At 38.5% G+C, this 59661-nt stretch overlaps 3 protein-coding genes, 1 long non-coding RNA gene and 1 pseudogene across 4 annotated transcripts in view; 2 read left to right on the top strand and 3 right to left on the bottom strand.

The window, feature by feature from the left end:
- The window catches only part of LOC122003780, a 535-nt gene extending 1 nt beyond the window's left edge, over window positions 1-534 (top strand). Inside the window, exons 1-3 of the long non-coding RNA XR_006118095.1 lie at window positions 1-56; window positions 342-406; window positions 490-534. The exon at window positions 1-56 is cut by the window's left edge and continues 1 nt beyond it. This is a non-coding gene — a long non-coding RNA (uncharacterized LOC122003780). The remainder of the gene's footprint in view (window positions 57-341; window positions 407-489) is intronic.
- Window positions 535-24227: 23693 nt separating this feature from the next.
- On the bottom strand, window positions 24228-24402 carry LOC122007668 (annotated as a pseudogene).
- A 632-nt stretch (window positions 24403-25034) lies between these two features.
- LOC122004383 (transcription elongation factor SPT6 homolog) lies at window positions 25035-42414 on the top strand. Its single transcript, XM_042559278.1, has 18 exons — window positions 25035-25190; window positions 25270-25347; window positions 25460-25577; window positions 25648-25732; window positions 25825-25981; window positions 26065-26191; window positions 26277-26535; window positions 26637-26822; window positions 26898-27005; window positions 27120-27503; window positions 30699-30809; window positions 30911-31684; window positions 34261-34402; window positions 34491-35659; window positions 35756-35965; window positions 36955-37363; window positions 38861-39322; window positions 39893-42414. The coding sequence occupies exons 1-18, from the start codon at window positions 25157-25159 to the stop codon at window positions 42412-42414; spliced, it is 7335 nt and encodes a 2444-aa protein (XP_042415212.1). The 5' UTR covers window positions 25035-25156.
- A 394-nt stretch (window positions 42415-42808) lies between these two features.
- LOC122003781 lies at window positions 42809-43616 on the bottom strand. The gene is made up of 2 exons (XM_042558800.1): window positions 43189-43616; window positions 42809-43116 (listed from the first exon to the last, which is right to left on the bottom strand). Exons 1-2 carry the CDS (start codon window positions 43599-43601, stop codon window positions 43065-43067), a joined length of 465 nt encoding a protein of 154 aa, XP_042414734.1. The 5' UTR covers window positions 43602-43616; the 3' UTR covers window positions 42809-43064.
- Window positions 43617-45225: 1609 nt separating this feature from the next.
- LOC122005886 (2-isopropylmalate synthase A-like) lies at window positions 45226-51772 on the bottom strand. Its single transcript, XM_042561123.1, has 12 exons — window positions 51009-51772; window positions 50723-50936; window positions 50548-50628; window positions 49096-49185; window positions 48919-49005; window positions 47280-47380; window positions 46798-46831; window positions 46640-46714; window positions 46266-46349; window positions 46051-46185; window positions 45616-45761; window positions 45226-45527 (listed from the first exon to the last, which is right to left on the bottom strand). The coding sequence occupies exons 1-12, from the start codon at window positions 51731-51733 to the stop codon at window positions 45392-45394; spliced, it is 1908 nt and encodes a 635-aa protein (XP_042417057.1). The 5' UTR covers window positions 51734-51772; the 3' UTR covers window positions 45226-45391.
- Between the last annotated feature and the right edge of the window lie 7889 nt (window positions 51773-59661).

Here is a 59661-nt window from a genome sequence, read left to right on the forward strand (position 1 = left end):
TTTTCTAGCTTATCTACTGGGTATGTTTGTTCATTGGAGATTGCTTGCAGTTATAGGTAATAATTTTGGGCAGCTTGATCCCAGAATCTCGATTTCATTTTGTTTACCATTTTCAACTGCTAAAAATATGCACTTCTCTATAATATTCTTTGTAAGACCAGCATGAATTTCTGAGATGTTTTGCACAGTTAAATTTGTTCATGTATTTGATCACATATGAACTTTTGTCTTTACCAAATTAATCTCAATTGATTGCGCATCCAGCATCTGGCATCATTTCTAAATTAAATCATGGATATGGCATTGGTGTAGATTGAACCATTTTTCACATATGTTTTTAGGAATATTGCCATGTACCATCCTCATTCCCAGTCTTTTCTTCATTCCGGAGTCGCCAAGGTGGTTGGTAAGGTTTCATCAGATAATTGTCTATATCAAGAAGAATCTAAAGTTACATATTTAGATTTATCTTTTCCTTTATTTGTGCAGGCAAAAATGGGCATGATGGAAGATTTTGAAGCTTCTTTACAAGTTTTGAGAAGTTTTGATACTGACATCACTGTTGAAGTAAAATGTTATGCCAAGTAGATTTTTAATGTTTCTTTTAATTTAGAGTATATCATAATGAAAAAAATAACAAACCTTGTTAGCCAGTTTTTATTATATACTTTGCAAACTCTAAAGCTCTATATTACTGGAGACTAGCTAGACTTGTTGTTGTTGAATTGGATTAAAATCATATGATTTTTATTTTCACATGAAGTAAAAGGGTGTTTAGAAGATGCACAAGTAGAGAAGATTTGATCCAACAAAACAAGATACTTTGGCATATATATGTGTGATATATTGTTATGGGTACTATTTAGTTTTGTAAACTTCGATGTTTGGATGTTGATGTTTGGTACTTTAATGATGTTTGGATTGTAGGTTCTTGATCAATGATATTTTGTAGATAACTTGAACTGAAATTGAGGTATGCAGTAATTTTAGTTTGTGCCTAGAAAGAAGTATTGTTATCATATTCAATTATGTACAGCGTCTTTGTCATCATCATCTTTATGCCATTTACTCCTGGGAAATGACTTGCAATCATATGCTATTTACCTCAGGGAAAAGATAATGACCATACGTAGAAAAGAGAAGAAAAGAAAAGCTAGGAGGGAGGAGAAAGCATAAAAGGCTGCAGTTCTCGATATGGTGTTTAGAAGATGCACAGGGTGTTTAGAAGATGCACATGTAGAGAAGATTTGATCCAACAAAACAAGATATTTTGGACTTCATATATATGTGTGATATATTGTTATGGATACTATTTAGTTTTGTAAACTTTTGTGATGTTTGGATGTTGATGTTTGGTACTTTAATGATGTTTGGATGATGATGTTTGGTACATTAATGAAATTTGCACTGGATGATGATGTTTGGATTGTAGGTTTTTTATCAATGATATTTTGTAGATATATTATTTAAATAAAATAATGGTTATAAAATGATGGAAAAGATTCAGTTTTTTATTTATTGTCAAAATGTTGTATATTGTACCCAAAGACATCAGTTTAAATATGTGAAACTGTTGTCAATGGCGTTAAAAGACAACGGTGAAAAATCATTGTCAAACTGATGTTAAATAACATTGATGGCTAAAAAGACAACGGTTTTTAACCGTTGTCGTAGACAGTTCAAAACTGTTGTTAAAGAGTATATTATTAAAGGAATACGTTCAAAGACAACGGTGAACAACTGTTGTCGTTGAATAAAAAGACAACGATTTTTTACCGTTGTAAAACTGTTGTCTTTGTCTTCAAAGATAACAGTTAAAAACTGTTGTCTTTGAGCACCCCTTTAATAACACAGCCTTTAACAACAGTCCGAAAGGGGCTACGACAACGGTGAAAAACCGTTATTGTAAGACTTTTTTCTTGTAGTTGTTAGGACCTTCGGATGGCTAGAGAGGGGGGGTGTGAATAGCCTCTTCGCAAACTTACACAAATTTTCTTCCAGAACTTTGTTAGCACAGCGGAAATAAGCAAAAATAAACTAATACAAGGAAGAAAACAAAACACCACTAACACAATGATATACGAGGTTCGGGGATAACTTGCCCCTACTCCTCGGTGTGTCTGTAAGGTGGACGATCCCTTTATCTTTCGGTAGATCAACCCCCGGACAGATTCCGGCTAAGTATTTCTCCTTCTCGGTGGAGAAACCTCTCCACAAAGTCTCAAAAGGATTTAAATGAAGCACAAGACTTACAGAGTTTGGTGGCTACTATGAATGCACAATTAACTTGCAGCCACAATGAAAACAGAGCTTAAAGAAACGGATCCTTAGCGAAGAGCTCCACACGGCACTCTTGCTTAATCGACGACAGAGAGTTTGCAGTACAAAAACATTACTCCAACCTCTCTTCTTCCTCCTTCTTATTTCTCTGCTTTCTTCACTGCGTTTTCCTGCATCGAATCACTACAAGCTGCATAGAATCGCTGCAATCTGTATCGAATCACTGCAATCAACTCAGACGTCGCCAATCACTCCTCCTCCTCATCTGGTCCTCTGAACTCACACCAATACCATCCATGGTCTTCACTGGTGTCTTTTGAGCTCGAACCAATGCCAAGGAGTCAAGTTGATTGCAGCCAGAGCATACCCAGATCGCCAGTATCCGTTGATGCTTCAAATGCACCATTTGCAGCCAAACTCAGTAGAAAAACCATTTTGTCTTATTCCTCTGATAGACCTTAATTTGAATTCAAGCATCGCCATGATACCTGCAACCTGTAACTCAAAAAGCTCACAGCAGATCGTTAGTTCAGAGAAATCAGAAGTTGCAGAAAGACAGCAGAATACAAACGACATCGCTGTGGATCGGTTAGCAGACCGATCCATGACTCTCTGGACCGATCAGGACACATCTTGATCGATCTGGGATGGTGCTGATTGATCTGTGGACCGATCAGGACTCAGGTGGATCGGTCCACAGACCGATCCCCCTCTTTCTTCTTCGCTTCTGTATGATTACTGATCGGTCACCAGACCGATCAGTTAATTCACAGAAACACACTGTTTGGTTACTGATCTGTCACCAGACCGATCAGTCAACCAGCGTATCACTGGATCGGTCACCAGACCGATCCAGGTTTAGAGCTCCCAGCCCTAAACCCTACCTGGTCCTGAGAACGAGCTACCGAGCCCTCTCTGACCTAGTCCGGAGAACGAGCTACCGAGCCCTCTCTGACCACAGTTCGGAGAACGAGCTCCCAAGCCCTCTCCTACTTCCCATGCCAAGTTTCCATACTTGAACTTTTCCGTGCAAAGTCTCCATACTTGGACTTTTCTCGTGCCAAGCTCCCTGCTTGGACTTTTCTCGTGCCAAGCACCCTGCTTGGACTTTTCACCAGATGTCTGGTCAACCTTGACCTATCTGGATTTCCCTTGCCTGGCTTCACTCACGAGAACTTTCCAACTGCCTGGCTTCACTCACCAGGACTTTCCCTTGCCTGGCTTCACTCACCAGGACTTTCCAACTGCCTGACTTCACTTACCAGGACTTTCCCTTGCCTGGCTTCACTCACCAGGACTTTCACCTGGCTTCACTCACCAGGATTTCCCGAATCAGGTCGACTCACCTCGGGTCAACCAGGTCAACCTTGACCAAAGATTGCACCCACGATCTCCCAAGTTTGTATTCTGTCAAACATCAGAATACAACTTTTCTATCCTCGTCAAACATCAAAATACAACTTCTCTATTTTTTGTCAAACATCAAAATATACCTCGAGTCAGGTCAACTTGAGTCGGGTCAACCAGGTCAACCTTGACCTAAGGTTGCACCAACAATCTCCCCCTTTTTGATGTTTGACAAAAACCATAATCAAGTTAGGTTAACCCGATTACCTAACTTAGGTTTTCCAATAGTTCTCCAATCAATGTTCTTCTTTGAACATTCTCCCAAAACTCCAATGTTCTTCCTTGAACATTCTCTAGACATTTCTCCCCCTTTTTGACACACATCAAAAAGAGTGAATCAAGGTTAAGAGTTTCTTCCTAATGAAAGTCCCATACCTTTCATTGAAACCCTTAATTTCCCCCTTGATACTAAAGACAATAATCAACTTAGTGATAATCCCATATCACTCATCCTCAGAAATCGAGTAAAAACTCCCCCTAAAAGTCAACTCCCCTTTGACCAATAGGTAAAACTCCCCCTAAAGGTCAACTCCCCCTTGACCATTGCACCAACAATGTCTTGGAGAGTTTCAACCCTTTAGAAATCTAAAACACAAACTTCCATAGGTGAAATTTCAGACAACAGTCGAAAAATCAGCATTTTGGCACGCTCTGATCGGTCACCAGACCGATCAGGACTCCACTGGATCGATCACCAGACCGATCCACACTTCTCTGGATCGGTCCAGTGACCGATCCAGACCTCCCTGGACCGATCAGGGAACTTCCTGATCGGTCTGTAGACCGATCAGAAGACAATCAGTAGGCTTCCTGGTGTACGAAGAAAACCTGATCGGTCGCTGGACCGATCAGATATCAAACAGAAAGGTCTGGAGAGGTTTTGGATCGGTCGACAGACTGATCCACCCTCTCCTGATCGGTCTGTAGACCGATCAGTGTCTGATACTGAAATTTCAGTAACTGAAATTCGTAGATAATTCGTAGAAGTTTCTCCAGTAAATCTTCCAAGTTCAGTATCTAGACCCTGAAGAGTCTATATGCATAACTATTTCCCAGCGATGAGGTCCTATGGTCTTAAATTGTCTATAGTCCTAAAGATTCAGTTTCAAGTTTGTCAAAATATATCCAAATTTCTATCATAATTTCAATGACTTATCCTAGTTTCAAACAAAATCACGAAAGGTATCGATCAAAGGTATCAAACAGTCCAACAATCAAGGTTACATGATTTATAGGAAAAGGTCCAACCAAGTTTCCTTGGTTGGAATATATGAGTAAGATCTAGGAACCAAATACACATGAATTATGTAATGGTCTTCCCCATACTCAATTGATGTCTCTTCAACCTAATTATTCAAGAGATGTATGATACATTTTGAATAATTCTGCTGATCCTAGCATCTCACCCCATTTCTAGCAAACAAAAATAATTTGTTAAGCCTTATAGTTTGTGTGAGATGTCCCAAGTTGCCCAAATTAATTTCCCAATTTCTCTTGTTGTTTTAACTGTCCTCATTGATCATGATGATGTCCGAATGGTCTATTGAGCCAAACACATTCCCAATTCTCTCCTCAAATGACTAAATTCATTTTCCGGAAGAGGTTTGGTGAAAATATCGGCTATGTTTGACTTTGACTCAACATATGTGAGCGCAATGTCTCCCCTAGCTACATGATCTCTAATGAAGTGATGACGCACTTCAATATGTTTGGTTCTTGAATGATGGACAGGATTTTTCGTTAGGTTTATTGTGCTAATGTTGTCACATAACACTTGCACTCCCTTATACGAAAGTCCATAATCTTCTAGGGTGTGGATCATCCACAACAATTGTGATACACTCTCTCCCATGGCAATGTATTCAGCCTCGGTCATGGAGAGAGCAACGCAATGTTGCTTCCGACTTGACCAACTAACCAAAGATGAACCTAAAAATTGACAACCCCCACTAGTGCTTTTCCGATCCAACTTGCACCCAGCATAATCGGAGTCGGTATAACCTATCAAATCAAAAGACTCAGTACGTGGGTACCAAAGACCTACTCTAATTGTGCCCTTAAGGTATCTCAAAATTCTCTTAACAGCAATTAAATGAGATTCCTTGGCACAAACCTGATATCTAGCGCACATGCCCACAGCAAAAAGTATGTCCGGTCGACTAGCTGTGAGATATAGAAGACTACCGATCATGCTTCTATATTACGTCAGATCAACTGATTTTTCATTCTCATCATTGTCAAGGCGAGTGTTTGTCTCCATTGGAGTGGATACTTCCTTAGAGTCACTCATTTTGAATTTCTTGAGCATCTCTTGAGTGTATTTTGTCTGATGGACATAAATGCCATCTCGAGTTTGTTTAATTTCAAGTCCAAGGAAGAATGTCAATTCTCCCACCAGACTCATCTCAAACTCACTTTCCATGTGAGTGATAAATTCATTTAAATAGCCCTTGTTATTTGAGCCACAAATTATGTCATCGACATACACCTGGGCTACAAATATGTTTTCACCATCTCTACGCAGAAATAGTGTTGGGTCTATTTGACCTCTCACAAAATCCTTTTCTAGTAAGTATGTTGACAACCTTTCGTACCAAGCTCGAGGTGCTTGTTTAAGCCCATACAGAGCTTTCTTGAGCTTGTACACGTGGTTTGGAGCTTCGGTATTTACAAACCCCGGTGGTTGTTCAACATAGACCTCTTCTTTAATGAAACCATTTAAGAAGGCCGATTTAACGTCCATTTGATAGAGCTTGAAACCTCTATGTGCAGCAAAAGCTAGCATTAAACGAATGGACTCTAATCGGGCCACGGGAGCATAAGTCTCATCATAATCGAGACCTTCGACTTGACTATAGCCCTTGGCTACAAGTCTTGCCTTGTTTCTTACGACTTCTCCCTTTTGGTTTAACTTGTTTTTGAAGACCCATTTGGTTCCAATAATGGTGGTCTTCTTAGGTCTAGGAACTAAGTCCCACACTTGGCTCCTTTCAAATTGACCTAACTCATCTTGCATAGCTATGACCCAGTCAGGATCGTGCAATGCCTCATCAACTAATTTTGGTTCGATTTCTGAGATCAAGGCGACCTCATTAGACTCATTTCTAAAGAATGATCTAGTCCTAACCCCTTGTTGGATGTCTCCCACAATCTGGTCTTGGGGATGACTAGAGGCTATCCTAGATTGCCTTGGTGTTGACGGTGTCTCATGAGTGGTCTCACTAGACACAGGCAAGGGCTCAATATCAGGCAAGGGATCAGGCTGAGCCCTCTCTTGCCTTGGCTCATCATTATCGGAGTCAATTTGGACTCTTTCTATGTTTTGATCATTTAAACTTAGATTTCTAAGTTCAAATTGAATTTCTCCTACATCCCTTGATTGATCATTTGATTTAGGGATTTCTTCAAACGCTACATCCGAGGACTCTTCAATCAACTTAGTCCTATTGTTGTAGACTCGATAGGCTTTGCTGATGAGAGAGTACCCGACCAGTATCCCTTCATCATCCTTAGCCGTGAACTTTCCAAGATGATCCTTGGTGTTCAAAATAAACACCTTACAACCAAACACCCTAAGATGTTTAATTGTAGGGGGTTTCCCAAACCAAAGTTCATGGGGAGTCTTTCCTAAAAACCTATGTATCAAGACTCGGTTCTGCACATAGCAAGCTGTATTTACAGCTTCAACCCATAGGTAGCTCGGTAGAGAGTACTCATGGAGCATGCTTCGTGCAGCCTCTTGTAAGACTCGGTTCTTTCTCTCCACAACCCCATTTTGTTGTGGGGTCCTTGGAGTAGAGAACTCATGCCTATATCCTTTTTCTTGACAAAATTCTAAAAATCTATGGTTTTGAAATTCTCCACCATGATCACTTCTAATTGTTTTAATTGTTGTTGATTTTTTATTTTCAGTTCTTCTACAAAAGGAAATAAAAATATCTATGGTTTGGTCCTTATTTTTCAAAAAGAAAGTCTATGTAAATCTAGTAAAATCATCAATGATTACTAAGCAATATCTACTTCCATTCAATGAAATAACATTACTGCAATCAAACAAGTCCATATGCAATAAATCTAAAGCAGTAGATGTACTTACAATGCTCTTACCTTTATGAGGCGCTTTTGTTTGCTTACCCTTTTGACATGCATCACATAGTTTTGACTTTTGGTACTTGATGCTTGGTAGACCTCGCACTAATCCTTTGTTGACCAGCTTTCGAATGTTCTTCATGTTTACGTGGGCCAACCTCCTATGCCAAAGCCAAGATTCTTCTTCTTTTGACATGAAACACTTAGCAGAGGCATTAGTAGCACTTTTAAACGATACTTGATAAATGTTATCTACTCTTGTGCCTACTAGTACCGTGTCAAGTGCGTCAATGTGTTTGACCAAACATTGACTTGAGTGAAACTCAATTGTGTAACCCGTATCACACAATTGGCTGACACTTAGGAGATTAAAAGTCATCCCCTTGACTAGAAGGACATTTCTGATTTGGAGACATTCGGATATATGAATATCTTCAACTCCTATAACCTTAAGGCTACCATTATTACCAAAAGACACATTACCTCTATTTTTGTTTTGAAGGGTAGTAAAGAGTGACTTGTCCCCGGTCATGTGCTTGGAGCATCCACTATCAACAAACCAAGTTGATAGATGCTCCCCCTCGACAAATGCCTACAAGATACGAAAGATAGATGTTTTAGGTACCCAAATCTTGGGACCTAATGCATCTACAATGTAAGACCTAGGAACCCATGCCTTGGTCACACCCTTCTTAGTCTCATGAACCCTAGAAGCATATGATCTATGAAATTGGGTTCTAGACACTAGTGAAATGAAACTAGACTCTTTGGGTTGATATCCTAACCTGACTTTGTTGTAGACCGCCCTTTGGGCATTTAGAATCATGTCTAAGGTCTTAGAGCTAGTTGAGAATTTCTCAAGCATTTTCTTGAGTTTCTCAACTTCACTCTTTAAAGCTTTGTTTTCATCCTCAAGAAGCTCTTGATGTAGGTCATCGACCTCTTCTTCCCTAAGAGCCTTTAATTTTTCTACTTCATCTTTTAGTGATTTAATTTCTGTTTTTGATTTCTTGAGCAAAGTAGATAAATGAGTAATAGTTCTATAACACTTTTCTAAATGAGGCGAAGTTACCTCTTCATCATCCGAAGATGATGAAGTCGCGACTGACGTGTCACTTGTGTCACCATCACTTCCGGAATCCGGTTCCTCCCTTGCCATGAGCGCTAGTTGATGTGTGCTCTTCTCCTTCTTTTCTTCCTCCGATGAGCTTGAGGAGGATTCATCCCAAGTAGCTTTGAGAGCTTTCTTCTTCTTGGCCCTTTCTTCCTTCTTCTTGAGTTTTGGACAATCGTTCCGATAGTGTCCTTTCTTGCTACACTCATAACAAGTAACATTAGTTTTATCAATATTTTGATCAGTAGGTTTACCTTTCCCTTTGTATCTTCGGCTCCTTCTCATGATCCTCCTTACAAAATTCGTCATCTCGCTTGATGATGATCCTCCTTCATCATCGGACTCGGAGGAGGATGAGGATGTAGGGATCTCTTTCTCCTTCTTCTTTTCTTTCTTTCTTCTTCCATCCTTGCTCTTTTCTCCTGCAACTAAGGCAATACCTTTCTCTTTTTGACCTTGGTTAGCAAGTTCATGAAGTTCCATTTCACAGAAAAATTCATCTAACTTAACAATTGAAAGGTCCTTGGAAACCTTGTAGGCATCTACCATAGATGACCACAAGACATTCCTTGGAAAGGCTTTGAGTGCATACCTTACGAGATCGCGATTCTCTACGCGTTCATCTACGGAATGAAGACCATTGAGGATCTCTTTGAACCTTCCGTGTAGTTCACTTACCGTTTCGTTCTCCTTCATGGTGAGGTTTTGTAGTTGGTTTAGGAACAAGTCTCTCTTGGCGATCCGAGAGTCTCGGGTTCCTTCTTGGAGCTCGATGAGCTTGTTCCATAAATCTCTTGCACTCGTAATTAGACCTACCTTGACGAGTTGATCTTTGGCTATCCCACATTGTAGAGTTACCACCGCCTTGACATCGGCTTGTCCTTTGCGAGTTTACTCGGCGGACCACCTTTACGACTCTAGTTCCTTACCTTCTTCGTCCTTTGGAGGTGTGAACCCTTCCTTGACCGAGAACCACATGGAGATGTCGGTCTTGAGGTAATACTCCATGCGGCTCTTCCAATATTGGAAGTCTGCTCCGTCAAAGTAGGGTGGACGATTGGTGCTAAAGCCTTCCTTCATAGCCATCTTCTTGCTCTTTAGGGTGTTAGTCCGGATGAAGAGCGTCAAGCTTTGATACCACTTGTTAGGACCTTCGGATGGCTAGAGAGGGGGGGTGTGAATAGCCTCTTCGCAAACTTACACAAATTTTCTTCCAGAACTTTGTTAGCACAGCGGAAATAAGCAAAAACAAACTAATACAAGGAAGAAAACAAAACACCACTAACACAATGATGTACGAGGTTCGGGGATAACTTGCCCCTACTCCTCGGCGTGTCTGTAAGGTGGACGATCCCTTTATCTTTCGGTAGATCAACCCCCGGACAGATTCCGGCTAAGTATTTCTCCTTCTCGGTGGAGAAACCTCTCCACAAAGTCTCAAAAGGATTTAAATGAAGCACAAGACTTACAGAGTTTGGTGGCTACTATGAATGCACAATTAACTTGCAGCCACAATGAAAACAGAGCTTAAAGAAGCGGATCCTCAACGAAGAGCTCCACACGACACTCTTGCTTAATCGACGACAAAGAGTTTGCAATACAAAAACATTACTCCAACCTCTCTTCTTCCTCCTTCTTATTTCTCTGCTTTCTTCACTGCGTTTTCCTGCATCGAATCACTGCAAGCTGCATAGAATCGCTGCAATCTGTATCGAATCACTGCAATCAACTCAAGCGTCGCCAATCACTCCTCCTCCTCATCTGGTCCTCTAAACTCACACCAATACCATCCATGGTCTTCACTGGTGTCTTCTGAGCTCGAACCAATGCCAAGGAGTCAAGCTGATTGCAGCCAGAGCATACCCAGATCGCCAGTATCCGTTGATGCTTCAAATGCACCATTTGCAGCCAAACTCAGTAGAAAAACCATTTTGTCTTATTCCTCTGATAGACCTTAATTTGAATTCAAACATCGCCATGATACCTGCACCCTGTAACTCAAAAAGCTCACAGCAGATTGTTAGTTCAGAGAAATCAGAAGTTGCAGAAAGACAGCAGAATACAAACGACATCGCTGTGGATCGGTTAGCAGACCGATCCATGGCTCTCTGGACCGATCAGGACACATCCTGATCGATCTGGGATGGTGCTGATTGATCTGTGGACCGATCAGGACTCAGGTGGATCGGTCCACAGACCGATCCCCCTCTTTCTTCTTCGCTTCTGTATGATTACTAATCGGTCACCAGACCGATCAGTTAATTCACAGAAACACACTGTTTGGTTACTGATCGGTCACCAGACCGATCAGTCAACCAGCGTATCACTGGATCGGTCACCAGACCGATCCAGGTTTAGAGCTCCCAGCCCTAAACCCTACCTGGTCCTGAGAACGAGCTACCGAGCCCTCTCTGACCTAGTCCGGAGAACGAGCTACCGAGCCCTCTCCGACTTCATCCGGTCCAGAGAACGAGCTACCGAGCCCTCTCTGACCACAGTTCGGAGAACGAGCTCCCAAGCCCTCTCCGACTTCCCATGCCAAGTTTCCATACTTGAACTTTTCCGTGCAAAGTCTCCATACTTGGACTTTTCTCGTGCCAAGCTCCCTGCTTGGACTTTTCTCGTGCCAAGCACCCTGCTTGGACTTTTCACCAGATGTCTGGTCAACCTTGACCTATCTGGATTTCCCTTGCCTGGCTTCACTCACGAGAACTTTCCAACTGCCTGGCTTCACTCACCAGGACTTTCCCTTGCCTGGCTTCACTCACCAGGACTTTCCAACTGCCTGACTTCACTCACCAAGACTTTCCCTTGCCTGGCTTCACTCACCAGGACTTTCACCTGGCTTCACTCACCAGGATTTCCCGAAGCAAGTCGACTCACCTCGGGTCAACCTTGACCAAAGATTGCACCCACGATCTCCCAAGTTTGTATTCTGTCAAACATCAGAATACAACTTTTCTATCCTCGTCAAACATCAAAATACAACTTCTCTATTTTTTGTCAAACATCAAAATATACCTCGAGTCATGTCAACTTGAGTCGGGTCAACCAGGTCAACCTTGACCTAAGGTTGCACCAACAGTAGTGTTATGCTATGTTTATGCAAGGCTTACGTAAGATGAAAAGCCTAAGAGATGCTTCCCTTAAGTTGGGATCAAGAGCACTCTTCATGATATGACAAGAATATGAAATGTTATGAAATGACAAGAACATGATATGTTATGATATGACATGATATGACATGTTATTTTACTTTGTATGGCTTGTACTAAGGGTGGGCTCCACAAGCGCCCCTAGGTCGGTGGTCTATGAAATGTGCCTAGTAAAAGGGATGTGCTCCTAAGTTGCCCCTAGGTCGATGGTTTATGAAACGGGCCTAGTTCCTAGTAGGTTCAAGATTAGCTACCTTGGATCTATTTAGGATGCGCGCATTTATGTATGTATGTGGTACAAGTCGGCCCTCATGTTGAGATTATGTTTAAGTATGTATATAATATATGTTTTCAAAAGGACATCTTGCATATACTTATTTCATGATACATGTTTTCAAAAGATCATCTTGCATTTACAAGTTCATGTTATATGTTTTCTTTATGCTTCTTAAAGATGCTCTTGAAATATGTCCATGATGTTTAGATGATCATGTTACTACTTTATGTTTATATCCTCACATGATATGATATGACTTTATGTTATGCTCTCACATGTTATGTTATGATTTACCAAATGAGCATGTTATCACTTTATGTTCATGCATGAATCATGGTTTTTGTGAGTAGGAAAGAGACTTACTAAGCCTATGGGCTTATAGTTTTATGTTTCCTTGTACTGCAGAAACAGGAAAGGAATGGCTAAACTAAGAGGAGCAGCAAAAAGGGCAAGTGTGTGTGTGGCAGTGACACGGTGGAAGAAAACTGCTATATATTTTTAAGTTCTAAGTTGCTTATGAACCATGTGTTATCTTTATGTTTTGATAGTACTTTAACTAGTATAGATAGTTATGCACTTATGTTCTTTATGTTTCATGCTAGTATGCTTATGATAACATGAAATATGCTTCAAGTAGTTGGTATTAATTAAGTTGTATGCATGAATACTAGTAAGTCTACATGTTCAGTATGATAAGCATAATGATTAGTGTAGATTTAAAAATTAAATAACTACTTCCGCTGCCATGATTTTATATGTATACACGTATGTAAGTAAGTAACCCTGTCCCTCCTTAAGCAGTGGGAGGGCGAGCGTTATATCATAGGGGGTGGTAACCCTATGCGGAAAGTCTTGGTGGGTCGAGTGCTTCAGACAAAAGTCCTAGGGGGGGTAACCCTAGGTGGAAAGTCCTGGTGTCGCGAACCAGGTGAAAGACTGGACCAGCCGGGAAGCGGAAGTCCAGCAGAAAGTCCGGAAGCATCAAGCACCGAGCAAAAGTCCAGTCGATCTGGAGGATCGCACTGGTAACAGGTAAATCTCCTTAGTGGAGTAGGTGAGGACGCGTTCCCCGTAGAGGGAACAGTAGGTGTCGGGTCGACCTAGGGTTTCCGGTTGGAAATCCGAAGTCAGACCCGGACAGTTCGATGACTGTCAAACTTCATATTTATGAAATTATATGTGCTAACTTTTGTGTTGCAGGATATGTTTGTGTTTTGGATCTAACATGTCTTGCAGGTACGAAAGAACAAGGTTAAGTCTCGGACAAACAGTGTCCGAGGCGCCTCCATGGAGCTTGGAGGCGCCTCGGGTGCAAAAGATGAGCTGGCTGCAAAGCAAGCTTGGAGGCGCCTTGAAGGGAGCTCAAGGCACCTTGGACTGGTGGATGAAGGCGTCTTGAGGAAGCATGAAGGCGCCTTGAACCTGATAAGGTTCAACCAGTTCAACCCCTATCTCAGCGTGTGACTCGGCCAACATGGAGGCGCCTCGGATGGCTTTCAAGGCGCCTTGAACACCCTTTATAAGAGGGTTTCGACCAGCAGCTCAGGACAACTCATGCCAAGCAATCCTTCTGCGACTAGCTGCTAACGACACGATCCCGAAGTGTTGCGACGACCCCACGACGACCCGGAGCTCTGAATCTTCAATTATTCATATTGTCGTCGGTATAATTTAATCATTTCTTATTGATTATTGTACTTCACTTGTAATTCTATTCGAGCTATTAGTTGTTGCCCACGGTAAGTGATTAAGGATCGCGGGCCTTCGAGTAGGAGTCGAGCTCGGCTCCGAACGAAGTAAATACCCTCGTGTTTGTTTTGCTTTTCTCTTTTATTCCGCTGCATTACTCAAGTGTTTAATCGAACGATTTACGATTCCGAACCGAGTGAAAGCCACGAGCGCTATTCACCCCCCCCCCTCTAACGCTTCTCGATCCAACACATGCTACGATTGCTCTACCTGAGGTTCAGTAACCTCTAGAGACAAGCAATGCACACAAGATAGAAAAACACTATAACTAAATAGCTAGTCAAAATATCTGTCCATTGACACTCTACCCCTCGTAAATCATTAAATAATATTTCCACTCGGAATAGTGGATCTCATAGGTGTTAATCAACTAACACCTTGGTAACGGTTATATCTTCTAAGTGTTAAGCAATTAGCTTTACACCTTCTTACATCAGTAGGGGTCACCTACCCCAAATATACCTTCTAAGTTATCTAACCAGGTACATACAGTCTAAGATTAAAGCACTCATAGAATATGATACATCGATCCTCTATAGATTGACCAAGCCGACAATGGCATACGGCTAATTCAACCTTTTCTAAAACAATACAAGCCATGTATTCAAATGTGCTTGGAATATCTAACTAAGCACGAATAACCCAAAGATTAAAATTTTTATAAAATAGAGCAAATCGATCCCCTGCTGATCGGACCAACAAAATAAGTCGGTCATCTACTAACTAATCCAACAAGAATACATTAATCCTCCACAAAGCGACTAAGGTAAATCGATCTATGACTACCACAGTCAACAAGTGTAAATCAGTCTTCTACTGACTGATCTATCAAGAGTAAATTAATTATCTACTGTCGAAACAAACTAAGTTAAATCGGTACTCGATCTACTGGCTGAGTCAACATGAATATACAAATACTATCCATTTCTCAGCTAATAATAGTAGAGACTGGTATGTGCCTCCAACTCCTAACCACTAGTAGTAAAAGAAGCTAAAACTACCGGTGGTATGATATGAAAAATCACCTGAGACTGTAATCCTTGATCTCTATTAAGGTCGACCATGATCAGTGGTTGACCCAATACATGTAATATATGTTATAACAACTAGACATGTACTAACAAAGAGTACTAACACATATCATAACTATCATTGTCAACAATGCATATACTAACAGAAATGTATGACAACAATATACCAACATACCTCCTATAGCTTGAAGATGTTCTGCCGCTGCTAGGTCCTAAAACCCGAAAAAGTCACATCGAAAAAACCAAAACATGAAATCAAAACATGAAAAGCAGGCCTCGTAAACCTCGCTTTGATACCAAATAAATTGTCACGCCCCAGAGGAGTCCCTGCCAGAGAAAAATCTGACAGCATCTCCTCTGTACCAGTGACAATCTGAAGCACACATACAAAATACATCAGTCACATACGGCTGGAATATATATACACAACCACGCAGTTTATATTCAGCTCACTCGGTTGTAACAACAAAAATAAAACCACGCAGTTATATATATATCTAACAACCCACTCGATTGTACTAAAAAGAAGAAACACAATGAAAATACGATAGAAACTATCACAGACAAAAAAACAAGGACTGCTAGCCGGCTAGGCTTACACAACACAACAAAACAATACAAGACACCACATCACAACAAACCAGAAACAAATCTGGAATATATAATGCTAAGGGCACCAAATATATAAACCAAATAAAGTACAAATGAAACCAAAAATTGAGTCTTCGGATGCGACATAGGACCGGCAGACAGGAAACTCCAAGCGACTCCACAAATATCTACCTGGTGTCTAAAATAATAATATATCAACGGGGTGAGTCCAAGAACTCAGCGGATACCGGATAGACATGCATAATAAGTTATAACTAATAGTAATAATCATAGAGTACAGTCTTTTGATCAATAATAAGAAATGCAAACTGAAAAGATAATAGAACTGTACTCACTAGGACCTCCTATCCAGATGTAAGGGTTGTCAGACCAGATATATAATGTCTCATGTATGCATGTCAATCATATGCAACCACCAAAATGCAGCAAACAAACTGCAGCAATCACAAACAATAAATACAATCAATGCATATGATGCAAAAATGACATGTGTCACCCCTGATGCCAATCAGCCATCTCACACACGATGGTGAGATCTAGTGGGTAGGGTTATGACAATTGTGCACTCTGTCATCACTGCTCTTGAGTGACCGAGTGGATAGGATGCTGCCGAAGTACACCTATCCTCCTACCCCAAACAGAGTGGGGGAGCGCAATGCTCTCATCTCCCTGAGACAGTCCAGAGGAGGGATCCCTGCCGGCTACCATGTTGCATCACCACTACCCATGAGCGGACCAGTGGAGCATAACAGAGCAAAACAACCACGCACCCTGCCTGATATACCACTAACCCATAAGTGGTTGTGTGTGTAGATCATGTAACTAGCGATGTGCTCAATAATAATGGAGCTGACAATCGCACAACATGCAATCATGCAAGATGGTGCATGACACTAAGCATGTAAATCCTAACCATAATCACCTCCACATAATATGTACCAAATAGGAAAATAAATCATATCACGACCTAGGTATCACAGATCTAAGTACTCATGCCAGATAATAAAATCCAAAAAAATAACTAGTGTTATACTCGGTGAAGCCTAGTATGTCACTTCCTCTAGGAACTAAGGTACACATGGCAATAATCAAGAGATGTAAACATGGATACACAACAGGCAACAAACAGAACAAACTACAGGTATCAAATAGTGGCATACCAAGGGCAAATCTAAGCATGATCATTGCTACTAGCTATAAATTACTATGCATATCAAAGTGATAATATCATAAAAGATAAAGTCAAAAGATACCCGCCTCAAAAAGAATTCAAACCAAATCCGACGTCGAGACACTCGTCTCGAACCAGAGTCCTACATCAATCAATACATATATTTTATTTAGCTAAATTCATATGAATTAAACATCTAAATAAAATACCCAGACCTAATTAGGAAAAACCCTTATCGATCGTAGACATTAACCCTACCTAAATTTAATCCATCGGTCAACTAGGGTTAGTTTCCTTAACCCTAATCGTTTCACTATTCATTTAGGTTTAAATCTATACCTAAATCAACTTAAACTCTCCCAAATATGAACCTATCATTTACAATATACAAATAATTCCATGATCTACAACAAGATCAAATTCTCTACACCTCACCTCAAACTCACAGCTTCTTCTGCTGATCCACGACCAAGGAGGGTGCTACCGAAAAGAGAAGCTAATGCTGGAAACTAAGAAAAACACCACAATTTGAGATTAAATAGCCGGATAATCCACAAATCCAAATCCACAGGGTACAACCTCACCTGCCGAGACAATCATTAATTGAAGGTGCCCACTGCCGGAGCTCTATGGCCCGAGCTTCTTACGAAGCTACCAACCAGCAGTTCCCTCTCCTGGCGGCTGGGTCTAGCGGCGGTTGGTACCGGCTAGGGCTACATCGGTGATGGCAGCAAAAAGAATCGAGGAGGAAGGCTCGGTTGCCGACGCTAGGGCAGAGGAAGAAGATGGTCGCGCGGTAGGGTTGAGGAGGAGGAAACGAGTGGAGACCTTACTGGTGGTAGCCTCGCCCCCTTGCACTGGCTCCTTCCTCTCCGGCAATGCTATGCTGAGTTATGGTGGTGGCGATCGGGCGGTGCACAAGTGCCGGCGATGGAGAGACGGCAGGGGTCGGCAGCGCTGGCTCAACGAAAAAGAAGAGAAAACAGAGAAAGCTAGGGCAGAATGAAAGAGCTGGCTGCCACGACCGATTCCCTTGTGGCGTCAGCGTCGGCGAAGAAAAGTAATTCAAGAGGGGGAGGAGATGTGAGGTCCGCGTGAGAGGAAGGCGGAGGATTGGGTGGAGGAGGGCGATCGGGAAGGGGGAAATCGACAAAGATGGGAAAAGGGAAAAAGGTTAGGGCACAGGTAGAAGAAAATAAAAGGAAAATAAATTAATAGGAAACTTAGGTTTGGTTTAATCAAACCCTAAGTACTTTCCTAAATCAACTCCTACTTTTGGGTATTTCTAAACAGGTCTTTTCCATGCCTATTTATTCATCCTCGCTAACTATCTCATACGAACTCCGAAAAAATCTCCATAAAATTCCTAAAAATTTTATTAAGGTTATTCATCCTTTTAATGTTTATTATTTTATTTATTTCTATTACGATATTTTACATTCTCCGCCACTAATAAAAATTTGGTCCCTTCTCCTTTGTCGGAGATTGAGTTCCTTCTGGGTGAAAAGACATTTGACACTCTTTTGATCCTTCAGAATCCCAAATGTAATACACTACGGATGATGTCGCCATTTTTTTTTCAAGGCAAAGTGAATGGTGGCCAACACCAAATCATGTACTGGGTATTTCTTCTCATGTTCCTTCAATTAACGAGGAGCATAGGAGACTACCCTGTCGTGCTGCATCAAAATAGCGCCCAAACCCTATAAAGAAGAGTCGGTGTAGAGTACAAATCCATCCTCTCCAGAGGTAAAATCAGAACTGGTGTCGACACTAATCTCCGCTTCAGCTCCTAAAAGCTAGTCACGCAGACTTCTAACCACGTGAACTTCACTTATAGATGTTCTCGTCGAAAACATCTCTAGAACTATGCGAAAATGGTGTACGTGATTCTCCTTGGATCAGAAATATATTACAACATCGTCAACAAAGACAATGAAAACTGATCTAAACATCCTAGGAATACCAAAATCATCGAGTCTATGAAAATATGTAGGGCACTGTAAGCCTAAATGGTAAAACTAAAAACTCATAATGTTCATACCACAGGCATACATAACTATAAGATTCCCGACAACAAGTCTGAAATCTAATCACTAATTACAAATCATCAAAGAAACAAATCATCAAATGTGAGAGCAACTCTCCCTCACAATAAATGCCACGTATATGGGAGTAACACTCTACCACCAGTATTACAACCTATATGGGAGCAGTGCTCCCCTACAAGTAATCCATAGTATGTGGGAGCAATGCTCCACCATCAACAATCCATAATATATGAGAGTAACGCTCCACCATGAACAATACATAAGTGATCGAGACATCTAACTATCTAACTAGAGACTATAAGAGATCACTCTACCACAGATCACTGTGGGACAGCCAAGGGTATAACAACCTAGTAAGTAAATCAAATCCATCGTCAACTCTCTCAACAACATAGTGAGTCACCCACCAGTAGGAAAATTAGTTAACTGGGTAATACAACCAATAACGTAATGTAGACACTCAACATGGGCAGAATCATCATGATCCTACCAATAATACACCTAAACACACACACTACACGGGTATAATCAGCATGATACCTTCAACAATACATATCACACCCGTGTGCATATATCAACGTAGGTATAATCGATAATACACCTCAAACAATACTCACCTAACATATATACACATACACCAAGAGTATAATCAATATAATACTTCCAACAAATCATAATAAACATGAGTGTACACATAGAATAGATATAATCAACAAGATACCTCCCATAATATACCAAACACATGTATACATACCACAACACAGATTTAATCGACAAGATACCTCCAATAATATACTAAACAAATGTGCACATACTACAACACAGATTAAATTGATAAGACACATCCAATAATTCAATCAGACATGTACACCTAACCACGTAGATATAATCCATAAGAAACCTACAATAATCATAACTGGGCATGTATACAAACACTACTTGCAAATGGGCAATCTATCCTAGGACTCCTATAACATATACCAATCATGTGTACACACAACATAGATATACATAATCAACATATTAACTCAATCAACTAGACAAAACCCTATGCTACCTACTCTTATGGGTTAGTGGTATACCTCAAAAATCAAGCATAAGTATCAAGCAGAAAAAATAATCATCATAGACAATCCAAGGTATGGTAGCCTAATCATCTAGTAATAACCATGCTCTAAGTTCAAATGAACAAATAGAGGCCAAGAAAAAAAATACTCGTCATGGTTCAACATTGCACGTCTATGTCGTACCACTACAGAGACTATATCTAATGGTTCACTCAACCTCCTAACTAAGAGTCTACCTATCAAGAGTATAATTCTAGAACTCCCATAGTCGTGATTGTAAATATCCTCCATCAGATGTCGACAAAAGGTCGAACACTCTCTGATATAGCATATAGATCTCAAGACCCTGGTAAATGATAACATATCTAAGTACACATGCCAGATAATAAAATCCAAAAAAATAACTAGTCCTATACTCGGCGAAGCCTAGTATGTCACTTCGTCTAGGAACTAAGATACACATGGCAATAATCAAGAGATGTAAACATGGATACACAACAGGCAACAAACAGAACATACTACAGGTATCAAATAGTGGCATACCAAGGGCAAATCTAAGCATGATCAATGCTACTAGCTATAAATTACTATGCATATCAAAGTGACAATGTCATAAAAGATAAGTCAAGTGATACCCGCCTAAAAAAAAAGATCGAATCAAACCAAATCCGACGTCGAGACACTCATCTCGAATCATAGTCCTGCATCAATCAATACATATATTTTATTTAGCTAAATTCATATGTATTAAACAGCTAAATAAATACCCAAACCTAATTAGGAAAAACCCTTACCAATCGTAGACATTAACCCTACCTAAATTTAATTCATCTGTCAACTAGGGTTAGTTTCCTTAACCCTAATCGTTCCACTATTCATTTAGGTTTAAATCTATACCTAAATCAACTTAAACTCTCCCAAATATGAACCTATCATTTATAATATACAAATAATTCTATGATCTACAGCAAGATCAAATTCTCTACACCTCACCTCAAACTCACAGCTTCTTCTGCTGATCCATGGCTAAGGAGGGTGCTGCCGGAAAGAGAAGATGATGCTGGAAACCAAGAAAAACACCACAACTTGAGATTAAACAATCGGATACTCCACAAATCCAAATCCATAGGGCACAACCTCACCTACCAGAAAAATCGCTAATTGAAGGTGCCCGCTGTCGGAGCTCTATGGCATGAGCTTCTTACGAAGCTACCAACCAGCAGTTCCCTCTCCGGTGGCTGGGTCTAGCGGTAGTTGGTTCCAGCTAGGGCTACACCGGCGACAACAACAAAAGAATCGAGGAGGAAGGCTCGGTTGCCGACACTAGGGCAGAGGAAGAAGACGGTCGGCGCTAGGGCTGAGGAGGAGGAAACGAGTGGAAACCTTACTGGTGGTAGCCTCGCCCCCTTGTGCTAGCTGTTTCCTCTCCGGCAACGCTACGCCGAGCTGTGGTGGTGGCGATCGGGCAGTGCGCAAGTGCCAGCGATGGAGAGACGGTAGGGGTCGGTGGCGCAAGCTCAACGAAAAAGAAGAGAAAACGGAGAAAGCTAGGGAAGAAAGGAAAGAGTCGGCTACCACGACCGGTTCCCTTGTGGTGTCGGCGTCGAAGAAGAAAAGGAATTCTAGAGGGGGAGGAGATGTGAGGTTGGCATGAGAGGAATGCGGAGGATTGGGTGGAGGAGGGCGATCGAGAAGGGGGAAATCGACGAAGATGGGAGAAGGGAAAAAGGTTAGGGCACGGGTTGAAGAAAATAAAAGGAAAATAAATTAATAAGAAACTTAGGTTTGGTTTAATCAAACTCTAAGTACTTTCCTAAATCAACTCCTACTTTTGGGTATTTCTAAACATGTCTTTTCCATGCCTATTAATTCATCCACGTAAACTATCTCATACGAACTCCGAAAAATCTCATAAAATTTCTAAAAATTCTTAAAAATTCTATTAAGGTTATTCGTCCTTTTAATCCTTATTATTTTATTACAATATTTTACATGTCTAACCTTTGGTTAAGACTTATCTTTGATAGTCATCTAGTCTTGACTAGAATTCACTCTTCCAAACATCAAGTTCTATTTGGATTAACCCTTAGTCAACCTGTCCTGACATTAGTATATTGTCAAACATTGAAACCCTAGAGGTCGATTGCACCAACAAAGTCGAGCTGAGGCAAAGATGTTATTAAAAAATTCCAATTCAAACCCAAACCTGAACTAAATTTGAAAACCCTAAATAAATCCAAACTCGAACAAGAATAATCTAACCAACCCAAATAATTTAATTAAAAATTATTTTTCTGATAATTCTTCATTTTTATCTTAATACTTTATTATTATCATATTAACAGTGATATTGTTAGGATCGGTTGAGCTAGAGAGGGGGTGAATGACTCACTTTTTTTTGTTGATCGATTTGATTTTGCGCAACGGAAACCTCGAAGCAATGCTAACTCTTATATTTACTTGGTATCCACCTCCTCAAGGAAGTGACTAGTCCAAGAATCCATACCACCAACACCTTTCCACTATCAAACTTCTCCTTCTCGAAATAACACCAAAGGTGGAGAAACCTTACAAGACTTACAACTCTCCCTCTCTAAAGTAAAAGATCACAATCACTACAATGAAGAAGAAAATAAGGATTACAACCTTGAACCGGCTTCTTCTTCGCAGAGTGAGACTTCAGAAAGTAGCGAAGGGGAGAGCTTGAACTTAAACACTTTTTAGATCTTGAGCACTTCAGAGAGTTCAACCTTGGAGAGCAATGGAACAGTATTTTCTTTATCTTTTTCTTTTGCTTTTTGCTCTTTAAATGTCTAAAAAACTAGCCGTTTCTCACATCATCGTCGCCGTGAATCGATTGAGTGCATATTCCGATCGATTCAAAAATATCCGTTGAGAGCCATCACGTTAAGATCAACGGTGCAGATTATTTTGTTTGAACTTGAATCGATTGGGGCATTCCTCTTGATCGATTGAATCTATCAATCGATTAAGGAATCGATTCAGACGCAGGCTCATAGAATCGTAGAATCGCAGATGCTCTGTGAATCGATCGGTCGATCGATTGAATATTATCAATCGATCGGTTGATCGATTCAGAAGGATTCTGTGCTTCGCGCAGATGCTTCTCCGATCGATCGGTCGATCGATTGGTATACTCCAATCAATCAGTCGATCGATTCAGAAGCATTCTGTTCTTCGCCCAGAATCTTCTCCGATCGATCGACCGATCGATTGGTTTACTCCAATCAATCAGTCGATCGATTCAGAAGCATTCTGTTCTTCGCACGAGCTCAGTCAATCGATCGGTTGATCGATCCAGGAACCCCCTGTATCATAGCCATGCGTATCAATCGATTTACCAATCGATTGCTAGTTTCTCTATTGATCACAAGTAGATTAATACATATTTAGTTTCACAAATACCTCATGCCAGGTAAACGCCTGTTCTCCTGGACTTCCTTGCCTTGCATCTAGTCTTCCGACCTGCAAAGACTTCTCTTGCCAAGAATATGGTCCTCGACCTTCTTGGACTTTTCCTGCCTTACATCCGGTCTTCTGACCTGCAAGGACTTCTTCTACCAAGAATTTGATTCTCGACCTTCTTGGATTTCTCTTGCCTTACATCCGGTCTTTCGACCTGCAAGGACTTCTCCTGCAAACTCACAATGCATGTTAGATCCAACGTATTAACCTAAACTTAAACAATTGTCAACACATTGAAACTTTCAGGGCATGATTGCACCAACAGATATTATTATACATAAAACATCTTAATTTTCAAAATAAAATTTAATTTAATAAAAAATCCACTAAACCCTAAATTCAGGTCAATCCAAGTTAATCCAGGTCAATCTTAACCTAACCCAATCATAATACAATCCGAAAACACCCCAACCCAAATATAACCCAAACATGAAAACTCATAATTCAAACTTAATATTCTCGACATTAATTCAACTATCATATCAGATTCAATATTGTCATCCCTAACTACACCAACTTGTGGAGCTTAGACACACGTGTCATTATTGTTATCATCTCTCGATGTTATCAAATTTTATCATTTGATTAATAAACTCATCTTACTTATCATTTTCACTAGAATTATTCAAGATTCATCATCCTTAATATTCTACTAGTCATCGTACACATGTATTACATACATAATATAATATATAAATATACATAAATTATTACCCTATATCTAAAAATTAGACTTGATAAGGGTACGTCAAATCCATACAATAGTGCAACGCAAAAACAACGATCGAGAATCTAATAGCAATCTATTATATCTGACTTCCCTCATAAAAATAATTAATTTAATTTTTTATATTAGATATTAAACTGATAAGAATAAATATTACACTTAATTTTAATCAAAATATCAAGAAATATATACTTTCTAATATGTCAGTCAAAGTATTTATAGAAATTTTTCTATTCACAATATTATTAATCCTAAAATGTGAAATTAAAGAGAATTATAATAATATATATTTTTATATAAAAAATATATTAAAATAATTTTATTTTATATTTCATCAAAATTAATTAATTTTTAATAATAAGATGGTAAGATATGATTTTTTTTTTGTTCGAATCGGTAAAAAAGTTAACTAATTATAAAGATATGCAACTAGTATTTTAAAAACATTTATTTGATATTTCTCTAGTTTAATTACCAAAAAAAATCAATAATTAAAAAAATATTAAATATTTATTCGTTTAATTCCTTGTTTGTTATCGAACGTTTACGGAAACAAACTGCTCCGTATTTTGGCAGAATCGTTCTGGCGCTTAGCCTCCCTGCCCAGTTAGCCTTTGTTATTTATTTAATTACAGTACTGCCACAAAGAGCAAACAAATTCAAACAACAAGGAGAGTACGCGTTAGAAAAAGTCGGTGGCATTTTCGTAGATAATCGCCTCCACGGGGGACTCAAGCTTGTAAACTTTTTTGTATCGCTCTCCTCGGGAATAGAAATAGCAAAACCGGCGCTTGCTCTCCCCTCTATTTCTCGCACGTTCACGCGTTCTTCCTCTTCGATCGGAGGCGCTCCAGTTCGAAGGATTAGGGTTTTGCGCGGACACTCAGCCTCTTTCTCAACTCTAGCGGGCTGCTCCGCGCTTGCTTCTCTCCGACAAGGAATGGGTGGCGTGGCGGTGGAATCGGAGGAAGAAGGTGCCGCGTCGCTTCTCGTTTGGCTTCTTATTAGATGTTGTTAACGTTGGCTTGTTTTCGGTTCCTTTTTCGGGTGCAGATGAGTTTGAAGCTTCCGAGGAGATGGATGGGGAGAACGTTGGCTATAGTGGTGACGAGTTGGATGACGAAGATGAAGGTAGCTCTGGGGCTTGGATTTGGTTATGGTTCTTGATTTTGTTTTTTCTTGGGATGGTTTAGATGCTCGGTTGCGGTGTTTAATGCTTGATGGAATCGTGCTTTCCGAGCAGAAGCGAGCCAGGACGAGTACGAGCAAGATGGATTTATCGTGGACGAGGTAGAAGAAGAGGAAGAGCTGGAGGATAGTGACACGGAGAGGCACAGAAGGAGTAATAAGAAAAAGAAAAGGTAACACAGCTCGATCTTTCTCTTGCTTATTCGTAGTAGTTTAGCATTCTCTGTATGATTTGCACTTCAGGGAATCGGATAAGGGTTTTGTTCTTGACGAGGATGATTACGTGTTGCTCGAGGACAACAATATTACTGGCTTCCGTCGACCACAAGTAGTATTTTCGCTTCCTGTTTAACTATTTTTCTATTTTGGAATATAGATTCACCCTTTTGAGTTTTTTAGCAATATGGTTTCCGTTCATAGGTTACTAACAAATTTAAGCGCTTGAAGAAGACTGGAAGGAGCATTGAGTTGGAGGGGAAATATGGGTTATCGAATGAAGAGTCAATTGATAGGAGTAATCAGGATGGATTCTCAGCTGAAGAAAGACTTAAGCACAGCTTGTTTGGATTTGATGAAGGTAATTAACTTTGGTGCTACCAGTGTATGCTTGGCTAGATTGCTGGCTTGAAGGGATTAGTTATCTTTGTTTTCACTGCACAGTGATGCTGTCAGATGATATTGCTGAGGAAGAAGAGCACTCGGAAGATAGGAGTGCTATTGGAGATGAAGATGAAATGGCAGATTTTATTGTGGATGAAGATGTCGATGAAGTTGGTGACCTTGCAACGTATGACCTCTCTCTTGCTATCCTATAAAATGCATTACCTCTCTTTGTACTTTCGAAGCTGAGTGACTGACTTCACTTTATTTAGAAAGAAAAGGTTGACAAAGAAGAAATCACACAAATTGCCAGGCATTTCATCATCTGCTTTGCAAGAAGCAAAAGAGATATTTGGTGACGTTGATGAGCTTCTTATGCTACGGAAGCAAGGCCTTGTGTCAAGTGTCGATGATGGCAGTTGTGTAGAAAAAAGATTGGAAGATGAGTTTGAACCCTTTGTTCTTTCAGAGAAATACATGACACTAAAGGATGTGGCTATACGAGAGAAAGATGTACCTGAGAGAATTCAGGTAACTATGTAATTTTGTTTACTATGGGTTACATTCGGGACAGCCAAGTTGCTTGTGGATTAATCTGTATAACCTTGTTTCTTATGATGTTTCTTTTGTAGTTATTTGAGGATATTACTGGTCCACCTCCAACGGATGATAAGAAAATAGAAGAGGAGAGTCACTGGATTTATGATATGCTTACTCATGGCAGTATCTCACCTTTAGTTGGCTATGATGCACTCCAATATATACATAAGAAGGAGATTGAAAATGTCTTGACAATGATACATTTGCAAAAGCTTGATGTAAGAAATTAAACAATCATTGTTCTTAAAATTCACAAGAATGTGGATCACTAACTCCTTCATTGCCATCCCCAGATTCCTTTCATTAGCATGTATCGCAAGGAATTATGTGGTAGTCTTTTGAAGGATCTTGAAGATAATATGCAGGATAGAGAAGAAATTCAACACATCAAATGGCATAAGGTGCTTATGAACCTTTTTTTGTGAAACTTTTGTATAGCCCTCTTTAGTGTGTATCAGCAGCTTTACTAGGGTGACTAAAGCATATCTTGAATGAAAATCTTTATTGCCTTCCAGATACTTTGGGCAATTTGGACGTTAGATAACAAGTGGTTGTTGCTTCAGAAGAGGTTGATTGCACTTCGTTCATACTATTGTCGGCGTTTTATAGAGGAAACCCAAAGAGTTGATGATGAAGCAAGACATTCTTTTAATAAAATAATTTTTCAATCAGTGATTTCGGCATTGAATAATGCAAAATTTGAAAGAGAGGTTGATGACATAGACGCGAAGTTCAACTTGCATTTTCCTCCCAGTGAAGAAGATACATATGGTGGGAAATTTAAGAGACCAAAGAGAAAATCAACATATACCATTTTGCGTAAAGCTGGGTTATGGGAGATTGCAAACAAGTTTGGTGCTAATTCTGAAACATTTGGGATGCTTCTCTCTTTGGAAAAGGTGACATTGTTTTTTGCAGATATTCTTCTAATTATGTTTAGTCAAAAAGATTCAGTTTGCTGTTATTAATTTCTTGTATTAGAATTCTATCTTTGTTTCAATAAGGTTGTATTTGTGATGTAGCACCAGGAACAAATCTTACAAAGAGGGAAGATTTTATGCCATTGAAATCAATTATATAAAATCTAAACATTCTTTTATAAATTAAACAATAAAGACAATCTCCTATTGAACTTACCTAAAAATTAAGTTATGAATCCAAACCTAACTTATGTTTGACGTTATTCTCGCCACCAACAAGAACTGGACTCTATCAAGTAGCAAGACAAGATGATCCATCAATATTTGCAATGCCTCACAGTAGTGCAAACTATATTTTGATCCGGAGGCGCCTCTAGTGAAGATATTTTTAGAGTTTGCTATAAAATTACAAATACTATTTCAGCAGCCGTCTTTTTGTAGTTTTTCTTTAATGATCTAAGAATCTTTTATATTTGGCATTCCTTTTTATTGGAACAACAGATTAACTGAAGCGTTTTCCATAAAGATAAGGCTACATTCAACTCTAAGTCCCTATTTTTTATACCAATATGAACGAATTTACTAGACACATCCAAGACATGTTATTGTGGTGCATATTGTTTGCAGATGATATTATTTTATTAGATGAGTCGTGTGAAAGAGTAAATGCTAAACTCGAATCTTGACAGAAAATACTGGGAGGAAAAGGTTTTAAGCTCAGTAAATTAAAGATTAGATATATAAAATTTAAGTTTAGCAATATTAAATGTAATGAGATAATTGTTAAGATAGAAGGTAACGAGTTGTCTTAAACTGAGAGCTTTAAATATTTAAGATCATGTTTTAAAAAGATGGAGAGATTGAAAGAGATGCTTAAAGGGGGGGAGTTCTATAAAATGATGGTTAGACCTGTTATGTTATTTGAAGCTGAATGTTGGGCTATGACTCGAGTGTATGAATAGAAGATGAGAGTTGCATAAATGAGGATGTTAAGGTGGATGTGTGAACATACGAAGATGGATAGGATAAGAAATGAGAATATTAGTGAGAAAGTACGATTGTATCTATTGAGAGAACACATTTAAGATAGTATAAACACGTAGTTAGACGACTAATAAATGCTTTAGTTAGTCAACGTGAAACTATGATAATTATGCACATCAAACGAGGAAGAAAACCAAAAAAGACTTGATTAGCAATAATAAAATGAAATAAAACTTATTTAAATATAGATGATATAGTATGGGATAGAGCCCAACAAAGAAAGATTCATATAGTTGACCCCACCCAATGAGATAAGCCTTGATTGTTGTTGTTCTAGTACTCTCTATTGGAACACAAATATTTTATGTGATTCTATAGGGAGCTATATTGATCTAGGAACTTTTACATTGTCTATTAATTATCCTCTCAAATAGAATGGATGATTGTGACGTAGGAAGATGGGATTTAGAACTAATTGAGCACAACGACAAATCAACAATCAAAGTAGTAAGTTCAAATGACCCTCGATATCAAGTCCAATTTTAGTGTTAAGTTAATGACATTAGTTACTATTTTTCTCACTATTCAAAAATTACTAGTGGAGCAAACATGATGTTGCTCAAAGCTGTTTTTGGGAAAATGCTAAAGCAATGTTAATAAGGATATATCCAAAATTGTATTCTTGGTGGCTTGACTAGTCAGATGTTTTAGAGGACCTTGCTCTCTTTAGATGCTAACTATTATTAACTTTTCTTTTATAGTCGCTATGGAATTAGAGAGACTAAAAAAAATACAATGATGAGACCCTTGAGGGTATCAATATGCTAGACGATGAACTAAATATTCTGAATCGAAAAATAATAGTTTGTTTTTTTCTTTTGGTTGGATTGTTGTAGTGTTCTAAATGGCCGGCGAGGTGCCTCCTAGGCGGGAGGCGGGCATCAACTGCACTGCCTTTGCTTGAGGCAGTGCTTTAAGCTGTAACTCATCTCTTTTTGCCATCGTCATGCCTGGAACCTCCACTACCACCATTTTGCTATCGTGAGGTGTCTGAACACGTCACGCGAGCTAGGACGCATCGTTCGAGCCTGGCAACGACTTGCCTGGGGACGTGTCCGACATGTCGCACTGTCTCGGCGATGCGTCTGGAGGCGTTGTGTTGGCTTGTCGACGGGCCTGGACACGCCACCTAACTGAAATAAGATATGCGAGTAAGTTGTAAGTGAGAGTTTAATTAAATAACTTTAGGTTAATAATTTTAATCAACTCTTAGTTATAATTGAGATAATTTAAATAGAATTAGTTAAACCCTAATAAAATTAATTAATATTTTAAAAGATTATATTTTTTATTTTTAAATATTTAGATTAAAATTTTAACTTTTCATTAATATATACTATTAAAAGTAAATATTATAAAGAATAATGATTATTTATAATATTATATATAAAAAATAATAAAAAAATTCAACTGCCTAAATACTGCTTAGGCAGTAAGTGGTCACTGGCTGCCCCGTCACTATCTACCATCATTTACAACACTAGATTATTGTATACTTTAATCTTTTCTAATCAAGATTATGTCTGCTTACTAGGATTATTGTTGTGGCAACATTCAGTGTGCGAGGCTACCTTGAATTGATATCTACTTTAGTGTTTTGGGAATGAAGGCATAGACAACAATGGAGTTCTACCACAATGACTCTAATACCAACTAAGGTTTTGGGATTTAAAAATGTCTTGCATTAAAATGAGATGAGTTTTACATGGGTCAATACAAAATCATTATAGAACCTAAATTTGGAGTTTAATGTGGTACTAAAGCCACTACACTTAATACCTAATGAACCCAATACATTTAACATAGCTATTTAAACTATTAATTCATCCTCAAACAAAAAGTAGATGATCGTATGAAGAAATAATTTGTTAAAATTAAAACAAAATAAAAATTTATTGTATATAATTGAAACATTTATAGTACAAAATTTAAATTTGGTGAATATACTTTTTTATGTTAGTTCAAATTTTTTTTTAAAGTTCTATATTTTTGTAATTGTCCCATCAAGCTTATCGATGCTTACTTTTAAAGTTTGTTTGAAACTTATCGTAATTTGATGCATATACTTTTGCCATATTAATGTTCCCAAGTTATTTTACTCACCCATCAAGCTACTTTCCTCCCTTTCAGATATCTGATGAAGTTGAAGATACTAAAGAATCTCCTGAAGAAATGGCTGCAAATTATATATGTTCAATGTTTCAAACCCATAAAGACGTGCTTAGAGGGGCCAGACATATGGTTTGATATCCTGTACCATTGCTATACTATACACTTGTAATGTTATATATGAAGCTTCCTGGACCCCTTATGCTTGCATGTTCAATTTTGTTCTCTGGCAGGCATCTGTGGATATTGCCTATGAGCCTAATATTAAAAAACATGTGCGTGGTATCTTCATGGAGACGGCTGTTGTATCAACCAGTCCTACTCATCAAGGAAATCAACAAATTGATGCCTATCATCTGCTTGGAGGTGTAAAATGGCTAAGAAATAAGCCTTTATCAAAGTTTGTGGATGGTCAGTGGCTGCTTATTCAGAAGGGTGAAGAAGACAAGTTGCTTAAAGTCACAATTAAATTACCTGATGATGTCCTAAATAAATTATTAAGTGATGCTTTTGATTGTTATCTGAGTGAAGGTGTCAGTAGATCTGCAAAGTCATGGAATGACCAGCGGGAAATGATATTGAAAGATTCATTTTTCACTTATATTTTCCCATCAATGGAAAAGGAAGCTCGTTCATTATTGACAACTAGAGCCAAGTATTGGCTTCGTATGGAATATGGGAGGCAATTGTGGAACAAGATCTCTATTGCCCCTTTCCAGTGGAACGACAGTAATTCAGAGGATGAGCATGCAGTGAGAGTAATGGCTTGTTGTTGGGGATCTGGAAAATCTCCAACTACCATTGTCATGTTGGATTCAGAAGGAGAAATGGTGGATGTGCTTTATGTTAATTCCTTTAGCGTTAAATCCCAAACTGTTGCTGATCAACAGAGCAAGAAGAATGACCAGCTCCAGGTTCTCAAGTTCATGATGAATCACCAGCCACATGTTGTTTGTGTAGGAGCGGCAAATATGGCCTGCAAGAAATTGTCAGATGATATTTATGAAGTATGTTCCTCATTTCAATCCAACTATATTTGCATAAACATCTTTACCTTTTCTACTTTGTTGAATCCTCACTGTGTTAATGATTTTTATGTTTCACGTGCATCATCATTTACAATTCAGTTGATATCTGCTGAGTAGGATTAGGATGCACAACAAGTCATCAAAAAACTAAGCTAAATTGGTGAAAAATGAGAGAAAAAGATAGTAATGGGCGATTTTTGAACAGTTGCTTTTACTAAAGAGATTGGTAATATTTGCTGGAATCTGGTTAGGGTAGTCTTTGTTGTGTTCTTTTGGAAAGAATTAAAGAGAATGAAACGAATTACATTATTAAAATAATTTTTAAAAAAATAAAGAAGCAAATTAAATGTTTAAAATAACAAAATCATTTTTCATTGTATATTTTAATGATTGGCCTCTGGTTCAACCATTTGAGAAACCATGTAATTTAATATGGCAACTAAGAGCATATTTTGTGCCACTGCCTTAAAAAGATTTTATAGTTACAAGGTTCAAAATCTAGAGTCGTGTTAAAGTTTAAGTCTTTGATTGGGACACGACTAGTTCGGCATCATACTGATGTTTCAATGGGTAATAGATTGGAGTTGAAGAATGAGATGAATCATAGGAAGGAGAGTGCCTAGTATGATTTTAAATCTTATACCATGCTCGACAAAACGGTTGAAACATATCATTTAGGTAATTTAAGTAGGTCAAATTAGTATAGAAATTTAAACTTTTATCATAGAATTCAAATTTCAGATGTAGAACAAGCTTTAAATGAGATGCACAATGGAAAAGCTGTTGGACCATATGATATTCTGATAGAGGTATAGAAGGACCTAGGGAAGTAAGATATTGAATGACATACAAAATTATTTAACATGATATTGAAAATGGAAAAAATGTCTAATCAATGGAGGATAAGTACTCTAGTTCCCTTATATAAGAATAAGGGAAACATACAAAATTGTGCAAACTATAAGGGTATTAAACTAATGAGTCATGCCATGAAACTTTGGAAAAAAGTAATAGAAAAAAGATTAAGGAAAGAGACCACAGAGATAAAAAATCAGTTTGGGTTCATGTTTGAAAAGCCGACAATAGAAGCTATACATCTTCTTAGATAAATCATTGAAAAATATCAGGAACAAAAATAAGATTTACACATGATATTCATTGATTTAGAAAAAACTTATGATAGTCTCAAGAGAAATTATATAGAGAATTCTAGAAAAGAGAAGTATTAGTGTAACTTATATTGAACTAATTAAGAATTGTATGAGGATGTAATGACCAGAGTAAAGACTTCAGACGGAGTAACTGAAGCATTTCCAATAAAGATAGGGTTACATCAAGGATCAACTTTAAGTCCCTATCTTTTGATAATAATTATGGACGAACTCACTACGTATATTCAAGACACAGTACTGTGCTGCGTGTTGTTTATAGATGATATTATTTTGGTAGATGAAACATGTGAAGGAGTAAATACTAAATTAGAATCTTGGCGGGAAATACTAAAAAGAAAGATTTTAGACTTAGTAGAATAAAAATAGAATATATAGAATTTAAGTTTAACAATATTAGATGTAATTAGACAATTGTTAAGATAGGAGATGATGAGTTGCTTGGAACCAAGAGTTTTAAATATTTAGGATCATTTTTGCAAAATGATGGAGAGATTGAGAAAAATGTCTTACATAGAATACAAGTATGATGATTAAAATGGATGAGAGGGTCGGGTGTTTTATGTGATTGTAAAGTACCTTTAAAATTTAAAAGAAAGTTCTATAAAATCACAGTTAGACTTGCTATGTTATATGAAATTGAATGTTGGGCTATGATTCGAGCACATAAGCAAAAAATAAGAGTTGTAAAGATGAGAATGTTAAGGTGGATGTATGGAAATACGAAGACGAACATAATAAGAAATGAAAGCATTAAAGAGAAAGTCCAAACTGCATCTATTGAGAGAAAACTTCGAGGGACACGTTTAAGATGATATGGACATATACTTAGACAATCAATAAATGCTCCAGTTAGGCGATGTGAAACATACATATCAAACGAGGAAGAGGAAGACTAAAAAAGACTTGGTTAGCAACAATAAAACAAGATAAAATTTATTTAAGTATAAATGATGATATAGTTGGAGATAGAACTCAATGGCGTAAAAGAATCCATATAGCCTACCCCACATAGTAGGATAAGACTTGGTTGTTGTTATATCGAAATTTGAAACCACTCAACTATCTCCTTTCTTTGTTTCATTTCCTTCTTTAACTTCCAATATATCACCGGTACCATCCATCAGTCTCAACACGATACTAGAACATTATCTTTCTAGTCAAAGGTTGATACTATGGCATGACTCAAAATTATAAACTTTGATGTTGAGTGGTATTGTGTTTCGGTGATTTATCAAAATGATATATTTCGACCATTTCACCTTCCTGGTATGAGATTTTCAACTATGCACCGAAGTGCGAACCATTGCCTATCTTAATATGGTTATATGGCCCACTGTTTTGAACAAACACTAAGGCCTAACAAACTTGCTTTATGGCTTGTAGGTGATTTTCAAGATAGTCGAGGATCATCCAACTGAAGTTGGTCGAGAGTTGGAAAACATCAGGACGGTCTTTGGTGATGAAACTTTACCTTGCCTTTACGAGAACTCAAGGGTTTCGCTAGATCAATTTCCAGGGCAACCAGGTATATGGTTATTATTATTATTATTGTTGTTTGTTTTTGTATATTGTACTGATCTTAACGACCATTTGGTGTGTTTTTCCTTGAAAAGGTATTGTGAAACGTGCTGTGGCACTTGGTCGTTATATGCAAAACCCTTTGGCTATGGTGGCAACTCTTTGTGGACCTGGAAAAGAAATTCTGTCATGGAAACTTCATTCCTTGGATCATTTTCTTACACCAGATGAGAAGTATGAGGTTGTTGAGCAGATTATGGTTGATGCTACTAATCAAATTGGCCTGGATATCAACCTAGCAGCAAGTCATGAATGGCTTTTTGCTCCTCTACAGTTTATTTCTGGCCTTGGGCCTCGAAAATCATCTTCTTTGCAAAAAGCATTCTTGAGGGCTGGATTTATTTCTAATCGCAAGGAGATTTCTATGGGTAAAATGCTTAAAAAGAGAGTTTTCACTAATGCTGTTGGATTTTTACGTGTACGACGAAGTGGTGCAGCGGCTGCCACTAGCCATATTATGGACCTTTTGGATGACACAAGAATTCATCCAGAGTCGTATGAACTCGCAAAGAATGTTGCCAAGGATATCTATGATGAGGATGATCCAAATGAAGCAAATTTTACTGATGATGATATGTTGGAGATGGTGATCGAACATGTTAGAGAAAACCCGCAAATGCTTAAAGTGCTTGATATCAATGAGTATGCAAAGAGCATTTTTAATAGATATGGGACCAACAACAAGGAGACACTTTCTGATATAAAGATGGAGCTTTTGAAGGGATTTCGGGACTACCGGACACCTTTTAAAGAACCTAGTGACAAAGAGAAGTTTGCTATGCTCTCAGGCGAAACAAATGATACCATTTCAGAAGGGAGAATTGTTGAAGTCAGAGTGTGCCATGTAAATGAGAATCAAATCACATGTGCATTTGATTCTGGTGTAAAAGGAATAGTGTCCTCGCATGACTACTCGGATGAAGGATATGATCTTACGAAGGTGCATAAAGGTGACATACTTACGTGCAAGATTCAGCGCATCAATACAAATAGACATGTGGTTTATCTGACATCCAAAGCCAGTGACCTGAGAAATGGTACATATAATCTTCATAATCGCGATCCTTATTACGTTGAGGGTGTGGTCAGTGGGATTAGAAAAACAGAGGTCTCAAAGAGCAACAGACTTGCAATGAATCATTTCACACCGAGGATGATTGTTCATCCCTGTTTCCAAAATCTGTCAGCTGATGAGGCCACAAAGGTGTGTTCAATCAATTATATATGATAATCTACTAACTTTAATCTTTACTTAACCTTCTGTATGTATCAAATCTAATGGTATTACTTATCATAGCAGTACCTCTCTGACAAAAAACCTGGTGAGAGTATTATACGTCCCAGTTCCAAAGGGCTATCTTTTTTGACATTGATGCTAAAAATCTTTGATGGAGTTTATGCTCACAAACAAATCATAGAGAGTAAAAAAGATCGCACAGATATGACAAGCTTACTCCGTCTCGGAAAGACACTTACAATTGATAAAGACACTTTTGAAGATCTTGATGAGGTTTCATTAATATCATAACTTTTTCTCAGCTTTTGTATGTTCTAACTTTTTCATGGTCATGATACTCAGTGGAATACTTAGACAATTATTAGAATACTAAAACAAAGTATTGAAGAGCTTTATAGTTGACCCATCACTTGAAAGTATTTTTATATCCATATGATTCATGGTGGAAAAGAGTCCCAATGGTTTTGTCTCTATCATCTCAAATGTCTATTTTCTATTTTTGATTGGTTTATTTTTGAACTTAAATCATATATTTTTGAACTAGTTTTTCTATTTTGTATTTCCCAACTATGTGTTGCCATTCTAAAAGGATTGGTAATTTGTAGCATATAATATTTGATTTAACATGAGATTAAATAATGTATAATATGCCAACCAGCATTGAAGGTGCTTGCTTCAGTATATATTTGAAAAGACCTTAGAAATTGTTGTGAGGATTTGGGTCCAGCCTACATTTTACGTTATCTTCTGATACTGCTAAACTATTTTAGTTGTTTTGTTATCTTATGAAGGAAGAAATCCTTAGACTAAATTTTTGCATGTTGCAGTGGTTAGATTTTGAGGTGAACTATAAATATAAAGAACTAATTAAGGAAGCAGTTTCTACCACTTTTGCTTCTTATTGCGAGTGAAAGTCATTTTTGCTTTCAAATTTTTCTCAGAGACCAAACATTGATTTATCAAATACTTTTCCGAGCTCACATGGTTGATGTTAAAATTTTCATGTATTTCTCTATTCTGATGTTCTGAATGGAAATAGTTTCAGCAACTATTCCTACCTTTTGTTTTTGTTTTTTTGCCACTTTTGAGTCTATTTTGTCAACTTGAAAGAATTCTGTAGTAATTAGTTACATTTTGATTTCCTATTTATATGTTTGATCATATCTTACATTCGTTCATCAATAATGGTGATTTAGTACTGAAGAACTACTTACATTCCTATTATGTACTCTTCTAATAGAATGTTGTTCCTTGTCTTCCAGATCATGGACCGATTTGTCAATCCATTGGTGACCCATTTGAGAAGAATGCTTGGTTATCGTAAGTTCAGAAAAGGAACTAGGAAAGAGGTTGATGATCTGCTAAGAGCAGAGAAGATAGCAAATCCAATGCAGATAGTGTACTGTTTTGGGGTTTCTCATCAGCATCCTGGGACTTTTATTCTATCATATATTAGGAATGCAAATCCACATCATGAGTGTATTGGGCTAATTCCTAAAGGATTCAGGTTTAGGAATAAGGATTTTGACGACATCAACCGGCTTGTGCTTCATTTTCAGAAGAATATAAACAAACCACCACTTGGTCAATGCCCATCTTCACGAACATTTGCTGCAGTTGTACCATTGAAAAGTTATACATGGGCAGCTTCAGACGGCAGCGGATATACAGGTATCTCATTCTACAAGTATTATATGCTTGTTTGTTACTTATACGATATTTCTTTCCATTGGTGGCCAGCATCATGAATTTTGTTTTTCTTCATGAACTATTTGAATAGTTTTTCCAGTACTTCCTTGAGTTTTTGTTACTTGTTAACTAATACGTTCAGCCATGTTTAATTGTAATTATGAATCCTGTTCTGATAACAAGTATAAACAAAAATCATGAACTTTGTGAATAAAACTTATTGAAAATAATTTATTCAAATATATACTGACATTTTACTAAATTGCTCATGCAGGTTTTAAGATTTCTCATTCCGAGTACCTAACTTTCATAATACTTAAATCACGTATTGTATTTCCAAAATGCTTCTCTTTCTTTCAAGAAATAATCATATGATTTCTTTATACTGTACCTTTTCAAAATTTCACTCCTATCAATTTATGCAGTCAAATTTAGATCCAAGGACATGAATACATTAAGGAGACGTGTAGGAATACATTGGTTTCATTTGAAGTAATTTGGAGCCAGTTCGGATGAAACATAGATCTACATCATTTGAAAATTCAAAAAGTTTGATATTTTTTGAATTAGGAGAGTCTACAGAATCCATTGGTGGTGTTGGTTAGTGAGTATGATAAATTTTATAGAGCCTTTGCAAATTTAAAAATTCATTGCTCTTATTTATGCTATCGAATTCAGATCGGAGGGCATAAATATATTAAGGAGACTTCAATGAATACATTGATTTTGATTCGATGTGATTTAGAATTCCCTAGGTTCATCAGTCAGTTACATTTGAAAATTTAAAAGTTTGATATTTTTCAAATGGAGTTTTAAGAATCCTTTGGTGGTATTGGTTAGTGAATATTATTATCCTATGTCTTATACTGAATTTATGACAAATTTTGTCGATCCTTTGTAAGTTTAAAAAGTCTGTTGTTTTCAATTTACGCTTTCAAATTCAGATTGAAAAGTATAAATACATTAAGGAGGCGTAGAGAATTTCGAATTATTTCAAATCAAAAATTAATATATTCCTACTAGTCTCTTTAATATATTTATGCACTTAGATTTAAATTTTAGAGCGTAAATTTAGCAGTGAGTTTTTGAATAAGTAGAATAAAAATATAAAGAAATTCTGTGGTTATTTCTTGAAAGAAAGAGGAGCATTTTGAAAATATGATACATAGGTATTATGAAAGTTAGGTACATGAAATGAGAAATCTGCACAATTTGAATATATAAAAATATAATAAATTATATATTTTTAAATTATGAAATTTCTATAATATGGTGAAAAAGTAAAAAATAATATAAAATTTATTTATTAGATCAATCTGTTATAAAGATTAAGCTTAATAAATTTTTAATTAACAAACTCAATAAATAAATGAACAAGCTTAAATACTGACACATTTCTCTGCTAATGCCCCCATGTTATGTTTGTGTTCTGCCCATGAATTGGCCACCGCTATTCACTTTATTTGCCGTTGCAAGCAGGTGACAAATTTGACTCCAGAAATACTAACAGTCTAGATGGTCATCGTAATGGTAGAGGACATGATTGCCAAACTTATACAAATGACGACGCAAACAATTCTGGTGGTGACAAAGTTCAGAACTCAGCTGGAAGAGAATCTTCCGGTTGGAATAATAGAGGCACGGGTGGCGATCAGGGCGTGTATAATAGTGGTGGTGCTTGGCAAGGCGGATCATGTACAAAGGCTGGCTTTAGCTCGGCAAGCACCGGCAACAATGGAGATTGGAGTGAATATGGCACTGGAAATGGAAGGGCCGTAGAAAATAGTAGTATTCCTGCTGGGTGGGCTGTGGATAGTAGTGTTGGCTGGGGCAGTGGTGGAACTGAGGGGAAGTGGGGAAGTGGGGAAGTTGCACCTGGTGGTGGTGAATCTACTTTGGATGGAAGCCAGAGAAGTTGGCATGGAAGAGGCAACAGCACTGGTAACTGGAGAGGAGGCAATGATGATAGTCCTGGCTGCAGTAGCAGGGGCAGAGGAAAGGAGGCGTAGAGAATTTCGAATTATTTCAAATAAAAAATTAATATATTCCTACAAGTCTCTTTAATATATTTATGCACTTAGATTTAAATTTTACAGCGTAAATTTAGCAGTGAGTTTTTGAATAAGTAGAATAAAAATATAAAGAAATTCTGTGGTTATTTCTTGAAAGAAAGAGGAGCATTTTGAAATATGATACATGGGTATTATGAAAGTTAGGTACATGAAATGAGAAATCTGCACAATTTGAATATATAAAAATATAATAAATTATATATTTTTAAATTATGAAATTTCTATAATATGGTGAAAAAGTAAAAAAATAATATAAAATTTATTTATTAGATCAATCTGTTATAAAGATTAAGCTTAATAAATTTTTAATTAACAAACTCAATAAATAAATGAACAAGCTTAAATACTGACACATTTCTCTGCTAATGCCCCCATGTTATGTTTGTGTTCTGCTCATGAATTGGCCACTGCTATTCACTTTATTTGCCGTTGCAAGCAGGTGACAAATTTGACTCCAGAAATACTAACAGTCTAGATGGTCATCGTAATGGTAGAGTACATGATTGCCAAACTCATACAAATGACGACGCAAACAATTCTGGTGGTGACAAAGTTCAGAACTCAGCTGGAAGAGAATCTTCCGGTTGGAATAACAGAGGCACGGGTGGCGATCAGGGCGTGTATAATAGTGGTGGTGCTTGGCAAGGCGGATCATGTACAAAGGCTGGCTTTAGCTCGGCTAGCACCGGCAACAATGGAGATTGGAGTGAATATGGCACTGGAAATGGAAGGGCCGTAGAAAATAGTAGTATTCCTGCTGGGTGGGCTGTGGATAGTAGTGTTGGCTGGGGCAGTGGTGGAACTGAGGGGAAGTGGGGAAGTGGGGAAGTTGCACCTGGTGGTGGTGAATCTACTTTGGATGGAAGCCAGAGAAGTTGGCATGGAAGAGGCAACAGCACTGGTAACTGGAGAGGAGGCAATGATGATAGTCCTGGCTGCAGTAGCAGGGGCAGAGGAAGGGGAAGGGGAAGGGGAAGGGGCAGAGGTAGGAACAGCAATGATTCTGCACAAGGAAATGATAGTGCTTACAGTGGATGGAGCATTGCAGGTGGCACCAGTTGGAGCAACAATGGAGGTAGAATCGGCAGAGGAGGCTGGAATGAAAGAGGCAGGGGTGGTCGTGGTCGTAGTTGGAGAGGTGGTAATGCTGGTGGCCGTAGTGGGAGAGGAAGCAGTGGCTGCGGCGGTGGTGATGGTGGCACCAATACAGGTGGCTGGCTTGAGAGGGGAAGTGGTTTTGCTGCCAGCAGCTGTGAGAAATCAACAGGGGCTAATGGCAGCAACGATGGTTGGGGTGGCTGGGGAGGAGTTACGAATGGTAATGCTAGACCTGGATGGGGTGGTAATAATGGCGGTGGTGCTGAAAAAAGTGGCTGGGGTGACTGGGGCAGTGGCAGTGGCCAGGGTGGTAAAGAAGAGGGCGGTAAGGTTGTTGGTGGTGGTGATTGGGGAGCTACTTCTGTTAATGGCGGAGGTGGCTGGGGTGGCAAAACTGGTGGCTCTCACATCGAAGCTAGTAGATGGGGTGGAAATACTGCCGGAGGCAATGCTGATTCTGGAGGTGGCTGTGGCGGTGGTGATGGTGGCACCAATACAGGTGGCTGGCTTGAGAGGGGAAGTGGTTTTGCTGCCAGCAGCTGTGAGAAATCAACAAGGGCTAGTGGCAGCAACGATGGTTGGGGTGGCTGGGGAGGAGTTACGAATGATAATGCTGGACCTGGATGGGGTGGTAATAATGGCGGTGGTGCTGAAAAAAGTGGCTGGGGTGACTGGGGCAGTGGCAGCAGCCAGGGTGGTAAAGAAGAGGGCGGTAAGGTTGTTGGTGGTGGTGATTGGGGAGCTACTTCTGTTAATGGCGGAGGTGGCTGGGGTGGCAAAACTGGTGGCTCTCACGTCGGAGGTGGCTGGGGTGGCAAAATTGGTGGCTCTCATGTCGAAGCTAGTAGATGGGGTGGAAATACTGCCCGAGGCAATGCTGATTCTGGAGGTGGCTGGGGTGGCATTAGGACTAGTGAAGTTGGTCGTGGGTGGGGTGGCAAAACAAGTGGAGGCACTGCTGGATCATCCGGCAGTTGGGGCAGTGGCAAAAGTAGTGAAGTTGGTAAAAAAGGTAGCTACGCTGGGGCTGGTGATTCTGGTTGTGAAGCCGGTGGTGGGTGGGGGAATAAAACTATTGTAGAGAATGCTGGATTTTCTGGAGGCTGGAACGATGGCAAGACTACTGACATCAGTAGCAAGGATGGTTGGGTTGGAGGTGGTGGCTCTCAGGGCAAAGCCGATGGCACGTGGGGTAGTAAAACTAGTAGAGACAATGCTGGTTCTGGCTGTTGGAGTGGTGGTAAAACTAATGACAATGATAGCAAGGATGGCTGGGGAAGAAGTGGTGCCTCTCGCGGCAAAGTTGGTGGTGGCTGGGGTGGTAAAACCTGTGGAGACAATACTGGTGCCGAGGGTGGTAGTAAAACTACTAGAGACAATGCTGGTTCTGGCTGTTTTGGTGGTCATAAAACTAACAACAATGATAACAAGGATGGCTGGGGCAAAAGTGGTGCCTCTCGCGGCAAAGATGGTGGTGGCTGGGGTGGTAAAATCTGTGGAGACAATACTGGTGCCGAGGGTGACTGTGGAGGTAAAACTAACAGCAACGATAGCAACTATGGCTGGGGCAGAAGTGGTGCCTCTAGTGGCAAAGTTGGTGGCTGGAATGGTAAAACCTGTGGAGACAATGCCGGTGTCGATGGTGGCTGTGGTGGTAGTAAAACTAGTAGAACTGATTCTGGCTGTTGGGGTGGTGGTAAAACTAACAACGATAGCAAGGATGGCTGGGGCAGAAGTGGTCCCTCTCGTGGCAAAGATGGTGGTGGCTGGGGTGGTAAAACCTGTGGAGACAATGCTGGTTCCGATGGTGGTAAAACTAGTGACAGCAGTAGCAAGGGAGGTGGTGGCGGTGGCTGGATTTAAGAACTGGTTTTCGAAGTTGGATTTTGACACTCAAGGTAGATGGTGAAAAGAGTCTCTATATCACTGATACTGGAAATGCATATTCTCGGTAACACCCTAACCCTAACACAAAATCAAAATTTTGTTTACACGCCCTCGTATACTACAGTTGACCTTTTTTTTGTTTTCTATCTTAGAATTTAGATCTTAAATATATCGAGAGGGCCTTGAATTTTTTTTGCTAGTGTTGATGTAGTTATTTTATAGTTTTGTTTTTCAGAACCCTTCATATAGTAAAGCTCAGCTTGCCCTAGTTTGGGGGGTTTTCTGTTGATCAAGAAAAGTTTTTGGCATCATTAGTACGAAAACTCGGGTAGTAGAAGTGTTCACGAGGAAAAGAACCTACCAGTATTCATGAAGAAAAACATTCTGATGATAATATTGGTCCAATTCTAATCAGACAAAAAGTCTGAACAACAAAAGAGAATTTTGACTTTCTACCAGGTTAATTGGTTAAATCGAATTAATCGATTAAATTTAAAACGGGATAAATGAAATGCTCTCCGAGTATGGGGAGCCTGCCGAGTACCATCACGTCTTCTGGCCAGAGTCTTGTAGGCGGAGGCCTAAGTCAAAACGCTGGCTCTCTCCCACAGATGGCCGAACCGGGGTCAGAGCTTCTCGACCCAGTCGGCCCACTTGCGCAAGGGGCTGCCCCAGCCCCTGAACAGCAGCTTCTGAGGTGAGCAAGGAGACATTTTTACAGATGGAAGGAGCGAACGGATGCGGGCTGACCTATTCGCCGGGGACGCTTCGAGGAAGAAGGCGGCCCTCTTGTCGATAGGGCCGGCTATCCGCCGGTCCCGAAGCCATCTCCGTCTCGCGCTCCGCCACCAGGAGGATCTCGCCGCCGTCCCCCCGTGGATCGTCCATCCCGCGATCGGAAGGGCGAAAGGAGGGGAAGGGATTATAGACAGAGGGTTTTCGCGGAAGCGTTGACTCGTCCCGGTGCTGCCGTGCGGAGAGGTGGCGCTGAGTTGTCCGCCGCCTCCCCTGTGTGAGGGGCTGGGTTCGATCTCGACCGTGGCACAAATCGCGAGATAAGGCCCCGATGCGTTGAAGCCTGTTTTTATTACCCGAGATTTTCTCCCAGCCCCTATGATAAGGCTTTTTAATTTTTTTTTTATATAAAAAAAGCCTCGTCCCATTCCAATCCGTATAAAATAGTATCCTATTCTCATTATTATTATGTTTCACCTAACTTCTGAATCACTCAGACACATTCTAGTAGCCATAAAATCGTATCAGTTACTCATTAAAATAGTAACGATTTTATAATTACTAGAACATAAATTTCCATTATAGCAAGAATAATTTTTCAGATGTTACAATATGAATGATAGAGTATTTATATTTTTATTGTTATTATAATATGAATATTTTTAAATTAGTTAAATATATATATTGTAATTGTTATGAAATTGTAATTAATATAATGTGTAGTAATTATAAAATCACAATTGTTACAATGTTATTTACAAATGCACCCATTAAAAATATTTTAAATATTATTTCAATCTTAATTCTGCTTACAAAATATAATTTCAGAATTTATATAATTCAAGGGGAAATCATAAAAACCGTCCTTTATGGTAAGGTTGTTGGGAATAGAGATGACAATTTCACTTGAATTTGATAGATAATCCGATATCTAATCTGAATGGAAGAGGATATGGAAAGAATTTTTTATACTTAATTATAGTAAATGAATATCCGAGTATGAATATTTTCGGATATGGAGACAGATGTCGTAAAATTGTACTCCTATCCTATCTGATATATATATATATATATATATATATATATATATTAGAAAAGAAAAACTTTAGCTCATTTTTCGTCTCGAAAAAAAAAGATTTAGTTTGACTCTTTATCCAATAGTTAATACGTATCTTCTTTTACATGAAAAATATTCATTCAATTAAAGAAGTGTTAGACAAGGAAAAGCAGATAAATACATTGAAATAATTTTTGAAAAAAAATAATAAAAATGTTAGGGAGTAATAGGATAATGGATAGGATATGGACACTTGAATCGACAGGTATAGGGATGGATATGAAAATTAAATATCCGATGAATATGAAGATAAATATAATGAATAGGAATGAATATAAAAAATATAAAATCTTACCTAAACCTCCGGCATCCCTGGACATGTGTTGAATACGAGCTAGGTGAAGTGTCGTTCGGTAAGGCAAGATGCAAGCCGTGATCATCGCAGCAGGGAAGATGAGGAGCACAATTGCATCAATAGAATGGTTCAATAAGAGGCGGTTGCACGAAGGTACTCAACGGGAAAGAGGCTCTCCTAGTACGACGCGCTCCAATCTCATAATAATAGGATCACACTTTCATTCTTTATATAATTTGTGATGCAACGTCACAAATTTCACTCTAGTTCATTGAGCCAAGCATGGTGTAAGAATGGTGTAAGAGACGCTGCGTGAGGGCACTGAACGTGGAAGAGGCCTCGATGGTGACAATAGGTCCACCCTTCGATCTTCAATTTTTGCTCTAGTTCGTTGGGCCAATACAGTATAACATCCACTAGATTGAGGAGAGAACCTCCGGCTCGCCTGTCCTAGTCCAGGAGGGGACCAGGACAGGCGGATAGGTGGGAGGCGATGACCCCCACCTATAAAACAAATGGGGGCCATCAAATCCCATCAATGCAAATTGGTCCAGCATTTGCGGACTAAAGGATCCTGCTCCTCCATTGGACAGCATGCCATGAGGGGAAGTTAGAGTTCCCCTTTTCAAAATAAGGAACATTTGCTAACACTAGTCGGCTATGTTTTATTCATTGCTCGACCAAAATGAGATTTTATGTTCCAAATAAATACAAATGGAAGAGAACAAACCTGATACTTTAAACCAAGAAGCAAAGTATTCTACCAATTGCCATTGTCATGTTGCACAGAGGGGCTGCAATGCCACTCAACTGGAGACATTATGTTTTTTCGGTGTGTCCTCGGAAGCTTTCATGGCAGACACAAAACCCAGCATCTTGTTCAGCGCGCTGATGTATGCACGAACACTCGAAACTACAATGTCCATCGCAGCTCCACTGCCACTGCAACAAGATTGGGGAAGCTGTGTCAGCATGAGACGAAAGCTTAGTCTAAAACAGATCATATCAGTAGCACAATCTGAACCCAGACCTGAAAGTTCGGCATATCGCTTTTCCTGTTAAGGCATGAGTTGAAGTATGAGTTTCATCTCCGCCTATGACGACGCGTGTGGTTGCAATTGCATCGATGCCTTCGGTTACAGCATTCATAGCATATTCCTTGAGAACTGCAGGCACCTGCGAGCGTAGGCGGGTTAAAATTTAGATGTTTGCACATTAAGATAGCCAATTGGGAAACAACCCTACAATCGGCAGAACTATCATTTATCTGGAGATGGTTTCGACACTACTGGTAGTGTCATTACTACGAAATGTTTCAACAACTACAAACTAAGAATCTACATGTCACTGGACTTGATTTGTGTTATGTTCCACAACTCACAATGGACTTTGCCGCATCCAACCTTCACTATGTTATCGATGGAACACAGTAGAGAATTAAGAGCACATATTTCCATAGCCTCACCTTTACTATGCTATCAATGGCTTTGTAAGCGGCGTCTACCGGGCCTGTGCCAATGGAACATGCAATTCTCTCTTCTCCGTCGGAAGACATTAATTTTACCGTTGCAGTAGATAGACCAAGTGTTCCACAGGTGACCTGTATGGTGAAACCACATTGTGAGATGATTTTTGTCGAACAGCTTATAAAGGGGGAAAAAAATCTCAGTCCAGCATCACCTGTAACTCTCCAAGAGACCATATAACACGAGGCTGAAAAATCTCGTCTGAGATTAGCGCCTCCAAGTCTTCATCCGATATGCGCTGTTATCATGGCAAAATGGAGCAAGAAGTTTTAGATGTTTCTTAAAAAGATAATTTCACATAGCACTTCAAAATGAATTAATTGTCTCAACTGAAAAGAAAAAAAAAGGGTGCAAAGGATGACTCCCATTTTATATTCGAGTAAGGAATTGCATTTTTTTCAGAGGCCTGCTTTGCGGGAACTTTATGCAATAGGATAACATTTTGTAATTATTAATATGGAATTAGCAAAAGCTACGATAGCTTTCCATTTTGATTTACAAGTTGTGAGTAAGGCCCTTGCTACTCACCTTTTTCTTCTCAGCAACTTCTTTGAAGCGCTTGAAGACATCATCAAGTTCCTTCCCATCGATGTCGTACCCAAACTGTAAAAAAGAAGAGAAAACAGTCAAAATGCACTGTCGTAGAAATAAGATTACTAAAATGCAAATTTGATGAAAAAAAGTACCTCTAACAATCTAGACCTCAAAGCATGTCTTCCACTGTAAAGATCAAGTATTAGTCTATTTGAAATGTATCATATAATTCAAAGTGTTCACATGATCATTTAGGGAACCTTTTATCAAGTTTGCCAAGAACATTATAAAATTAGTAAAATAAATATTCAACCCCTTTTAAATTATGAATACGTTTCCAGAATAAAAAATTATTTGCTTAAACTAATTTATTACAAACTTAGTAAAATTGTAAATTCTGTTCAATTATTGAGTTTGGTGTTGTTCAGCTTAGTAAAAGCTTAAACACAATAATATTTCTAATAAAAAATCTCAAACATTTTTTTAGGTTTGTAGCGCATGAATCAGATATTGGGTTAACTCATGCAAATGAATCAGGCTTATAATTAAGTTTTAGGTATGAACAGTTCGTGGAAAGTTCAACTCATTGTTCAATGAACTCTGTTGAAAAAGAATGGAAAGATGTAACCCATACCTAAGCTTTCCGAGAACAATGCCTGATTCATTTGCACGAGTTAACCCAATATCTTCAGGAGAGATGATTTCATAAGTCCCCTTGTGTTTAAGCATCCCATCCTGCAAAGACTTGCTTCAGAAACTAGCAAAAGACAAACATGAACAGCTAGAAACCCATGACATTTCTCCAATCTGAAAGAGCACATTTGCATTCCATATATATGACATACATAAAAGCTATAAACACATTAATTTACTTGATCTTTATAGGATTATCCAATACGCCGTTGATATTTTTACCATCTTCATTTACTTTATCCAAGTTTTTCCAGTTTTGCCAGACCAGCCCATGTATTTTCCAGAAACTTAGGAGCCCATGAATAACACTAAAAGGATATTTTTGCATGTTGTTTACCTTAATCCTATTTCATATTTTTCTATTCTTCTGAGTAATTTGTTTTCTTTTAAAGTATTTAATGATCGAATAAGTAGACTTGGTGATCAATAGGGGCCTCAAAATGGGTAAGTGGCACAAGATTCAGACCAAAGTAAAGCCACAATAGCGAGGGGGTCCTTTGCGAAATGAAATGGCAAAAAAAAAAGATGAAGAAAATACCAAGATCAGTCAGATATGTATTGCACAGAGATTTCACATCCAAGGAAAGATAGTTTTAACATTATAGCAATAAAAAATGCCTTTTACTAATTTTCAGAAACTTTCAAATTCTGTAGATACTGGGATTTGTATACATAAGTTACAAAAGTATCCTAATGACGTGCCAACTTGAGGAGAAGGGAGCCAAAGTAGAGGTAAAAGGAAAGCAGTTAATTCCCTTGCCACTTAGAACAAGAAAGAACAAGAGAATGGAAGGGAGCAACATAGAGCTGCTTTTGTAATTTTTTAATTCCGTCCAAAAGCAGATGGAAAAGGAGAGGAAGAGGAGAAAACTGTTGAAAAGACTGTTTTAACAATGCATGTCTTGGGAATAATAAAATCTAAGAGTTACTTTTTGTCATTTTCTCTTTTCCCTTCTTTCCTCTACTTTCAAGTAGACAAAACAAAGAAAACTCCTTTCCCTTCCTTCCCCTTCTCACCCCCACTATGGTTCCTTTCCTCGGCTTAAGTAAACATACACCAAAGAGCCATCACCTCAAGTTGAATGATCTTTGCATATCATTGATCTTCATACTATTAGGCATAAGACTTCTATTTTGCTTTCAGATGAATGTGACAGAGGTGATTGGAACAGGTATTAAAAGGGGCAAACAGTCCAACTAGAATCTGATGATTGATCTCAGCTGGTGTCTTTGTCGACAAGAAACAAAATAAAAATCCAGTCAGTAAAAAAATGATCTACTGGGGCATGCTTGTTGGTGAAGTGTGTTTTAAAATTAATATTAAAAATTCAATTATTTTCCAATCTCTTGAGCATAGACTGTAGCAAGTGATTCCTACAAGTTTCTGCAAATAGTGAGTTTTAACTGTTAATGTTTCCTCCTTTTATGTTGTTGTCTATATACAAGTTGTTGTTCTTGTTGAGGGGAAGACCATATGATATGGCACACTTCGTATGAGTGAGCCGTATGTTGAATCTAAAACAACACAAAAATATGTAAGCATAACATCAATATCCTAACAACCATAAATGCCAGTGAACCTGGTGAATGCCACTTTCATGAGCGAAGGCATTGGTACCGACAATAGCTTTATGTGGCTGTACAAACAATCCCGTATATTCAGCTACCTGGAGCATTAATATGTAGTATACTTCAGCTATTTGCAAAAGAAATTAATTTTTTCTAAAAACAACTTTCAGCAGTCAATTATAAAATACCATCTTGCTTGCCATGACAATCTGTTTTGTGTTAATTCCAGTATAAAGACCTCCCAAGAGTTCCTGACGACACTTGATGGCAATGACAACCTGTAAGAAGAGAAAAAAGGACAAAGAGACACTTATATGCTAATAAAGGCTAAAGAATAGAGATTCAGTTATTGCAACTCAAGAACATAGACACATGAATTTACTTTTGGCATCAACTCTTCAATATAATTTTGCATCATTCATCAACATGATAAATGAATGTGATGAATCAAAACAATATGTTTATTGAAGAAATATACGGTTCACTGGCAACTCAGAATGGACTTACATCTGAATCTAAAGGAACTAATTTCTTAACAGATTTAAGCAGAAACATATAACAGAGAAAAGTGAGAACACCTTAATGACTGTGATGTTTATAGACTATCAGTGAAGGACCTGACCAGTTACGTTATTTGCACAAGAGATAGACGGGTTAGAAAAATGAGGGATATCAATTGCAAGTCAAGCATACTAATATTTCCAGATCTTGTGAAGATAACATGAAATAGATTATAGTTGAGGTGTTTTGTACCGAGTAATATAATTTTTAATTGATAAGCTATTTAAAATAGTTTCTAGAGTTATTATCTACTGATAATAATATTTTACCTAAATCTTCTAGATCACTTAAAGGTATGGTGGGTTCAAGGGGTTTCTATTGCCACACACACACAAAAAAAAAAAAAAAAAAAACCAGACCTCATGTTTAAGTTTAATCTTTTGGGAAATTTTACTGTGTGATCTGGATCTTATTTTCTTTTTTCCTTAACTAAAGCAGTTAACATATCACTAGACAGTGACACCAAAGACCATGAACAGCTACCTAATATGTTAATTGCATATCAAAAACAGAATATGTCAAACTGTTCCATTTGAGCAAGGATTGTGAACTTTAGGATGGTGAGAACTGAGAAGTCTTGAAGTGTTGGATCAGATGCCAATTTAGACAGCCTATTGGTTCTGCATAGTAGATAACAAGATACACAGCAGTATAATAAAGCTGTAACACATTAACATAAGAAGATAATAGTATACAAGGTTATAAACTACTAAAGAATTTCATGTACTGCTAAGGGCTATTCGTCAAATAATAACTACTGCAAGATACATATTAGTTTTACCAGTATCCTTAACTACAGAACAGTATGATTACCATTCTAAAGTTAGTGTAATACCATGCTATTGCCAAACCTTATAACCACTAGCATACACTAGAACTTCGGTAACCATGTGAAGTCATGCTATAATTTAGCACCAATCCATGTTGACCAGAAGAACAACCTTGTTTTGTACTTTTAATTAACAATGAGAGGATCATTTGTGAAACAGTAGGAAAGGTTACATTTTTTAAAAAACTTATAAAGATCCAAACATCAACAGTAAATGAACTAGTAGCATTTTCACATTGAAAGCACATACCTCCTCCAAAGAAGCATTTCCTGCTCTTTCGCCAATACCGTTGACTGTGACCTCTAGTTGCCTTGCCCCTGCATAAGCGCCCTGAGATCAGGTTGTCAAAATAAGTAAGCGCAAAGAAGATGAAAGAAAACACACGAGAAGCTCACCCGAGCATGCTAAGAAGTGCAATACTTACTGCTAATGTGTTTGCAGTTGCAAGACCAAGGTCATTCTGGCAGTGAGTAGATATGATCACATTCTCAATACCAGGAGTGTTTGCCTTTAAGTCCGCAATTAACTTTCCAAATTCTGATGGAAGAGTATACCCAACCGTGTCGGGGATGTTCAATGTCGTTGCTCCAGCTTTGATAACTTCCGTCAGCACATGATACAGAAATTCCCTATCCGACCTGAAGAACACAAGCATCCGAATCAGAACGTAAACTTCCAGTAGTCAAATTGAGATGTCAAGAGGAAGGAACCTGCCAGCATCCTCAGGGCTGAACTCAATATCCTGACACCCAAGGCTCTTGGCATAAGCCACCATGTCGCGCGCGATGCTCACCACTTCCTCCCTCGTCTTCCTCAGCTTATGCTTCATGTGGATCTCGCTGGTGGCAATGAAGGTGTGCACCCTCGGCTTCTTCGCGTGGCGAACCGCCTCCCAGGCGGCGTCGATGTCCTTCTTATTGCACCTTGAGAGACCACATATGACGGGCACGTGGCCGTCCTCGCCGAGGGGCTGGTTCCCGACCTCGATGGCGATGGAGCGGACGGCGTCGAGGTCGTCGGGGCTGGAGGCCGGGAAGCCGGCCTCGATGATGTCGACGCCGAGGCGGGAGAGGTGGCGCGCCACGACGAGCTTCTCGTTGCTGGTCATGGTGGCACCGGGGGACTGCTCGCCGTCGCGGAGAGTGGTATCGAAGATGCGGACATAGTTGGGGTCGGGAATGCGGTTGGGGATGTACTCGGGGCGGGAGGAAAGGGAAAACGTGATGGATCCTGCTCGGGCGCCGGCGCGTCTCCATGAATTAGGAAGGATGGAGGCCTCGGGGAAGGGGAAAGGGGATGAGCGGTCGGAGGGAAGCGAGAGAGAAGGATTGAGGAGGAGATGGGAGCTAGGGAGGAAGAAGCGGCGGCGGCGGGTGCAGATTCCGGCAGTGGAGGAGGAGAGATTGGGGATGGAGACGACTAGGGAGAACGCCATGGCAACACAGAGGAAGAAAACTGAGTAAATGCAGCGTATTATGATAGGGGTCAAGGGATTTTTTTCCTTTTACCACCCCAATGCTTTCTTCGTTTTAACAATATACAACTAGAAATCTTTTAGGGCAAAAATAGAAAAAACACCCTATTTATTTTTATAGCGCTTTATATTAAAAAAGATTTTATCCTAATTTCTTATCAATATTTTTTACAAATCTAATATTATTATAATAATAATTTTACTTAACAACTAATTTAATTTTTTATCTACATTAATTAAAATGCTATAAATTAATAAATTATAATAATATACTAATTTTATATAGTAGGTATATATTGGACGGGTCGCATAAAAAATAATAATTTGAGAGTATTTTGAAAATCTGTCTCACGTGTAGGGAAGGTTCTGCGGCGCCGGCACCGGCGCCGGCGCATCCAAAACTTCCAATTGTATTTTAAAAAAGAATTCATTTTGATCCTCGTTCGAAATTACGTTCATAAATTACACTTTAATCATAAAATTTTGCCAAATCATATTTTTAATCTTTTTCATAAAGCGTCTTATAAAGAAATCTTATTGTTTTTATAAAATATAATTTGACATTAATTGATTTTAGAAACTTTGACTTTTCAACTATAAGTTTTTTTGATTATTTTTTAATATTTAATATATTATTTAATTATCAAATATATCAATAAAATAATAAAATTTATGATCGTTTGAAAAACACTCTTTGTTTGCCCCTGGACTTGGTGCAACAACAAAGGCGTTGAATTTGAAGGAAAATTTAAATTGGACAGTCGTGGACTAAAATATCTATAATTAAAATAAAATTTATGAGTTCATCTTCACGAATAGAGTACTGATTTGATATTATAAAGGTAGGTGGGATAGTAAAAATTAAGAAAGTAAATTACCACGTAGTTGTTAAGCACTTTCAAAATTTATTGATAAGATTATCTCTGACCCATAATATTATATTTAATGTAGTTATCAAATTAAAATGGAGTAATTTCAACCCAAAACACTATTTTAATTCTAATACATCTACATCATCTTACTATTTTATTAAAAAATTTCCCCCTTTACTAACTAATTTTGGTGAAGCCTAAAATGTATTTACGTTAATGTCCTTTTTTCTATTCACATTAAAAATAATTCCAAAATTTATTAGTAATTTCACAAGCAAAACAATTAGTGATCTAGAGTTCGAGACTCAGCTACAGCGTATTATTATGAATTTTTCTCATCATTAATTTTCTCTGGTTGTTTTATATAAAAAAATATAATTCTCTTTAGTCCCATATCTTAGAATTGACAACACTATGATCAAAGAAGCTTCTATAAATATTTTAGGCCGACGATGTTAAAAAATATATTTTTCTTAGTTTTTTTACTAAAACAAGTATAATATTAAATTAAAATAATTTTTTGCATAGGGAAGCCCATTACAGTAATTTGTTGTCGGGATTCTCTAGCGTCAATATTACATGGGTTTGACAAATCTTACCCAAATAATTAATTCTTGGTTTATAAGGGTGATATTAGAAAATCCAAACAATTCAGATTTTCAAAGACTCAAATAATTTATATATTATTATATTACAGACGCAACGCGTATGCACAATCACACTAGTATCACATTAAAAATAAATATTCTTTAAAATATTTTATTTTTCTTATTCATGATTTAATTATCAGCCTACATTTAAATTTATTAATATTTTTATATTATAATTATTATATTTAAAAATAATTTATTAATTTATAAATGTAATTATAATTAAAATATATTAAATGAATTAAAAATAATCATTTTAATAAATTAAATCTTTACAAATATACACAATAATATTTAAATAGACTACTAAACATACTTAATTTAATTTTGTAATAAATAATAATTATATTTAAATATCCTATAAATAAAGATAAAGAAAATAATAATTACAAATTAATTGCATTTAATTTTATTAATTATATAATAAAATTAAAAAAATAAAAAATTTCTATGGTGATGTGAATAATGCAACATCGTATTTGGTGTTGGATATTTAATTATTTGGGTGTTGATTTTATGTGCTTGGTGCTTAGATTAGAAATGATCAAGATGTTTGGTTTAGATTAAGCATGTAGGTTAGTGTTTTTGTGGGTTGTCTTCATTCAGACTGTGAAATTAGCATAGTAGCATTTGACCAAAACTTTCTGTTGCAACCTTGATGAACCTGCTCGGTTCTTGTGGGGTTTTACAAGCTTCGAAATTTTGGTTACTTTGCAAAAAGATTAAGTAGTGAATTTGTTGTATAGGTTTGTTTTAAGTTTTACATCAAGTTCAACTTGATTTTATGCAAAGAAAAGGGGCACAAGTAGCTCCCTTGGGGTTGCTGTACAATTCGGCTCTTTAGCTGAACATGAGAAGGCATAGATTGTTGATTAGCATGTAGTTTTCTTTATGTTGTTACCTTATTGTTGCTACTGTCGATTTAGAGTTAGTTTTCTTCTAAAACATGTAGGTTTGTTTTTTTTGTAGCTTAAATGCAGAAGTACGGTTAAGTAGGTATGCATATTTTACAAAAATTGAATACAGGTTTTTAACTAGCAGTTTAGCATTGCAGTTTTTTGATATATTCTATCATGTTGTTAGACTCTCCCTATTTGTTATTAGTTAAGCATGTGTAGTTTCTTTACTACTAGAATAGCATGAGTAGTATTGAATTATAATGTTTTCCTTGCTTTGGATTTTCTGTACAGCAATAGAACGCCTAGAAGTTTAAGAGTAGCTAGTGTGCTTTGTTTTCCTTGCTTCGGATTATCTGTACAGCATTATTTTAGTAGATGGCATTTCTTTTGCTTGAGCTAGATGACTTATCTATATTAAGAGGATTTAACGGTTCCATTTAATTCTGTTGTAGCAAGATTTAAGGTTTTAGTTCTAACAAGTTTTAGATTTAGTTTAAGCTTGTATGATATGCAGATTTTCTAGTTTTCATTTGCTATTTTAACAAGCATGAACAGCCATGTATTCTAGTGGAAGAATAAGAGTTCTATTAAATTCTTTTAAAAGTATTAACAAGTATAAGACAGATAAAGAAAAGAAAGAAAAAGGCCAAGGCTTTAAGTAGATCCCGAAGTCAAGACTTTAGGGATTTTGGCACACAAGGTGCTAAAGAAAATGCCGAGGCATTATATATTAGAAGTATTAAAAGATAACAAGTATTTTACTTTTATCAGTGGCACTGTACTGGACTCTCAGTTGTCCTTGGGTTGGGCTCCCATAGTCGTCCCTAGGTTTAGATAACCTAGTATGCAGGACTCTCAGTAGTCCTTGGGCTGGGCTCCCATAGTCGGTCCCTAGGTTTAGATAACCTAGTAAACCCTAATAGATTCGGGATCAGCTATCTCAGGTCTAGTTAGGGATGCGCGCATAGCAAGTACAGTTGTCGGGCCCAAGAAGAAAGTTGATTATTATTTTGAAGTATTATAATTATAAGTTTTTGAACAAACAAAATAAGTTTCACATAAGTATAAAAGTGTAAAAGAATAAGTTTAGAACAAATGAATTAAGTTTCACTTTGTTTTAGAATCAGCAAGTTTAGTTCCCTTTTATGCTAGCATGTTATTTAGATTAGCTTACTGTTCTTTGCTATTTTCTGAGCATGAGTAGCTTTACATGTGTAGCATTTTAGCATGTCTGGTTCTTTTATTAGTAGATAAGCATGAGTAGTCTTCAGTAAGTAATCAGTCAGATCATGTTATAGATATATGTACATGCATATCGAGATTTTGTGAGTTAGATAGCGCTTACTAAGCATTTTGCTTCTGGAATTAGTCAGATCTTTTTGGGATTATCATTTTTTTTTTTTGGAATTAGTCAGATCTCCTGGAATAAGTCGGATAATAGTCCTCTCGGGGTGGTCTAGTGACTAGCGCATGAGGTGCTACCACTATAAGGTCTAGGGTTCGAATTGTATGATCGAAAGAATGCGATAGAGGGGGGTGAATATCGTGCTTTTAAAAATAATTCTTTTACTTGTTAAAGTCAAAGTAGTGCAACGAAAAATAGAAAACACAATTCGGTTACTTGGTTCGAAACCTAAGTCGACTTCTATTCCAAGGCCCGCGATCCTTGATCACACTGATAGGCAATCCACTAAAACTCTTCTTTCCAAAAACCTCAGAAAGAAGCAATGCATACAAATGAGTAAGATAGTAACAAACTACTATCTTACTAATAAATAAATACAATTACAAGTTAGTAAAATTATACCGACTTAAGAATGAGTATGCAGCTTGTCTGCACTTCTTGGAGCAGTAGCCTGCGTGTGAAGAGTAGTTGTAGCACGGACAGTAGCTTGCGCAGAGATGAACTTCGAACCAATCAAATTTCGTTACCCAACCTCGAACCTCGAACTCACTTTTATAAGAGTCATCGATGTTCAGTCGACCGATCCTTGGGTTCGGTCAACCGAACCAGCTCCCTTTCATCTTCGCTGAGATTTGATGTTGATTTGATCTTCGACATTTAATGATAATTAAGTGTTTGGTCGACCAATCCCCTTATTGGGTCGACCGAACAGAGATCCTTCCCTTTTCGTCGAGATCTTGAATTAATGTGCCATTAAGTGATGATTGTTCGGTCGACCAATCAGTCGCTCTTCCTTCTTTGTTTCTGCTCGATCTAAACTGTGTTGAGTCATCAGGGTTCGGTTGACCGATCCTTGGTTCGGTCGACCAATTAAGCTTTGATCGGACCCTGCTCTATTTTTGGTTTGAACTAATATCTACTCTGAGTTGGTTTTGTTCAGTCAACCGATCATTTGGTTCAGTCGACCGATCAGACAGAACTTGCAAAACAATGTTAGACAATAATCTTGCAAAACAGATATTAGCACAGTAATAATATATCTAATGCATGAGTAATAATAATGGACCTTTCAACTGTCTTGATCTCAACTTGGAAACTTTCCTAGTTTTTTCAGTTAGATTAGCGACCTTAAGCTGTTCCTTTCAGGAACATGACTTCACTGCCGCTCCTCCAGTTGCTTACCTCAACCTACCTGCCAAACGTTGATCCTTCAGATCTATTTGGACTTTTCACTTAGCCTTGATTGTCACGCCCCGGAGGAGTCCCTGTCCGAAGAAATTTCGGCAGCATCTCCCCTGTACGGCGGACAATCTGAAACTTTCTACATATCCATATACCTCAGCCACATGCGGCTGGAATAACAATGATAATAAAATACAACACACAGACATTCCACGCAGTTTAATAAGAAATAAACAAATCAATAATATCATGACTCGAAAACAACCCTACTCCACTACACTCATAAAACACAAATCCGACGATAAGATCAATTTACCTCTTCTGCCGTCTAGGCAGACATGTAGTAAAAGCAAAACCAAACCAAATCCATCGATATCACAAAATCCATACCATATCCATACCATCAAACAAAACAAATTTAGCATAGTCTATGTAAGAAAACCAAAAGACCAATAATATCCTCGAGGTCTACAGGGATTAGCAACTGGAACTCTCTCCTGACAGCATCAACCTGAAAAATAACAACAATAGAGGCGGGGTGAGTCCAACACTCAGCAGGTACAACTAATATACAAAGTAGGGAAATAACACCTAGCACTAATCATGCGTACAGTCTCCTGATATAAGAAAGATAAAAATGCAACTGAAGTAAACAGGAGAGAAACTGTACTAACCAGGACCTGGGTATAAGGACAAACAGTCCTAGTGGTATAGAAATCCTGTATGCATGTCAAACATAGGTATCCAAACAATATGCAGCATATAAATGCAGCAAACACAAACACAAGCAATAAATGCATCATGCATATGAAGCCAATGATGCGTCCTGGTCACCCCTGACACCAGTCAACCATCTCACACACAATAGTGAGGTCGAGTGGGTAGGGCTGTGACAACCGTGCACTCTGTCGTCACTGCTCCTGATGAGTGACCGAGTGGACGGGATGCTGTCGGAGTACACCTATCCTCCTACCTCAAATCATAAATGGGGGAGCGCAATGCTCTCAACTCCCGGTACACGATGACGGGGAGGAATCCCTGCCGGCTACCACATTATGTCACACTACCCATGAGCGGACCAACGGAGCCAAACAAAGTCCCTGTTGCAACACACACTGTCTGAATCGACCACTAACCTATGAGTGGTGGTGTGTGCAGATCCATGTAACTGGCGATGTGCTCAACAATAATAGAGCGGACTATCGCACAGCATGCAATCATGCAAATGGTGCATGACACTAACCACAAAATATCCTGAACTAATCCATATCTATATAAAAGTACACCATAGGTCAACGAATCAAATCAAAGGTACACAGAAGGTATAAAATCTAGGTCCTGAACATGGTGAAGCATAGTATATCACTACCCCTATAAGCATGTATAAGCAGGTAAGGAATACATGAGATGCAAAACAAACAATCAATCAATCATGTAACGGGTATTGGGTAGTGATTAACCGAAACAAATAAGAGAACATAATTATTGCTACTTGTTAAATTCACTACTATGCATATCAAAAATATAAAGTCAAAAGTTCCCGCCTCCAAATCGAAAAGTCCAAACCAGTAGTCGAGATACTCGTCTCACGTCAAAGTCTTGTGTCACCAATATATACACATTTTATTTAGCTACAACTCAAATGAATAGCTAAATAAAATCCTTAAGAACAATTTAGGGAAAAACTCTAAACCATAAACCTCAACCTTCCTAAATTAAATCTAACGTTTAACTAGGGTTAATTGCCTTAACCCTAATCATGACATTAGATTAAAAATCTAAAGCTAATCCAATCTACATAAACTTACTAACCATGTAATCCACATTTATACTAACAACAATGTATTTACCTCAATCCAAAACTCACCTAGATATAGGGATTTCTCCACTGGTCGTTGTCTTGAGGTTAGTGTGACCGAAAACTAGATGAAGCCACTGACCTACAAGTCGAAATCAATATATATACTGTTGGGAATTTAAACCCTAACCTTTAATCCATAACTTTTATGCTAACGACTTACCCCAAATCCTAATCTGTGAGCTTCGGATGGAGATGGTGTCTCTGCCGACCCTCCTCCCCCTTGAATCTGAACGTAGCACGATTAGGCCCTAGGGCACAGCGAGGAGGTTGCAATAAAAATCGGAAAGAGGAAAATCTGGTAATGGTTGATATGGTACCTAGTCCGGCAGAGGAAAGCTAGCGGCCGACGATCTGAGCAGCACCACTAGAACATGAGAGGAGACACTGCCTCAAGGCTGATGGAAGTCCAGCGGCTCAACCCTAGTGACGACGGTGTCCGTGGCTGTGATCAACTCCCTCGGCGTCGGCTGCTCGCGTGGATGAACGATGACGGGCAGTGGCGACGGCATCTGTCGGGTGACCTGGCTTTCAGCTAGGGCACAGGGAAAGGGGGCCGGCGCTAGGGCTCGAATGGCAGCGTCGGCAGAGCGGCTCGGCGGAGGAGGGAAGGCCGTCTACCGGCGCTAGGGCACTCCTCGGAGGGGTAACCGGCGACGGTGCAAGGGCATGAAGGTCGGCTGTGATGGTCGGCTCTGGCAACACAGAGGGAAGAAGGGAAAATGGCGTCGGCTGCGGAGAGGGAGAAGAGAAAAACCGCCGTGGGCGGTTAGGGCAGAAGGTTTGCGGGCGCGAAGGGGAGAAGGTCGCGGGCGAGGAGTTCGGCAGGGTCGGGCGTCGCGGGGGAAAAAGTGAAGAAACAGAGAAATAAAAGAAAATAAAGGAAAAAGAAATATAGATATAAACATTTCCTCGTTTAAATGGGGTAGCCTAAACAGGCTTTTCCAGGTCCCGTTTTTATCCCCGTTAACTCGTCCGTACAAGCTCCGAAAAATTCCCGAAATTTTTTCAAAAATTCCGGAA

The sequence above is a fragment of the Zingiber officinale genome, chromosome 7B (genome assembly GCF_018446385.1).
Source record: "Zingiber officinale cultivar Zhangliang chromosome 7B, Zo_v1.1, whole genome shotgun sequence".
Taxonomy (NCBI): domain Eukaryota; kingdom Viridiplantae; phylum Streptophyta; class Magnoliopsida; order Zingiberales; family Zingiberaceae; genus Zingiber; species Zingiber officinale.

Excerpts from the sequence above, each read along its gene's own strand:
- LOC122005886 (XM_042561123.1), bottom strand. The coding sequence starts at position 51,733 with ATGGCGTTCTCCCTAGTCGTCTCCATCCCCAATCTCTCCTCCTCCACT. Across the intron at positions 50,937-51,008 it reads AGCCCTGAGGATGCTGGCAG|GTCGGATAGGGAATTTCTGT; the intron begins GTTCCTTCCTCT and ends TGTGTTCTTCAG. Across the intron at positions 49,006-49,095 it reads TTGTCATGGCAAGCAAGATG|GTAGCTGAATATACGGGATT; the intron begins GTATTTTATAAT and ends TTAATGCTCCAG.
- LOC122003781 (XM_042558800.1), bottom strand. The coding sequence starts at position 43,601 with ATGGGACGAGGCTTTTTTTATATAAAAAAAAAATTAAAAAGCCTTATC. Across the intron at positions 43,117-43,188 it reads GAAGCGTCCCCGGCGAATAG|GGGCTGGGGCAGCCCCTTGC; the intron begins GTCAGCCCGCAT and ends GCTGCTGTTCAG.
- LOC122004383 (XM_042559278.1), top strand. The coding sequence starts at position 25,157 with ATGGGTGGCGTGGCGGTGGAATCGGAGGAAGAAG. Across the intron at positions 25,578-25,647 it reads AGTAATAAGAAAAAGAAAAG|GGAATCGGATAAGGGTTTTG; the intron begins GTAACACAGCTC and ends TTTGCACTTCAG. Across the intron at positions 27,504-30,698 it reads TGCTTCTCTCTTTGGAAAAG|ATATCTGATGAAGTTGAAGA; the intron begins GTGACATTGTTT and ends CCTCCCTTTCAG.